General features: G+C 43.3%; 2 protein-coding genes and 1 long non-coding RNA gene across 3 annotated transcripts in view; all 3 read left to right on the forward strand.

Annotated features, from left to right (window-relative positions):
• Positions 1 to 430: 430 nt before the first annotated feature.
• Positions 431 to 36,022, forward strand: RIPK3 (receptor interacting serine/threonine kinase 3). Its single transcript, XM_014066909.2, has 12 exons — positions 431 to 618; positions 3,031 to 3,379; positions 9,318 to 9,478; positions 11,345 to 11,394; positions 13,766 to 13,939; positions 15,753 to 15,835; positions 24,121 to 24,286; positions 28,809 to 28,888; positions 30,353 to 30,425; positions 30,849 to 30,928; positions 34,457 to 34,556; positions 34,662 to 36,022. Exons 1-12 carry the CDS (start codon positions 437 to 439, stop codon positions 34,769 to 34,771), a joined length of 1,608 nt encoding a protein of 535 aa, XP_013922384.2. The 5' UTR covers positions 431 to 436; the 3' UTR covers positions 34,772 to 36,022.
• Positions 36,023 to 41,389: 5,367 nt separating this feature from the next.
• On the forward strand, positions 41,390 to 65,965 carry LOC148046449 (uncharacterized). Its single transcript, XR_015696276.1, has 3 exons — positions 41,390 to 41,527; positions 64,492 to 64,646; positions 65,386 to 65,965. It is a non-coding gene; the product is annotated as an uncharacterized LOC148046449 (long non-coding RNA).
• A 495-nt stretch (positions 65,966 to 66,460) lies between these two features.
• ADCY4 (adenylate cyclase 4) overlaps positions 66,461 to 71,805 on the forward strand; it is an 83,705-nt gene continuing 78,360 nt past the window's right edge. The window contains exon 1 of the mRNA XM_087714155.1: positions 66,461 to 66,539. The gene's annotated coding sequence lies outside the window, so the exon portion shown is untranslated. The remainder of the gene's footprint in view (positions 66,540 to 71,805) is intronic.

Raw genomic sequence — 71,805 nt, forward strand, 5'->3', positions numbered from 1 at the left:
GGAGCAAAAGGGCAGTGGAGTTTGCAGGAGAAAATCAGTTCGCTTAATTGTGTCGTGACTCTCCGAGACTCCTTGCCAAGTTCTGCAGATATCAGCCTGTCAGGTCTCCGCCAGATAAGGTCTGTGACTGTAAAATCCTCCCTCAAAAGACTTTGTTGGATGTGAATGAGCATAACTTACAGTAAATTAATAAAAGGGGGTTTTATCGGGACAAGGAGTTTATTTCATGATCTTGGGAAGCTTAAGTCAGAACAGCATTTAATTAAATCTGAAGTCATAATTGTCCTCGCCTTGACCACATTTGTCCTTGGTCCAGTTGAAGTGTGGTCCTTGGCATAGCAGTTCAAAGTCAACCATGGTCCTACTTAGCTCCAAAGAACCTATTTTTTATCTTCCTTTCTCTTGAAAACAGCCATTAATATGCCAGATTATTGAGATGCAACTATTGGTGGCCGATGAAGATTTGGGAAGAATGGCTGTTCCCAATGAGTTCTATGAGCAGATCAGTGAGGAGCACCTGGAGAATTTATCCTTTATTGGCCGAGGCTCTTTTGGAGACATTTTCCGAGCTCGCCACCAGAAGTGGGGGACCGATGTTGCAGTAAAGTTTCTGAACAGGTAATAGTGGTTGCTTCGAAGTTGTTTGAGTGCAAAGATTGAAAGGTAGACTTTTTGTTTCTCTTGCCTGGCCTTTAGATATAGCCCTTGTTGTTTTCATTCATTGCAAATTTGTGACCAACCCATTGTGACCCCATTGAGAACGTTGTTCCAGGCCAGTGGTGGGATTCAAATAATTCAACAACCAGTTCTCTGCCCTAATGATCAGGTGGGTAAGCAGAGCTTGGTGTTAATGTGACAGAGTGGGCATGGCCAACTCAACGTCACTCACATTGATGGGCACTTCACCTTAGCTGTTACAATATAATAAGGGTTAACCGGAGAGGCAGTTTCTGTAAGCAGGGCAATAAAGATTAGACTAGAAACAACACCAAAATGTTTCCTTCCTGTCTTCCTTACAGGATTAGCCTGGTAAAATGTAAAAAAAAAAAATATCAAAATTATATTTCTTCCAACAACCAGTTCTCCGAACTGCTTAGAAAGCTAACAACCGGTTCTCCCGAATAGGTGCAAACTGGCTGAATCCCACCACTGCTCCAGGCCTTCCTGTCCTCTACCATCCTCTGGAGTCCAGTTAAGTTCACACCTACTGCTTCAGTGACTCAATCCAGCCACCTCATTCTGTCATCCCCTTGTTCTTTTGCCCTCAATCATTCCCAGCATTAGGCTCTTCTCCAGTGAGTCCTTCCTTCTCATTAGGCGGCCCTAATGAGATCTTCAAACATTGTTCACGCATTATAAATTTGAATGGGACAGAAGGGAAAATAATGAAATATAGGATTTGAGAGCAATTTGATAGCAGTAGATTAAAACATACGAGGAACTGCGGCTGGATTTGGGTTTGGCTAGTCTAAAGAAAATAAGAATTAGGGGTGACATCATAGCATTTATTCCAGTGTTTGAGGGGCTGCAACAAAGAAGAGGGGGTCAATTTATTTTTCAAAGCATCAGAGGGCAGGCCAAAAAAAAACAATGGATGGAAATTAATCAAGGAGAGAAGCAACCTGGAATTTAAAAAAACAAACAAACTTCCTAGCAGGGAGGACAATGAACCAGTGGAACAGCTCGCTTCCAGAAATCATGGGCGCTCCATCACTGGATGTTTTTAAGAAAAGTCTAGACAGTGGTATAGGTTCTCTTGCTTGAGCAGGAGCCTGGACTAGAAGACCTCCACGGTCCCTTCCAGCTCATTCTATTCTATATTCTAAATATCATTACTGGAGTCCTGACTGCAACTGCTTCTTGGGCCCTGCCTAAAATGGAGGGCTGATTTCAAACTTGAAATCTTTTCTGCAAGTCCTTAATTAATAAGTACCTCCTTCCTTCCCCCATATCAACTCTGCTATTCCTCAGCATCACCATGTTTTCATTACACCTACAATAATCCCAGTGGTAGGATTCAAAAAAAATTACTACCAGTTCTATGGGTGTGGCTTGGTAGGTATGGATTGGTGGGCATGGCAAGGAAAGGTTACTACCAAATCCCCATTCCCTCCCCACTCCTGGAAAATGTTACTGCAAAATCCCCATTCCCACCCCACTCCTGGTGGAAGGATACTGCCAAAATCCCCCTTCTCTTCCCACTCCTGGTGGAAGGATATTGCAAAATCTCCATTTCCATCCCACTCCAGGGAAAGGATACTGCAAAATCCCCACTTCTGGTGGAAGGATACTGCAAAATCCCCATTCCCTCCCCACTCCTGGGGGAAGGATATTGCAAAATCCTCATTCCCTCCCCACTCCTGGGGGAAGGATCCTGCAAAATCCCCATTCCCTCCCCACTCCTGGGGGAAGGATACTGCAAAATCTCAATTCCCACCCCATTCCAGGGGATGGATCCTGCAAAATTCCCATTCCCTCCCCACTCCTGGGGGAATGTTAATGCAAAATCCCCACTCTCTCCCCATTCCAGGGGAAGGATATTGCAAAATCCTCATTCCCTCCCCACTCCTGGGGGAAGGATCCTGCAAAATCCCCATTCCCTCCCCACTCCTGGGGGAAGGATACTGCAAAATCTCAATTCCCACCCCATTCCAGGGGATGGATCCTGCAAAATTCCCATTCCCTCCCCACTCCTGGGGGAATGTTAATGCAAAATCCCCACTCTCTCCCCACTCCAGGGGAAGGATATTGCAAAATCCGCATTCCCTCCCCACCTGACTAAGCTGCTTTCCAGCTCCTTTCTCCTGTGCAGGGAAACAAAAGAAGACACAGCTGCTTAGCTGGTAGGTAGCAATAGATCAACCATGCTGATCAGCTGGGATGGGGATGGGGCCAGCCACAGGTGGCATTTTCTGGTTCTCTGAACTACTCAAAATTTCCACTACCGGTTCGCCAGAACCAGTCACAACTCGCTGAATATCACCTCTGAATAATCCTCCAACAGAATTGAAATTCCTATACTTCCTGCAGAAATGCTACCTTCACTCGAGAAGAACTGTTGAATGAAGCCCGAGCCATGGACAAAGCCCGCTTCAACTACATCTTACGACTCTACGGCCTCTTTGTAGGCAAAATACAGACAGATGCTGCCTTGACGTCAGCCACAATGCCCAGCTTGGGCTTGGTGATGGAATACATGGAGAATGGCAATTTGTCCAACTTAATGTGTCAGGTCCCCTCCATGCCTTGGGCCCTGCGTTTCCGCATCCTGTATGAGATAGCTCTGGCTATGAATTTCTTGCACAGCCTCGATCCTCCATTGTTACATCTGGACCTCAAGCCTAGCAACATCTTACTCGATGGGGAACTGCATGTCCGGGTGAGTTTTCCCACTTGTATTTTTTATTCTAAAGCTGTTAGCTCCCCTAGAATTGCACAGTGACGTAATTTATCTGAGTTTGTTGCATAAATCAAATCCAAAAAGCACATAGAAGGTCATTTGAACTTCCATGAGGCTGGTGATTGGAGCTGTTTTCTATGGTTCCACCACAAAACCGCATTCGACTAAAGTGCACTCGACGAAACCGTGTAGCTGACGTCATCACAGCGCGATGAAAAAAGCACACTGTAAACGCTAAAGCTAAAATTAACCCCTAAACCTAAACCTAACCCTAAACCTAACCCTTAACCTAACTCTAAACCTAACCCTAACCCTTAACTTAACCCTAAACCTAACCCTAAACCTAACCCTAAACCTAACCCTTACCTTAACTTGAATCGGCTTGCTTTCAAAGCACTATTTAAAGCGCCCTTTTTTTCCGCGGTTGCTGTTGTCGCCCTGCCGATGACGTCAGCGACGCGGTTTAATCGGGCGCGCTTTAGTGGAGCGCGATTTTGTCGTGCCACGGTTTTTTACAAGGGGGGATTCAGAGAGACAAAGAGGACTAGGTGGTAGCCTGCACGCCTAACAGCACGCAAATCATATATCTATAAACCAAAATAGCAATAATACATTCTGGATTAGTACGCTTAAGATTGTGATTTTATTTTATTTCAAAATGACTGGCTTAGTTCAATGTAACAGCTGTTTTGCACCTGTCTTTCACATCACTCTTTTCAAATTTGGATACTGTCCCCTTTGTAAACAAATTACTAGTCTACATAGATAGATTACATATCTAGAATCTCTAATCTGTACTCTCCAAGCAGAAATTAGGTGTCCAATTAGGCCATTCCACACTATGGAGATGCCACACTATCACCACCCCTTCTACTGCAAAGATCCTACAGGAGAAGAGCAGTCTGGACAACCATGGGATCTGGCAGGATGAGAGCTGTGAACCATAAACACAAAGCTTTTGCTGTGACCCAGCATAACAGATATAGTGCCCTTGATTACCTTAATGGGGACACTAAAGAGATAGGTCAAGGTAGTTGTGATAATGATGACTCAAATAAGCAGGGGATCGTGGTCCAAAATGAAGAACTTTCTTTGGAAAGGCGAAATGGGGATCCAGGTATCACACATCAGTCGCACAAGAAGAGCAAGGTATGTAAAAAGAGAAGTCACCTTCTGGTTGGTGATTCAATCGTAAGGGATGTAAATTTAGGAAAGGATATGGAGGTTTTGAAAGAGGTGAGGTGTCTGCCAGGTGCTACTGCCAGCAGAGACAAGAGGTGTATCCTTAAGATAGTCAAGAATGCAAGAAGGACTGTGACGTTGATGCTACTATACATCTTGGCACAAATGATCTGTCCCAAAAAGATGTACTTTCTGTGAAGAATGATTTCCAGAGCTTGGGATATGAATTTAGTAGTGTAGGTTGTAGGCTTATCTTTTCAGAGGTTTTACCAGTATATAAGGGAAAAAAAGGGAAGGGCCAGCGTGTAGCAGAGTTTAAGGTGTGGCTAAAGGAGTGGTGTAAAAAGGAAGGCTTTATTAGTCATGATGCCTGCAGCTGGTCCAGTGAAAAACTCTACAAAAGAGATGGTTTGCACCTATCCAAGAAAGGGACTGAGTTACTTGGCATTAAATTCACAGATTTTCTGAATAAACATTTAAACTGAACAGCGGGGAGAGAGAATTAAGTGATACAGAACATTTCTGCCCCCAGTAATCTAAAACTCATAGGGTTATCAGTGCATCTAACACAGATGTTTGTGCGGGTAAGATTATCACTCCCATTGTCAAGCAAAACCAAGCATTTAATAGTGAGTGCCATACCATGTGCACGAATCATATAAGTGGTAAGAAAATAGGGACAGTCAGGCAGTAAACACAGGGTCAATCAAAATGGACTCAATGGACTTTGATTTGATTTGATTTGATTATATTTATAAATATATAAATGTCTATACACCAATGCACAGAGTATGAGGAATAAACAGGGTGAATTAGAAATTCAAGTAAAAGAGGGCAGATGCAATATTGTTGCCATTACAGAAACTTGGTGGGATGAAACTGACAAATGGAACATACAGCTAGAAGGATTTAAATTATTTAAAAGAAATAGACCAAATAAAAGAGGAGATGGAATTGCACTATATATAAGAAATAAGTACATCTCTTCAGAAATAGAGCACAACAATGATGAGAACTATCTTGAATGCATTTGGATCAATATTAAAGGTTCGGAAGGGGGGCGGAATGATATTGCCATAGGTCTATACTACAGGCCATCCAACCAAGCAGAGGAAGTAGATGAACTTTTTGCTAGTCAGCTAACTAAGGTATGTAGGAAGCACACCACAATAGTATTGTGGGATTTTAACTACCTTGACATCAACTGGGAAATAAACTCTTCACCAAGTGAAGATCCAACAGGTTCCTAACGAACCTAGCAGACAACTTTGTTTCTCAAAAAATAGAGAAGGGAACAAGGAGATCGGCCATATTAGACTTAATTCTCACTAACAGAGGAAATGATAGGTGCTGAAGCCATAGGAACCCTGGGGGCAAGTGACCATGCAATATTGGAATTCAACATTATGCAAACACAAGTAATAGAACAAAGTGAACAAAGTGAAACTAGAGTCTTGGACTTTAAGAGAGCTAATTTCAATAAACTTAGAGAGACTTGGGAAAAATTCCATGGATGAGAATCCTCAAAGGGAAAACAACTCAAGAAGCTTGGGAAATTTTGAAAAATGAGATTACAAAAGCCCAGTCTAGCACAATACCAATGAAGAAGAAAAATAACAGCTCCCAAAAGAAACCAGCATGGCTGCATAAAGAACTCTCTGACAAATTGAAAGACAAAAAGATAAATATAAAAAGTGGAAAGAGGGTGACATAACTAAGGCAGAATATCAGCAAATAGCCCGAGCATGTAAAGATGAAGTAAATATGAAGTAAAGAAAGCTAAGGCTCACAATGAAGAAAAAAAGTAAAAAATAACAAACAAACAAAAAGCTTCTTCCAACATGTTAAAAACAAGAAAAAAGTTAAAGAAACAATTTGTTGATTGCTGGGAAAAAGTGGCAAGAAGGTGAAAAGCAACAGGGAGAAAGCAGAACTATTTAACTTATGTTTTGCATCTGTCTTTGCACAAAGGGATAAAACAGTCCAACCTATCAAAAACAGCACCACAAAAATCAGATTAGGAACACTAGTAGAAATAGGGAAGAAAATGGTAAGTGAGTACCTGTTTACCCTAGATGAGTTCAAATCACCAGGACCAGATGGATTACACCCCAGGGCTCTGAAGGAACTGGCAGACGAGATCTCAGAACCACTGAACTATATCTTTCAGAGATCCTGGAGCACCAGGGAACTACTAGAGGACTGGAAAAGAGCTGATGTGGTTCCCATCTTCAAAAAAAGAGAAAAAAACAGATCCAGGAAACTATGGACCTATCAGCCTGACAATACCAGGAAAGATTCTGGAAAAGATAATCAAGCAACGAATTAGCGAACACCTAGAAGCAAACAAAGTAATAGCCAAAAGTCAACATGGGTTTGTGAAAAACAGATCATGCCAGACTAATCTTATTGCATTCTTTGATAATGTGACAAAATTAGTGGACCAGAGGAATGCCATCGATATAGTTTACTTGGACTTCATTCAGTAAGGCATTTAATAAGGTAGACCATAGCCTACTATTAGATAAAGTAGAAGAATGTGGGTTAGACAGCATCACCACCAGATGGATTTGTAACTGGCTGACCAACCACACTCAACGTGTAGTTCTCAATGGAACTGCATCTTCATGCAGGGAAGTATGCAGTGGAGTACCCCAAGGCTCTGTTTTGGGTCCAGTACTCTTCAACATCTTCATCAATGATTTGGATGAGGAAATAAATAGGTAACTCATCAAATTTGCAGATGACACCAAGCTGGCAGGAATAGCCAACACTCCAGAAGATAGACTAAAGATACAGAAGGATCTTGAGAAACTTGAACATTGGGCACTATCTAATAAAATGAAATTCAATGGTGAAAAGAGTAAGGTTCTACATTTAGGCAATTAAAACAAAATGCACAGGTACAGTATAGGTGGTACCTTCCTCAACAGTAGTAACTGTGAAAGGGATTTTGGAGTCCTAGTGGACAACCATTTAAATATGAGCCAGCAGTGTGCAGCAGCTGCCAAAAAAGCCAACACAGTTCTAGGCTGCATAAACAGAGGGATAGAATCAAGATCACATGAAGTGTTAATACCATTTTATAATGCCTTGGTAAGGTGACACTTGGAATACTGAACTCAGTTTTGGTCACCATGATGTAGAAAAGATGTGGAAACTCTAGAAAGAGTGCAGAGAAGAGCAACAAAGATGATTAGGAGATTGGAGACTAAAACATATGAAGAACGGTTGTAGGAACTGGGCATGTATAGTTTAATGAAAAGAACAACTAGGGGAGATATGATAGCAGTGTTCCAATATCTCAGGGGTTGCCACAAAGAAGAGAGAGTCAAACTATTCTCCAAGGCACCTGAGAGTAGAACAAGAAGCAATGGGTGGGAACTAATCAAGGAGAGAAGCAACTTAGAGCTGAGGAGAAATTTCCTGACAGTTAGAACAATTAACCAGCGGAACAGAAGTTGCCTCCAGAAGTTGTCAATGCCCCAACCCTGGAAGTCTTTAAGAAGATGTTGGATAGCCATTTGTCTGAAACGGTATAGAGTTTCCTGCCTAGGCAGGGGGTTAGACTAGAAGACTGGGTGGGTATGGCCAGTTTAGCAGTCCTTCCAACTCTGCTATTGTATTATTGTATTGTAATAAGAGAAACGGGTTCAAAGTACCAGTAACTTTTTCTCAGTGCTTGGAGCCTGACAATGCTACAGTCTCTTTCTCTCATATCAGCCTACCTAGAAGGGGTGGCACTTGCAAAGAATGCAGAAGAAAAGGTTCCATGTTTCCTCCCTTGGGGCCTGGAAGAAAAGGCAGAATATAAATTCAGTAAATATGTACCAGCGTCTACATTTAGTGCAGGGCAGGGATCCTCAATTTTTTTAAACAGGGGGATGATTCATGGCCCCTCAGACTGTTGGGGGGCCTGGACCGGGTGAGTGGGCATGGGTAGGTGGTCATGTGACTGGGTGGGTGTGGCCAGTTTAGCAGTCCATGTTACCTTTGTCCTAGCTGTTCTTGCCCCTCCCTGACTCACCCAGCGGTCCTGGATCATATGGCTGTGAAAAACATCCCGAAAGGCTGTTTTTAAAGCATTTTTAAAGACTTTTGAAGCACTACTTCACAAGCTGGCAACAGAGCTGCTTTTCAAGCCAGTAGCAGCCCCTCCCTCCCCTACTCACCCACCGTCCCTGGATCAGTGGCTGCACTGGCAAGTTCACCCCTCAGTCAGCTGGCCCTCCCCAGCACCCTTCAGCCTGACCTTCGGCAGCAAGGGTGTGATCAGAAGTGCTGCTCAACCAGTGAAATAACTAACTAACCAATACAATACAATAGCAGAGTTGGAAGGGACCTTGGAGGTCTTCTAGTCCAACCCTCTGCCTAGGCAGGAAACCCTATACCGTTTCAGACCAGAAGTGCAGCTGGAGCAGATGCTCGCTGGAAGAGAAGGCTGTTGGCAAGGGTGAGGGGTGAGGGGTGTGGTTGAATCACACCATTCTGCCAGCCGGATATTTTGAATTGGTGGGCCGTATCTGGCCCGGAGCCATAGTTTAAGGATCAACAATTTAGTGGCTCTCTAGCATTATGTTGATTTAAAATGCACATCCATAGCTTTTAAATCAGCAGATGGCTGGAGAAAAATAGACTTTTCGAACCTGTGTGGTTATGATTTAACTTTGCTTGTAACCCGTATGCATGGCGTTAGCTAACCGCTTCCAATGTTCCATCCCCACTTCTGGCTCAGGTGTCGGATTTTGGCTTATCCAAGTTCAGGCGAAGAACGACCCAGCAATATAAGTCCAGTTCTGGGGAAGAGGACACCTGTGGTGGGACCCTAGAGTTCCTGCCTCCTGAATCCTTTGTCCAATTCGATTACAAGCCAGCCCCCAGCACGGATGTCTACAGGTGAGCTGGGTTGCTTTTCAAGGTCAAGGTTCAAGGTTCATTTTATTCCCGGCGGGACTCATGGCGGCGCACAAACCCAAGGAGGGGAAGGGAAACACAAGAATTACAACAAAAAGTACAGGGAATTTAAAACAACCAACAGCCACACGATTCGAGAGGGGAAGGGAACTCATTGACCCCGGGCCTGCCGACACAGCCAGGTTTTAACGGCTTTTCGGAAGGCCTGGAGAGAGGTGAGGGTACGAATCTCTGCGGGGAGCTCGTTCCAAAGGGCCGGAGCCACCACAGAGAAGGCCCTCCCCCGGGTAGTAGCCAGATGACATTGGCTAGTAGACGGAACCTGGAGGAGGCCTAATCTGTGTGATCTAATGGGTCTTTGGGAGGTAATTGGCAGCAGGTGGTCTCTCAAGTACCCAGGTCCAATATCATGAAGGGCTTTATAAATGACGACTAGCACCTTGAAGCATATCCGGAGACCAATTGTTAACCAGTGCAGCTCGCGGAGGATAGGTTAACGTGGGTGTACCGAGGTGCACCCACAATCGCTTGCGCAGCTGCATTCTGGAGGTACAATAAGGTAAATGTTCCCCTGAAACAAATGTACTAGTCATTCCTGACTCTAGAGGGCAGTGCTTATACCCGTTTCAAAGCTGAAGAGCCAGTACTGTCCAAAGATAGGTGGTTCCTATTTTTCTACTTGCATTTTTACATGCTTTCGAAATAGTAGCTTGGCAGAAGCTGCGACAAGTAGTGGGAGCTCACTCCACTACGAGCCAGTGCTGTCCAAAGACATCTCTGTGGTTATGCAGCCGGCATGATTAAATGGCACAGGATTAGGATTAGGATTTATTTCATTTATATGCCGCCCTTTTCCCCGAAGGGGACTCAGGGCGGCTCACAACTCGGTCAGGGAAGGGGGTACAGACAGGTGCACGGAATGCTGTTACCTTCCCACCAAAGGTGGTTCCTATATTTCTACTTGTATTTTTACATACTTTTGAACTGCTAGGTTGGCAAAAGCTGGGACAAGTAGCAGGAGTTCACTCCGATATGCGACACTAGGGATTCAAACCACTGAACTGCCAATCTTTCTTATCGGCAAGCTCAGCATCTTAGCCACTGAGCCACCATGTCCCTATAAAGGTCCAATAAGGGATGCTAAATCCATGTGCACACCTTGATGCTAAGGTTGGTTTGGGTTTGATTCCCATTTGAAAGCAGAAAATCTGGGGATCTGAGGCCCATTCCCGAGTCTCCATTTTATTTGCCTAAAACTGGCTTTCCTAACCTCGAGGTTTTTCATTTTATGATAAGCCCATTTATTCTATTTCCTTCCATCCTTTTGGCTGAATCTAAAGTTCTACTAGGGGACACTGTGGCTCAGTGGCTAAGACGCTGAGCTTGTCGATCAGAAATGTCGTCAGTTCGGCGGTTCAGATCCCTAGTGCCACGTAACAGAATGAGCTCCCATTACTTGTCCCAGCTTCTGCCAACCTAGAAGTTCGAAGGCATGTAAAAATACAAGTAGAAAAATAGGAACCACCTTTGATGGGAAGGTAACAGCGTTCTGTGCACCTTTACTGTTTAGTCATGCTGGCCACATGACCATGAGCCAGAGCTGTCCAAAGACCACCGTCTTTGGACAGCTCTGGCTCTTCAGCTTTGAAATGGAGATGAGCATCGCCCCCTAGAATCTGAAACAACTAGCACATATGTGCGATGAGAACCTTTACATTTACTTTTAAAGTTTGACTAGTAGAGAAAAGAACACATAGACAAACTAAATTGGCTATATCGGTTCAAATGTCATTAATTCTTGCATGGGAGACCACCAGAAAATCTAGTCTACTTCCTTTTATTTTTCAGTTATGGAATCCTGATGTGGTCAGTGTTAAGCAACCAAGAACCTTACCACAGTAAGTCACTTTGCTTTCTGCTTATTCAAGGTTTCACATGCATCCTCTTTCATAGGTAGACCAGATAGGAAAGAGAACAGATGGCTATTCCTGTGTTATCCTAAGGCTACTATAACCAAATCTTGTAAATCTTGTACAAATCTCTATCACTATCACTTTTACAGCCTGAGAAGTTAGAGAGGATCATTTCTGAGTTACTTTCTCTTCCTGTTATGCAGCGGAGGGCTCCCCCTTCCCTTATCCAATTGTTCCCTTCATAGCATTTCTTCCCTCCCTCCCAAAGTCATTCTCTCATGCCATTAAAGCATGGTTATAAGAAGTAGCATTCATATTACTCGATTTGTGCAACAATGACAAGAAAATAGGCAGACACTCTGGCTGGGTCAAATAGTATTACTTAGGATTGAGATCCACAAAATATAGGATCTCACCTATGGCAACAAAGTCCTTTTAAAAATTGCCAACATATTTGAATACTTGAAGAATAGAGTAGAGTAGAATAGAATAGAATTGAATAGAATAGGAGTAGAGTAGAATAGAATAGAATAGAATAGAATAGAATAGGAGTAGAGTAGAATAGAATAGAATAGAAAGGAGTAGAGTAGAGTAGAGTAGAGTAGAGTAGAGTAGAGTAGAGTAGAGTAGAGTAGAGTAGAGTAGAATTCTTTATCAGCCGAGTATAATTAGACACGCAAGGAATCTGTGCATAAGATCTCAGTATGCATACAAACAATAAGGTATGTAAGTCATAGATCTATCACAGAATTGAGTACACTCCCTCACATTTTGTAAATATTTAAGTACTGTATTTTTTGGAATATAAGACACACCGGAGTAGAAGACACATCAAGATTTTGAAGAGGCAAATTTTTTTAAAAAGTTTTTGCACTCTGCGAAAATGGGCCTGTTTTTTGTCAAAAGAAATAACATGCATATCCTTTAGGAGGTTTGTAGAGTGCTCCTGGGAGTTGGCTCCCATCCCAAAACAAGAAAAAATGGCCATTTTTCACAAAAATGGGCCCATTTTTGTCAAAAAAATGGCATGCATAGCCTTTCGGAGGCTTATAGAGTGCTCCTGAGGGCTGGGGTGGGGCAAAAATGAGCAAAAATGGGCCATTTTCTACTCATTTTTGCCTCCCCAGACCCCAGGAGCACACTGGAAGCCTCCTAAAGGCTATGTATGCATGGACATTTTTGCAAAGGGCGTGGGGTTTTGGGAGGCTAAAAATTCTATATTCGGTGTAGAAGACACACCCAGAGTTTCACACTCTTTTTTGGGGGGAAAGGGTGCGTCTTATACTCTTAAAAATACGGTATATCTTTTCATGTACAACACTGAAGAAATGACACTTGGCTACCATGTAAAGTAGTGAGCTTACATCTTGTATAACAGTGTAAATGCTGGCAGCCAAAGTTGACCCCACCCCACTCCCCACCCCCTTCAACCTCTGCAGCAATCCTTGCAGCATCCTGGTTGCTCTTCTCTGCACTTTTTCTAGCACCTCAACATCTTTTTTATAGTGGGGTGACAAAAAACGGATGCAGTACTCTAGGTATGGTTCTTGTACAGTGCTGTCATTTGACCATTCACTGAGGCAGCAGTCAGTGGCCCTATCTTGGAGATCTATGGATGTCATGGAGAACATGCTTGAACATACTTGAGCAGCACTGTGCTGCATTTAGTTTATGTTAGCAGCACAGCGTATACTGCAGTGGTGAGATTCAAATAATTTAACAACCGGTTCTCTGCCCTAATGACCAGCTGGATAGGCGGGGCTCAGTGGTCATGTGACTGGGTGGGCATGGCCAACTCAACGTCACTCACGTCGATGGGTGCTTTGCCTTGGCTGTTACAATGTAATAAGGGTTAACTGGAGAGGCAGTTTCTGTAAGCAGCGTGAAAAAGTTGAGGCTAGAAACAACACCTGTCTTCCTTACAGGATTAGCCCTGTGAAGTGGAAATAAACAAAATGAGATTTCTTCCAACAACTATTCTCAAAACTGCTTAGAAAGTTAACAACCGGTTCTCCTGAATAGGTGCGAACCAGCTGAATCCCACCACTGATATACTGTTTAAATTTACTGAGGAATATTGCATGGTTATGTCTGCTTTCTTGACATTTTTGACCCCCCCTGAGGACATATCACCACAGTCTGCACAGATAGAAAGATATGGGGAGAATTGACAGGCAGAAGGGTGATGCTCTACAGTACAAGAAATATTTATTTTCCTTTCATCTCCACTCTACCATTTCTTTTGTTTGACCCTGTTGTTGAATGAGTTGGTAGGGATGCCTGAAAGCCAGGCCTTGGGTGAGGTTCCGTTTGAAAAATATACCATTCACAGTTTCCGTTTCCATTCCCTGCTCAGATCTCCACCCTGCCAACATGAGTTCCATGATCAAGATGCATATCCCCCGAGGTCAAAGGCCGCTGACCGAAGCTCTGGAGAACCAGGTCGATAAAGTGCTGAAACTGGGAAAATTGATTGACCTCATGAAAAGATGTTGGTCTAATGAGAAGAAGCAGAGGCCGAGTTTCCAGTGTAAGTGTAATCTTGCACACAATGCAAGATATCAAATCAAACCTTTATTGTCAATGCACAATATGCATACAATGAAATTGAGTAAACCCCTGATTAAAAAGGGGCAGGATACTCAATAGCAAAGATGCACCCATTCATCTTTCCCTTGGCTGGACTTTGGCTTGGGCTCATCATTAAAGTGGACTGCATCTCAGTAGTTGCAATGAATAACAGAAAAAGAGAATAGCAGAGTCACTGAGTCGGAGGGGACTATGGAGGTCTTCCAGTCCAATTCCATGCACAAACAGGGGACACTATACCACTCTGCAGTGTTGGGTTCCAGATCCCGTTCCAACAGGTACGGTTGGAATGGGCCCACCGTCTCCCACATGGATACGTGCGACATGCACATGCTTTGTAGCTGCGAAGGACGCTTCTACAAGCCTCCGCGATGCTTCAGCTGCTGAGCGGAGCCTCGCGCAGGCGATGTATGCGCCATGTCCGTGCGCGGAAGGGCTGAAAGCTTTAAAAGACGGTAAAGAACTTGGGCGGGCGGGTGGGCCCTCCAGAGCACCATACCGGAACTATACCCAGTGCTCCGGGCAGGCTTCAGTATGCCCGTACCGGGGCGTACTGCCTGAAACCCACCACTGCCACTCTGGACAAATGGCTGTCCAATCTCTTCTTAAAAACCTCTAGTGACGGAGCCCCAGGGGTGGGTTCCTGCCAGTTCTAGCCTTTTCTATAGAAGAGGTTCCACAAATCTACAGTGCCGTTTAGAACCGGTTCCAGCTCCCTCCCTCCACCCGTCCTCACATCATCAAGATGAAGAGCGAGAGGAGGAATTCCGGGAGTTGAAGTCCACAAGTCTTAAAGGTGTCACGTTTGAACACCCCTGGGGTTTAGGGGTGTGAGAGTCTTGTAACTTGACAGCTTTAAGACTTGCGTGCTTCAAATGCCAGAGTTTCTGAGCCAACATTTTGGTTGCTAAACAAGAACGTTGTTAAGTGAGTTTCACCACATTTTACAAGTTGACCACAGCCACCCAGTCACATGGCTGGCAAGCCACTCCCACCCAGTCACATGGCCGGCAGGCCACTCCTACCTGGTCACATGGCCAGCAAGCCACTCCCACAAAGCAGGCCACACCTACAAAAGAGCTTCTAAAATTTTTTGAAACCCACCCCTGCGGAGACCCACAACTTCTGAAGGCAACCCATTCCACTGATTAATTGTCCTCACTGTCAGGAAATTTCTCTTTATTTCTAAGTTGTTTCTCTCCTTGATTAATTTCTGTCCATTGTGCTTCTTGTCCTGCCTTCTGGTGCTTTGGAAAATAGGTTGACCTCTCCTTCTTTGTGGCATGTGGGAAAGACTTTGGAGGATGGAGCAAAGAGATGCTTCCTAGGGAATGGTTAATAAGAGTCATCATAGCCCACAGCACTCTGGAAGCCTCCAGAGCCTGGGGAGGGTGAAAAACAGACCTACTAGAAGTCCAAAAATGGGCCTTTTCCAACCTCTAGAAGCCGGGGGAGACCATTTTCAACTGGGCAGAGAACCGGTTGCTAACATTTTTCAATCCCACCCCTGGGTTGGCCCAGACTTTTCTTAATGGGCATAAAATCTCCATCTCTAAAGATTTCAAGCATCTGCTGGAGGCTGTTTTACTAATCAGGAGATTGGGGCTGCTTTCTGCCTCTAAGAGCATGCTTCTCCATTTCTCCTTTCAGGAAATATAATATTTTAATATTCCCCCAAATCATTTCTTTCGTCTGGGGTGAGGGGAGGCTTCCCACAGCCCATTACTCATTCTTATTTTTCCTCCATTTCTCAGATTGCAGAGACGAAATGGAAGACGTTTATTCCTGTTACAAGTGGAAGATTAGGCCAGCTGTCAGTGAAGTCCAAGATATTTTGGTAAAGAATAAATTTTAAATTCATAAAGTTCTTATAATCAGCCTCCAGAGGGCAGCAGAGCTCCAGTTTTGCCATGCAAAGTATTTCTATGCAAACATGATAATTTTTTCTTTTCTTTTTTATGCCATCGTATTTCCTGGATGGTAATTTTGCTACATAGGCAATGATTATGTTTCATAAGCATGAAATAGAGCTAGTCCTCGACGTATGACCACAACTGTGTCCAAAATTTTTGTCACTAAGTGAGACATTGGTCAAGTGAGTTTCCCCCCATTTTACAACCATTTGTGCTATATAGTTCTTAAGCGAATCACTGCAGTGGTTAAGTTAGTAAAACGGTTGCTAAGTGAATATCCATTGACTTTGTTTATCAAAAGGTTGCAAAAGGGGATAGCATGACCCCGGGGGGTATGCAACCGTTATAAGTGAGAGTCAGTTGCCAAGCATCTGAATTTAGATCATGTGACCACGGGGATGCTGCAATGGTCGTAATGGTTTCTTCATTTATACAGTATAATGAACAGTCAGTAAATGAACTGTTGTAAGTTGAGGACTACCGTATTTTTCGGAATATAAGAGGCACCAAGGTTTTAAAGAGGCAAATTTAAAAAAAGTAGGTAAGTAGATAGAAGGATAGAGAGGGAGAGAGAGAAAAACACAGTAGATAGGGAGACAGAGAGACTAGGTAGGTAGATAGGTAGGTAGGTAGGTAGGTAGGTAGGTAGGCAGGCAGGCAGGCAGGCAGGCAGGCAGGCAGGCAGATGGGTAGGTAGGTAGGTAGGTAGAGCAAGAGAGAAATACAGTAGGTAGGGAGAGAGGAAGAGAGAGAGAGAGAGAGAAGGTAGGTAGGTAGATAGGTAGGTAGGTAGATAGGTAGAGAGAGAGAGGGAGAGAAATATAGTAGGTAGGTAGGGAAAGAGAGATAGGTAGGTAGGTAGGTAGGTAGGTAGGTAGGTAGGTAGAGGGAGAGAGAGAGAAATACAGTAGGTAGGTAGGGAGGGAGAGAGAGAGTAGGTAGGTAGATAGGTAGGTAGGTTAGGTAGGTAGAGAGAGAGAAATACAGTAGGTAGGTGGGGAGAGAGAGAGTAGGTAAGTAGATAGAGGAGAGAGAGAAATACAGTAGGTAGGTAGATAGGGAGAGAGAGAGTAGGTAGGTAGGTAGGTAGGTAGGTAGGTAGGTAGGTAGATAGATAGATAGATAGATAGATAGATAGATAGATAGATAGATAGATAGATAGATAGAGGGAGATAGAAAGATAGAGAGATACAGTAAGTAGGTAGGGAGGGTGAGAGAGAGTGTGTGTTTAGGTAGATAGATAGGTAGATGGGTAGAGGGAGAGAAATACAGTAGGTAGGGAGGGAGAGAGAGTAGGTAGGTAGGTAGGTAGGTAGGTAGGTAGGTAGGTAGATAGAGGGAGATAGAAAGATAGAGAGATAAAGTAGGTAGGTAGGCAGGGAGAGAGAGTAGGTAGGTAGGTAGGTAGGTAGGTAGGTAGAGGGGGAGAGGGAGAGAACTACAGTAGGTAGGTAGGGAGAGGGAGATTAGGTAGGTAGGTAGATAGAGGGAGAGAGAGAAATACAGTAAGTAGGTAGGAAGAGTAGGTAGGTAGGTAGATAGGGAGGGAGGGAGGGAGGGAGAGTGAGAGAGAGAGTAGTAGGTAGATAGGGAGGGAGAGGGAGAGAGAGAAATACAGTAGGTAGGTGGGTGGGTAGGTAGATAGGTAGAGGGAGAGAGAAATACAGTAGATAGATGGGTAGGTAGGTAGAGGGAGAGGGAGAGAGAAATACAGTAGGTAGGTAGGGAGAGAGAGAGTAGGTAAGTGGGTGGGTAGGTAGGTAGGTAGGTAGGTAGGTAGGTAGAGGGAGAGGGAGAGGGAGAGAGAAATACAGTAGGTAGATAGGGAGAGAGGTAGGTAGGTAGGTAGGTAGGTAGAGAGAGAGGGAGGGAAATACAGTAGGTAGGTAGGTAGGTAGGTAGGTAGGTAGGTAGGTAGGTAGATAGAGGGAGGGAGAGAGAGAAATAAATTAGGTAGGTAGGGAGAGAGAGTAGGTAGGTAGGTAGGTGGATAGAGGGAGAGAGAAATACAGTAATTGGGAAGGGAGGGAGAGAGTAGGTAGGTAGGTAGAAAGAGAGGGAGAGAAATACAATAGGTAGGTAGGTAGAGAGAGAGAGAAAAAAATACAGTATTTATACAGCATATAAATCTAATAAACCATAAACCAGTACGTAGGTAGGTAGGGAGACAGACAGTAAGTAGGTAGATAGATAGAGGGAGAGAGAGAAATACAGTAAGTAGGTAGGGAGAGAGAGAGTAGGTAGGTAGGTAAGTAGGTAGGTAGTAGGTAGGTAGGTAGGTAGGTAGGTAGGTAGGTAGGTAGGTAGGTAGAGGGAGAGAGAAATACAGAGGATAGATAGGGAGGGAGAGAGTAGGTAGGTAGGTAGAGAGATAGAGAGAAATACAGTAGGTAGGTAGGGAGAAAGAGAGTAGGTAGGTAGATAGGTAGGTAGGTAAGTAGGTAGAGGGAGAGAAATACAGTAGGTAGGTAGGGAGAGTAGGTAGTTAGGTAGGTAGGTGGTAGGTAGGTAGGTGTATTCCAGGTGTATTTATCCATGTGCTGGAGAGGAAATCGCTGACAACCTGTGGCCCCTAAGACTTTGTTTCTGCTGGCACAGCCCTTGACCAATGTAATTCTCATCAACCACTCTAACTAAAGAGCTCTTTGCACTCTGCAAACCTCCCCAAAATGGTCCATTTTCTGCCATACCCATTTATTTTTTTTAAAAAAGGCATGAATAGCCTTGTGGGGGCTTGCAGAGTGTTCCTGAGGGGGCGGGGGCCAAAAACGAGAAAAAAATCGCCCATTTTTCACAAAAACAGGCCCGTTTTTTGTCAAAAAAATTGCATGCATAGCCTTATGAAGGCTTCTAGAGTGCTGCTGGGGGCTAGGGGTGGGGCAAAAAACAGCCCATATTTTACTCATTTCTGCCCTCCCCAGCCCCCAGGAGCTCTCTGAAAGCCTCCATAAGGGTATGTACAGCCATTTTTGTGAAGGTGGTGGGGCTTCGAGAGGCAAAAAATGCTGCATTTGATGTATAAGATGCATCCAGATTTTCAGCCTCTTTTTGAGGAAAAAGGTGCGTCTTATACTCTGAAAAATATGGTACTTTTAAATTACCAACAGATAGCATCAAATATAAACTGTTTTTACTAAGTATAGGTAATCCTTGACTTAAAACCATTCTGAGCTGTGGTGGTGCAGTGGTTAGAATGCAGTACTTCAGACTAATTCTGCTGACTGCTGACTGACTGCAGTTCAGCAGTTCGATTCTCACCAGGCTGAAGGTTGACTCAGCCTTCCATCCTTCTGAGGTCGGTAAAATGAGGACCCTGATTGTTGGGGGCAATAGGCTGACTTTTTAAACCACTTAGAGATAGCTGTAGAGTACTCTAAAGTGGTGTATACAGTATTTTTCAGAGTATATTTTTCTGCCCAAAAAGAGGGTGAAAATCTGGGTGCATCTTATACACTGAATACAGAATTTTTGGTCTACCAAAACCCTGCCCCCTTTGCAAAAATGGACATGCAGAGGGTTTGGGAGGCTTGCAAAGTGTTCCTGGGGGGATGGGGAGGGCAATAATGAACCAAAACAACCCAATTTTGCTCGTTTTTGGTTCCCGACCCCCAGGAGCACTCCACAAGCATCCCAAAGCTTTACATGCCCCCCCTTTTTTTTGCAAAAAATGAGGCGTGCAGAGGGTTTGAGAGGCCTGCAAAGTGCAGAAACTTTTTTTTTAAAAAAAAATTCCTCTTCAAAATCATGGTGCGTCTTATACTCCGGTGCATCTTATAGTCTGAAAAATACCGTAAGTCTAAGTGTAATTACTTTTAGTGATTGTTTGAACTTACAGCAGTACTGAAAAAAGTGACATAATAGATCCTTGAAATTATGACCACTGCAGGAAACCCACAGCCACATAATCAAAATTTAGGTATGCATTTACAACAGTTACAGAGTCTCGGGATCCTGTGAATTCTCCTTGTGACCTTCACAGCTGGCTTGTGACCAGGAAAATCAATGGGGGAGGGGAAGCCAGATTAACTTAACAACCAGTTAACTGACATAGTTTGTACGTTGTAAAATTGGGTGCATCTCATTTACCGACCTCCTTGTTTAGCAATGAAAATTGTGGCCCCAACTTGGATTATTAATCAAGGGTTACCTGTATTCTAGAGCGAAAACTTCTTGGCATGGGATAATCAGTAAGAAAGTTTTGTCATTTTTTGGGGAGGGGTACAGACTCCAGATGAGTTTTTGAGTGGGACTGTCTCTCTGTCTCTCCGCAAAATCTCAGGAGTTTAAAATAGGCAGTGGCAAAAATATCATTTAAATTTAATTCACCTTGTTAAAACAAATTACCAATATTAGTAATATTGGTAAATGATAAATGATTGGTAAATAAATAATAGCAACATTCCAGTATTTGAGGGGCTGCCTCAAAGAGGAGGGAGGTCACCTTATTTTTCAAAGCACTAGAAGGAAGGATGAGAAAAAATGGATGGAAATTAATCAAGGAGAGAAGCTACCTGGAATTAAGGAGAAACTTCTTAAAAGGCAGGACTAAGGGTGGGATGCTACGGATTCGCCTGGATTCGGGAGAACCCGTAGGTAATGGTTCATTTGGAGAACCTCCAAATCTCACCTCTGGCTGGCCTCACCCATCCCCTTTCATGAGTCTCCATGCGGCATGAGATAAGTGCAGGGCCGGCATCAAGGCTCAGGGAGGAGGAAAAATGGGCTTCCTAGAAGTTCCAAAAGGAAATGGAAATGGGCGCATTTTTAGCCTCCAGAAGGCCTCTGGAGCTCGGGGAAGGCGAAAACACCCCCACCGCTGTGGTGCAGGAGGCCGACTAGGCCATGCCCACCAGGGCCACACCCACCCAGCAAACAGGTAGAGAACCCGTTGCTAAAAATTTTGAAGTCCACCCCAGTGAGGACAATTAACCAGTGGGACGTCTGGCTTTCAGAAGTTGTGGGTGCTTCATCACTGGAGGTTTTTGCAAAGAGACTGGGCAGCTATTTGTCTCAATTGGTATAGACTAGAACTTCCTGCTTGGGCAGTGCGTTGAACTAGAAGACTTCCAATGTGCCTTCCTGCTCTATTCTGATTGATTGAAATACTCCCTTATTTGTTTCTTAAATTCTTTACAATGCATTGGCAATTCTGGGCTCTAAAATCCACACTGTGGATTTCAGAGGCAAGTAGATCTCCTCATTCTTGTGTCTCCAATTCTTGGAGAGAGACACAAAGAGAGAGACAAAGTGAGACAGAAATTCAGACACACACACACACACACACACACACAGAGAGAGAGAGAGAGAGAGACAGAGACAGAGACAGAGACAGAGAGAGAAAGACAGAGAGGGACAGATAGAGAGACAGTGAGACAGAGACAGAGAGAGACAGACAGACAGTGGGAGAGACTGACAGAGACAGAGATAGACACACACACACAGAGACAGAGAGACAGAGACAGAGAGAGAAAGAGAGACAGAGAGAGAAAGAGAGACAAAGACACACAGAGAGAGAGACAGACAGAGAGAGAGAGAGAGTGAGAGAGAGACAGTGAGAGAGAGAGACAGAGAGAGTGTGAGAGAGAGGGACAGTGAGAGAGACAATGAGAGAGATACAGTGAGAAAGACAGAGAGACAGAGAGAGAAACAGAGAGAGAGGGGGACAGAGACAGAAAGACAGACAGTGAGAGAGAGAGAAAGAGGGAGAGACAGAGAGAGAAAGAGAGAGTGACAGAGAGAGACAGAGAGAGGAAATGTGAGAGAGGGACAGTGAGAGAGACAGAGAGAGAGAGTGAGAGTGAGAGAGAGGGACAGTGAGAGAGACAGTGAGAGAGAGATACAGTGAGACAGACAGAGAGAGGACACAGAGAGAGGGACAGTGAGCGAGACAGAGACAGACAGTGTGAGAGACAGAGAGAAAGAGAAAGAGACAGAGAGAAAGAGAGTGACAGAGAGAGACAGAGAGAGGGAGTGTGAGAGAGGGACAGTGAGAGAGAGACAGAGAGAGTGTGAGAGAGGGACAGAGAGACAGGCAGTGAGAGAAACATAGAGACAAGCAGAGAGAGAGAGAGATAGACAGCGACAGAGAGAGAGAGAGAGAAAGAGACAGAGACAGAAAGCAAATAAATATAGGTAGTCCTTAACTTACAACAGTTTGTGTAGTTACCATTTGAAGTTACAACGGCATTTTAAAAAGTGACTTATCACATTTTCACACTTATGTTCCTTGCAACATCCCTATGGTCATGTGATTTACATTTGGATGCTTAAGCAACTGACTTGCATTACGACGGTTGAATTGTCTGAGATCCTGGGAAACTCTTTTGTGACCTTCTGACAAGAAAAGTCAATGAGGAAGCCAGTTTTACTTAACAACTATGTTGCTAATTGAACAACTGCAGTGATTTGCTTAACAGTTGTGGCAAGAAAAATCATAACATGGAAGAAAACAAATTTCTCGCTTAGCAACAGAAATTTCAGCCCAATTGGGGTCATAAGTTGAGGACTACCTGTAAGTAGCAATAGCAATAGCACGTAGACTTGTATACCACTTCACAGTGCTTTTACAGCCCTAAGTGGTTTACAATATCAGCCTATTGTTCCCAACAATCGGGATCCTTATTTTACCCACTTTGGAAGGATGGAAAGCTGCCAACCTTGAAACCGGAAGTGGTTGCAGTTTCTGTTGCTTAAGCCACCACTTTCCATTTTTCTAAAAGTCTCCTTAGTTGTTCACTTCCCAGTGTTAAAAATGCCCATATTCAGTTTCTAAGCATTCCTCGGGATATTTCTGGGCATCAAAGAGAAGCCAGGAAGTCAGCCAGCATATTATATAGCAAAAGGCAGTGGTGGGATTCAATTTTTTTATTACCAGTTCTGTGGGCGTGGCTTGTTTTGGTGGGCATGGATTGGTGGGCGTGGCAAGGGAAGGATACTGCAAAATTCCCATTCCCTTCCCATTCCCTCCCCATTCCAGGGGAAGGATGCTGCAAAATCCCCATGTCCTCTCCACTCCTGGGGGAAGGATACTGCAAAAGGTCCATTCCCTCTCCACTTCTGGGGGAAGGATACAGTAAAATCCCCATTCCCTCTCTACTCCTGGGGGAAGGATACTGCAAAATCTCCATTCCCTCCCCAGTCCTGGGGGAAGGATGCTGCAAAATCTCCAGTCCCTCCTCACCCCACTAACCTGTTTTTCCTCCATTCTCCTGTGCAGGGCAACAAAAGAAGACCCAGCCAATCAGCTGGGACTCGGGAGGCAGTGAATAGATTGGGGGCAGGGCCAGCCAGAGGTGGTATTTGCCAAACTACTCAAAATTTCTGCTACCTGTTTGCCAGAACTGGTTAGAATTGGCTGAATACCACCTCTGGGTGCATCCCTTATCCCCATCTGCCCAAGATAATTTCATGGAAAAGCTGACTCTTTTTAAACATTCTCTTTTCTTCAATGAAATGAATACTGGCAGGGAGGAGAAATGCAAGGAAATAGATTAGCTGATTCCCTTCAGGATCACCGTAATCTGGAGATCTACGGAGATTCGCAACCATCCAGATCAGGGATGCCCCAAAGGTGCTTTTCCAAAAGGCAAGTGTTTCCCCACCCCCCTCCACCAGAAAGTCCAGTTGCCTTTTAGAAAAGCGCTTTTGTGAATTAATCTAGAGCAGGAGTGTCAAACTCGATTTCATTGAGGGCCGCATCAGGGTTGTGTTTGACCTTGGGGGTGGGCAGGGTGGGTGTGATCAGCTCGACGTCACTCGTGTCTGGGGCGCCTGTGGTGGCCTGAGTACTCTGCCAGCGAAAACGGGCTCCTGAGCTCTATTTTCGGCTGTGACTGCCTCCCACAACCCTCTGCCAGAGAAAACAGAGCTTGGGAGTGCTGCCTGCCATCCTCACAAGGTCCGTTTTCAGCTGCGACAGCCTCCTGCAACCCTCTGCCAGCAAAAAATGGATCTCAGGAAGGCTGCGCACTGCCCTCACAAGCCCCATTTTTGCTGGCAGAGGCCCCACAGGCCAGCCCTTCTCTATTTCCAGGGAAAACCCTGCGGACCAGATCTAAGCACCCTATGAGCCGGATCTGTCCCCCGGGCCTTGAGTTTGATAGCCCTGTTCTAGAGGGATTTTTATCTCCTTCCTCTGTTCAAGATCATTTTAGCTAAGTGTTTTCTTCTTCCAGCCTTACCAATGTGTTTCCTTTTTCACTTCCAAAAGATGCAGAAAGAGACTTCCAGAACAGAAGCCAAGGTCCATCCCAGCTTGAGTTCCAAGGGAGCCAGTTTTGCTCCGGAGAGATCTGAGGACTACCGAGCGTACTCTTCTGGCTTGGAAGGACGTTTTACAACTTTGCACCTAGAAGAAAAGTCACCAGTGCAAAATGGCAAGTGCAATGTGAAAGGGGTGGTGGATCATGCAGCTTTCTGTTCTTTTCTGGAGTTAACTGGGAATTGATCTGAAGGCTAAAAAGCCTTTTTTTTAAAAAAAAAAATCTTTGTGTGAGTGATCAAAACGGAATTCTTAAGGATTCATTGCAGTAGCATTTAGCAATAGCAATAGCGCCTGGACTTATATACCACTTCATAGTGCTTTACAGCTTTTTCTAAGCAGTTTCCAAAGTCGGTAAAATGAGGAGCCAGATTGTTGGGGGGGCAGTATGCTGACTGACCCCCCCCCCCAACAATCTGGGTCCTCATTTTACCGACCTTGGAAAGATGGAAGGCTGAGTCAACCTTGAGATGGTCAGGATCGAACTGCTGACAGTCAGCAGAGTTAGCCTGCAGTGCTGTTTTCTAACCAGTTCAACATCACAGTTCATTTAGATTTATATACTGCCCCATAACACTTTATAGAACGCTTTAGGCAATTTGCAATGTCAAAGCATTATTTACATATTGTCCCCCAAAAATCTGGGTCCTCATTTTTCCAACCTTGGAAGGATGGAAGGCAAAGTCAACTCTGAGCCCCAACAGAATCAAACTCCAGACTATGGGCAGAGTTTGTCTGCAATACTGCTCTTTAACCACGGTGCCTCCAGGGCTCTTAAAAAATTCCCTCTTTGTTTCCCCCCTATTTGTGGTCCCACCTCTTCCTGTTTTACTAGCTAGACCAAGATTTAGCAACCCACCACATGTCTGTAGACATTCTCAGTCATCCAGATCATGATTGCCTCAAAGGTGCTTTTTCAAGGAGGCAACTGGACTTCCTTGTTTTTATTTCTTTGGAAGATGTTTCTCTTCTCATCCATGAAGCTGACCAAAGAAGCTGTCAGAGCTGAAGAAGCTTCTTGGATGAGAAGCAAAAAGTCTTCAAAAGAAAAAGCAACAACAAAGAAATCCAGTTTCCTCCTGAAAAAGCACCTTTGGGACAACCCAGTACATGTATTATTCCAAGTTTTGTAGCTTATTTCCCCAACAAACCAAGATCCCAGGGCCAACATTTGCCCTCCAAATCATGGGTTTTACACCAAATCCTTCCTACAAGGTAGATCAATAATTTTGGTTTGAACTCTGAAGACATCAATACATCATTAATTCCCCAACCCCATACTTTGCAGTTCCTATAAGCTATTGTTCTTTGTATCTTCTGTCCAACTTGGATCCAACTTGGCTGTAAGCCAGTCTCAGAAATTTCCACATCAGCCTTCCTATAAACACTTGCCCTTCTCTTGAATTTAAATTATTCACAGGCCTTCCTGAATCGGGATGACGAGAAGTGATGTTCAACAGTAGTGAAAAGCTCCAATTATAGAAGGCTGATCTGGAAGCCAAGCACACATCCTAATTCATATTTTATAGGACAATGGGAAGATGTTTCCCGAAAGGTTCTTTCTGCTCAATGTTTCCAACCACTTTGCCTAAATTTCCTCTTCATTTCACATCTGAATGTTAATTAACAGTAGTGATTGCTCAGTTACTGCCAACTCTTGTGGTTCAATAGGCATCTTGTTGCCAGAACGGTCTGCTAGTAACTAAATGAGGTTCTGTAAACAACTGCTTACGTCATCAGCAATAGCATCCGGCCGCCTAGCTGTCAGTCACCTTCCTCATTAGTAAAGCAGATTTGGGCTGCAACAATTAGTAAAGCCTCTAGAGGGCAGCAAACGGCTAGAGATTCTCATTCTCCTTGCTGCCATCTAGGGGATATTTAGATTTTTGTAGCCTAATATGGTTACCATGGAGTAGCCCCCCCCATTTGAGTGTGTGTGTGCGTGTGTGTGTGTGTGTGTGTGTGTGTGTGTGTGTGTGTGACTGCCCATCAGCATTTCCTTCTTGGAGCTCTTGCAAGCTTTTGCCTGTGCCACTGGAGACCATGATTACCTGGCTTGTTTGTTGCCTTCAGTTTTTGAAAGCAGCAATGCTTGCCATAATGGGCTAAAATCAGAGGTGGGGAACAATGGGCCCTTTATATAGAAATTCTCAATCATCCAGGTCATGGTTGTCCCAAAGGTGCTTTTTTCAGGAGGCAATTGGCCTTTCTTGTTTTTCTTTTGAAGATCTTTCGCTTCTCATCTAAGAAGCTTCTTCAGCTCTGACAGGATAGTGGGGCATGGAAGGATTTTTATTCCTTGCAGACAGCTGGTCATTTGCGTCCTTTTAGAGGGTCCTTGAAGCACTCGGAGGTTTAACTCTGTCCTCAGGGTCACCTGAGTAATGCTCCTGGTTTCCTGTAGTGTGCAATTATTTTTTTCCTCTGGAAATCCATTCCTACTCCCACACCATTCTAAGTGCTAACTGCTAACTACCTGCTATAAAGGGTGTTCATCGCAAATTGCATAGCTTAAAATCTGTAGAGAGTCTCAGTCACCCAGGTTATGTTTGCCCCAAAGATGCTTTTTTTCAGGAGGCAACTGGACTTCCTTGTTTTTCTTTTGAATACATTTCCCTTCTCCTCCAAGAAGATTCTTCAGCTCTGCAATGGTTCCTTTATGATTTGTGGACATGGCTGGTTCAGGAATTCTGGGAGTTGCAGTTCACGTCATAAAAAGGGCCATCGTTCCTCACCCCTAGACTAAATCAAGGAGGCCTAGAACTCTTTCGGCTAATTTCAAGAGATCCACTGGAATTATTTCTCATTCGGTTCCTCTTTCTATTACCATTTTTCGGCAGTAAATAATAAAAAAAATAGGAAGTACTAGTGAAAAAAGGATTGTTCATGGCTGGACCCCAAAATAAAATGTTGTGGAGAAGAGCGGGCATTTGTTCAATGAAAATCCTATTTGGAAGGACCCAGGTTCATTCCAGAGGTGTAATTTCTTCAAAATTATTTATACAATGGGGCAAATTCATGCAACCTGTAAAATAGAATGGGGCTTCCTTCATTTATCTTAGATATGTATTGTTTATCTCAACAAATGAATTCAGTCATAATGAATTCAAAGCAAATCAAAGCACATTGCTTCTTAACTAAGAAAAAGTGAATAGAAAGTTGTCAGCCGATAAATCCACAAAGACGATCCAGTGAATTTGAATACATTTTACTAAGCCATGTTTTATGTTTTATCTTAAATATTTCAGAATCAAGAATATCTAATGATTTGTTTGACGAGGCCTGCAAAATACCCAGTTTCTTCTGATAAGATGGATTCACACATCACCCAAAGTCATAATGAGTTTCCTTTGGTTTGGCTTAAGAAAATGTGTGGATCAAGCCATCATGGTTAATTCAAGTCAGGGATTGTGAATTCTACCATGATGGTTTACCAATTGCATATAATTGCTATTGCTCAGGGATGTTGTTAAACTCAAGACCCATGAGCTGAATTCGACCCACAATGTGGTCGGATCCAACCCACTGTGACGTCCTGGTCTACCCAGTATGAAGAGGAAAGATCAGGCCAATGTAGCTTCAGCCCGATGCAAAGGGGAAACATGCCAACAGTTTGGAGAATGGCATCAAGCTGGCTGCGCCCACCCAGTTGGCCATCACACCCAGCCCCTGAGGTCAATCGCAGCTGTCAGTGAAATTGAGTTAGAACTCCTGCTGTAACTAGTTTATGATATATTTTTTAATTGATTGAGAGCCGAGGTGGCGCAGTGGGTAGAGTGCAGTACTGCAGCCACTTCAGCTGACTGTTATCTGCAGTTCAGCGGTTCTAATCTCACCGGCTCAAGGTTGACTCAGCCTTCCATCCTTCCGAGGTGGGTGAAATGAGGACCCAGACTGTGGGGGCAATATGCTGACTCTGTAAACCGCTTAGAGAGGGCTGAAAGCCCTATGAAGCGGTATATAAGTCTAACTGCTATTGCTATTGATTGTTTGCTGACGAGCCATAGATTTTTCTCAGCGATAGTACATGGAATCATGATTTTAAAAAAATCTATAGTTAAGTGTACTGTGGTAAGCCCAATGCTGTAATTTATAAATTAGCATATTGTGTGACTTTAACTATGGTTTGTAACCCATTATTTTTGTCTTAAAGTGATATAGGTAGCCAACCAGTGGTGGGATTCAGCCAGTTCGCACCTATTTGGGAGAACCAATTGTTAACTTTCTGAGCAGTTTGAAGAACCCGTTGTTGGAAGAAATCTCATTTTGTGTTTTTTTTTCACTTTACAGGCCTAATCCTGTAAGGAAGGCAGGAAGAAAACATTCTGGTGTTGTTTCTAGCCTAATCTTTATTGCCTTTGTTATAGAAACTGCCTCTCTGGTTAACCCTTATTGCATTCTAACAGCTAAGGCAAAGCGCCCATCTACATGAGTGATGTTGAGTTGGCCACGCCCACCTAGTCACATGACCACCAAGCCCCACCTACACAGCTGGTTATTACAGCAGAGAACCGGTTGTTAAATTATTTGAATCCCCCCACTGGAGCCAACGATTGTGATTAATTCAAGAAAAAAATGGCTAAAACAAATAAAGGATAAGCGGGGTATATAATCATTGCTATTTTCACCCCTTTCAGAAGCTCTACCACCAGAAGTCATTTTCAGGAACAAATCTTCTGGGACCCTTCACCGAAGTAAAAGCATGTGTACCAGGAATGTAAGAACATAATTATCAATTTACTCTTTTGTGCGAGAATGAGTTAGTCATTTGTAGGAAAAAAGAGATAGTTCCAATTAGTGACAAACTAGTTAGTGAGCTGTGTCGAGCTTATTTGATCTAATAGAAGATGGTGGCTGTGGTTGGAGAACACTATGGAAGACTAGAGCTCTTGCGACAAGCCTTCTTGGCAAAGTGTGCCTGCTTAGAGCAATGATCATTGGCTAAGAACCAGGAAAGGAAGCTGAGGCTAACACTCAGGGATGGGCTGCTGCGGGTTCGCACGGGTTTGGGGGATCCTTTAGCTGAGGATCTGCCCAGTTTGGTGAACCTGCAAATCCTGCCTCTGGCTGGCCCCACCCACACTGCCCCACCTCTCCCACACAGCATCACCTCTCCCAGGAGTCTCCACATGGCCCATTTGGGATGCCAGGTAAGTATTGAATTGAATTGAATTTATTGCATTTATATGCCGCTTTATTCCTGGAGGGACTCATGGCGGCTCACAATTCAAAGGGAGGGAAATACAGACAAGGGGGAAAAAAAACAGCACAGCAAACAACTACAGAAAGAATTTAAAAACAATCAACAGCAATACAGTTCGAGTGGGGATGGGAACTCGTCAGCCCCAGGCCTGTCGGAACAGCCAGGTTTTAAGGGCTTTGTGGAAGGCCTGAAGGGTGGTGAGGGTCCGAATCTCCATGGGGAGCTCGTTCCAGAGGGCCGGAGCAGCCACAGAGAAGGTCCTCCTCCGGGTGGTAGCCAGGCGACATTGGCCGGTAGATGGAATTCGGAGGAGGCCTAGTCTGTGGGATCTAATAGGTCTTTGGGAGGTAATTGGCAGCAGGCGGTCTCTCAAGTACCCAGGCCCAATACCATGAAGGGCTGTATAAGTGATGACTAGCACCTTGAAGCATATCCGGAGACCAATGGGCAGTAAGTGCAGCTCGTGGAGGATAGGTGTAACATCGGTGTACCGGGGTGCACCCATAATCGCTCGCGCGGCTGCATTCTGGACAAGCTGAAGTCTCCGAATACTCTTCAGGGGCTGCCCCATGTAGAGCGCCCACACAGAGGCTAGGTGCCCACACAGAGGCTCAGGGAGGGCGAAAAACAGGCCATACCCAAAGTCTGGAAAGGGGCCTGTTTTCAGCCTCCAGAGGGCCTCTGGAGCCTAGGGAAGGCTATTTTTGTCTTCCCAGAGGCTCGCAGAAAGCCTCCGGAGCCCAGGGAGGGCAAAAACACCCCCCTGATGTGGTGCAGGAGGCCAACTAGGCCATGCCCACCATGGGCAACCAACAACCGTGCAGAGAACCCATTGCTAAAATTTTTGAAGCCCACCCCTGGCTGACACTTCTGTTGAAGGAAGAAGCATAAACATGAACAGGTCTTGTCTAGGGAGCTGACATGGGCATCGTGAACACGGGATCACCTTTTAACTAGCCTGATGCTTTGTTTTTCAAGAGAGCTGAAAGGACAGACCAGGAAAATGCTCTTGTGTCGGAAGTCCAAACTCCGCAGAGGAGCACACTCAGAGGTAATTTTTTTCCCCTGTCTTGTTTGGAGGGAACGTGTGAAACCAGGCATCCTACTCCTGCACAGCAAGACCATCATGGAACTAGCAGCCATGACCATTAAAGACATGGGAACAGAGAGCCAAGTAGTGGTGGTTCGAATCCCTAGTGCCGCGTAACAGAGTGAGCTCCCGTTACTTGTCTCGGCTTATGCCAACCTAGCAACAGTAGAAAGCATGTAAAAATGCAAGTAGAAAAATAGGAACCACCTTTGGTGGGAAGGTAACCTATTCTAGGTTGCTTCTCTCCTTGATTAGTTTTCCATCCATTCCTTCTTGCCTTGCCTTCAAGTCCTTTGGAGAATAGCTTGATCCCTTTGTGGCAGCCCCTCAAATATTGGAACACTGCTAACATGTTTCCCCTCCCCCCCTTTTTTTTCCAAACAGGTAATAAGCAACGGCCCCTTTCAGATACATTTGCTTTCCCACCATATCCAAATTATCCTGGATACCTTCATTATCCGCCGGTAAGTAAATGATAAATACTAGGAACAAGATTGGGGAAATATGGAGAGAAGCTTCCTTAAGAGATCTTCTGTGAATCTCTCTTGCTAACTTCCACTAAGGGTTGTATGAATCTTATTTCCCTCTAAACTTTTCTTTCAAAAATAGGGGCATAGAATTAGGGATGAAATGCTACCAGTTTGGGCCGGTTTGCTCGAACCAATAGTAAAAAAATGCTACTGGTTCACAGAACCGGTAGTAAAAAAATACAGAAAAAAAGTTTTTTTCTTAAAAAGTTCCAATGATCGCACGTCGCACAGCTGATTTTTCGAACTTTTTAAAAAACTTTTTAAGCGTTTTTTTTTTTACTATAGGTTCTCCAGAAACACGAGGGTGAGTGGGGGCCCATTTTTGCTCCCAGCAGGCTTCTCTGAAGCATGCTAGGCCAAAAATGTGGGATGGAAGGTGTTGAGAAAGAAATAAAGAAAGGAAGGAAGGAAGGAAGAAAGAAAGAAAGAAAGAAAGAAAAAGAAAGGGAGGGAGGGAGGGAGGGAAAAAGGAGAGGAAGAAGGACTACATACCTGGCACTAGACGCAGCTTCAGCAGATAATCCAAGGCTGGAAGGGACCTGGAGGTCATCTAGTCCAACCCTGCTCCAGCAAGACATTGATCCCCCAGCTGTATGACTACATAGCCATGGCCACACAGTCACATGACCCCACCAAACCATGCCCACAGACCCAGTAGTAAAAAAAAAATAGATTTCACACTGGCATAGAACATTGGCAAGAACATTCTAGGAAGAGCTCCATTGGATCCAGAGGTGGTGTTCAGCCAGTTTTTTTACTAGTTCGCTGAAACAGTAAATACCACCTCTGTCTGGCCCCTCCCCTACCTGTCTGCTCACCCCTCCCACTCATCTGTCTCTTGCTCTCGCCATCACCATCCTGTTCTTCCGGTCCAGGAGGCATGGGGTGAACATGCATAGCCAGTTCGAAGAACAGAGTGGCGGGACTGAAGCTCTTTTTTTGGTGCATTCAAGAAGCAGAGGTCGGTAGTTTTTGGTCCAAGACATCTACAGCTACCATCGGCAGCTTGGTTCTGGCTGGCAAAGAGGCAGCATCTGAGAGGCTTCTTGCACCAAAAACTACCAAAAACTACAGGTCAAAAAAGAGGCCTGAAGTTCCGGCCGGCACCAATGCCACCCTGTTCTTCATGCCAGCCGCGAACTCTCACCCCATTGCCTGTCAGTACGCATGCACAGCTGCACTCCATTGCCAGATGTGGAGAAGAGAATGGTCTGTCCATGTCAAAGGGACATAGTTGTAGCTGAGTTGCTCGGAAGGCAGCTGGACGGTGGTGTCCCTTTAAGATACTTTGATATGTGGGCGACCATAAAGGCACAGGCTGCAGGAGCTGCCATTTCTGCTGGTTCTGTGGGTATGACTTGGTGGGGGGATGTCATGTGACTGAGTGACATCACTCACATTGAGTTGGCCATGCTCACTCAGTCACATGACCAGACCATGCCCACTAACTATGCCCACAGAACCTGTAGTAAAAAAAAAAATGAATCTCTGTTGGATCTACACTTCATAGTTCAGTGTCCTATTTCCACCGTGGTCATACAGAGACTTTGTGGAACTTTCCTTCATCAGGGAAAACAATCCATAGCTTTGTCCAATCGGAAACATTGGGCCAATTGTGCTCCCCAAACAAATTGTGCTCCCAAAAGTTCACAAACAAATACACAATTACCTCATTCTTCAGCCAAAGGAATTTCCCCGCAGTTCTTTTTTTTTTTTAAAGTTAATCTTTGCTCTCTGATTTACACCATGACACGAGAAATGAACACGGAGGGGAAAATATCAATTTACTACTTTATATTTCTTATAAGGGCCACCTGGCATAGCAACAGATCAGGCTGCAGAGGGAATGACATATAAATTACTGGAAGGGGGTCTGGTAAGCAGGGGTGGGCTGCTATAGGTTCACCCAGGTTCAAGAGAACCTGTAGCTAATATTATGGCCGGTTCAGAGAACCTCCAAATCTCACCTTTGGCTCGGGGAGGGGGAAAAACGGCCCACCCAAAAGTTCTGGAAGGCCAGAAATGAGCCCGTTTCCAGCCTTCAGAGGGCTTCGGAGCCTGGGGGAAGCAGTTTTGACCCTCCCAGAGGATCGAGGAAATCCTTCAGAACTTGGGGAAGGTGAAAATGGCCCCCCGGCTGTGGTGCAGGAGGCCAAATAGGCCATCCCCACCATGGCCATGCCCACCCAGGAACCAGGCAAACAACCCATTGCTGAAATTTTTGAAGCCCACCCCTGCCAGTAAGAATCTATGGCTTTCAAATTCCTTAATCCTTGTGGTTTCAAACCAGATCCCTAATGATTAGCAGTTTCTTTTATTGGCAAAGTAGATAATTCAGTCATCCATCCATCCATCCATCCATCCACCCATTATTTGCTCCTATCCAAACAAACTCTGCGTGTGGTACAAGTTACAACACAATAAAGGAAAAACAGAGTAGCGGGAAAAAAATCATATTTTTTTAAAAAACAAACAAACAGTGAAGGTCTAACAGTGCTATTATGGTGGAATTATCTGAAGGAGGTTCAGCTTTCTAGGTGCATAAAAAGACATTCAGATTTGATCGGGTTTTTTAGTCCATTTCAAATTGGGTCATCAGGTGATATACCGTATTTTTCGGAGTATAAGACGCACCAAGATTTTGAAGAACAAATTTTAAAAAAAGTTTTTGCACTCTGCAAACCTCCCCAAAATGGCCTATTTTTCACAAAAAATGGACCCATTTGTTTTTTTTTTTTTTTAAGGGCATGAATAGCCTTCAGGAGGCTTGTAGAGTGTTCCTGCGGGGTGGGTCCCCCCCCAAAATGAGCAAAAAATAGCCTTTTTTCACTTATTTCTGCCCTCCCCGCCCCCAGGAGCACTCTAAAAGCCCCCTAAAGGCTATGCATGGCCATTTTGGTAAAGGGGGCTGGGTTTCGAGAGGCAGAAAAATGCTGTATTCAATGAATAAGATGCACCCAGATTTTCAGCCTCTTTTTTGAGAGAAAAAGGTGCCTCTTATACTCTGAAAAATACAGTAAGTGTATAGGTGAGTGATGGCAAATCTTTTTGGCACTGCATTCGTCAGGGCTGTTAACATGGAAGAGGAGCTGCCCAGGGGGCATGGGAGTGCCAGAAAATGAACTTCCGGCTTCCGGCATCCACATGTGTGCTGGCCAGCTAGTATCAGCTACCTGGTACTATCAGCTGGCCAGCACACATGCTCATGCCAAAAAAAGAAGACCAGGCCTTCCACTTTCTGGCACTGCCATATGCATAAAGGCCAGCTGACCATCGCATGCGCACATGGGCCAGAAACCCAGAGGATGTACGGGCAATGCTGCACATGCAGGGCAACATGGCACGTATGCCATAGGTTCGTCATCAGGGGTATAGCTGGTCTGAAAGAGTAGGTCAATGGTCACCTTTTCAGTTCCTGTCAACACTCATCCATCTTTTTTTTCCATTTTTTTCCTCATCTAGATTTTTTCTCCCCAGCCATTTTATGACACCCACCAAGGTGATATTGGATTTGCCCAGCAGAACCTGCCGGTCCCATGGCGTTCTGCACCTGCAGCTCCCTGTGAGTAAAAGCAAACAGTCCCAAAATATAACCAACTCACTCCTGTAAAACGTCTCTGAACTTAACCTGATTTTTAACAAAGGCAATTCTTTTCTTGACCTCCAGATGGCGGAGTTCAAATCCGTGGCAACAGCATCACCGGAGTTCAGATTGGAGGGGGCAACCATATGCATGTTGAACAAGCTTCTCGGACAAGAAAAAACAATAACCAATGAATTTTGATAGAAAATGGACAATGGCATCCCTGTGCAGCTTGAAAGCATTAAAGCCAGCTCCACTTGCCTTCTCTTATTGCCCCTGCCTTTTCGGCACAATCCCTCTAACTCAGGGGTGGGTTCCCGCCAGTTTTACTCCTGGTCCACAACCCGTACACGTGCGCTGTTCAATGTAAATCGTTCTTCGCGCACACGCAGAACAATTTACAGTGAACTGCGCCTGTGCAGTCACTAAAAATCAAAATGGCGGTGGCCCAGTGGCGGCAAGGAAATTGGCTCAGGGGCGTGGCAGGCCTGAGTCGCTGCCAGTTTTGCGAACCAAGCCTGAATTCCCCTACCGGTTCGGCTGAACCGGGCCAAACCGGGAGCAACCCACCTCTGCTCTAACTCAACCTACTCCATCTATTTCCTATAAAGGTAGAATCACAGAACAGAAAGGATGGAAGTGGCTCAGAAAATGATCTATTCCAAGGGGGGGGGGTGTCTCCAAATTTGGCAACTTTAAGACTGGTAGACTTTAACTGCCAGAATTTCCCTGCTAGCATGGCTGGCTGGGGAAATTCTGGGAGTTAACAGAGTAACACAGTCGGAAGGGATCTTGTAGGCCATCTCGTCCAAGCCACCTCCCGCCCAAGCAGGAAACCCTACACCATTTATGAAAAATGGCAATTGAAAGTCTCAAATGATGAATGGCTTCTTGACAGTCTCCAGTGATGAAGCCCCTTCAACTTCCAAAGGCAACTTCTGTTCCACTTGTTAATTGCTCTCACTGTCATAAAGTTCCTCCTTATTTCTAGGTTAAATCTCTCCTTGATCAGTTTCCATCCATTATTCCTTGTCTGGCCTTCAGGTGCCTTGGAAAATAGGTTGATACCCCCCGCCCCTTCTCTCTGTGGCAGCCACAAATATTGGGAACACTTCTATCATGTCTCCCCTGGTTCTTCTCTTCACTATACTAGCCATGCCCAGTTCCTGTAATTGTTCACCGTATGTTCTAGCCTCCAGTTCCCTAATCATCCTGGTTGCTCTTCTCTACACTTTTTCTAGTTGAAGTCCACCAGTCTTAAACAAATTTGGAGACCTTTGATCTAATTCACCTATCTGTCCGCTCTACTACTTCAGCATCCTGCATGGAGGGCCATCCAGCCTCTCTTGAAATATCTCCAATGAAGGATAGCCCACTACCTCCCCAGATCTCTGTTTTTGTTCTTGGACAGCTTTTACTATTAAGAAATATCTTCTGATGCTCAATAAAATTCTCTTCCTTGTAATTTCAACCTGTTGTTTTTGGTCTCACCCTTAGATTCACACTGAATAATCAACTCCCATTTTTTACAGGATTTAGATACTTGAGGGTAGCTACTCTGCTTTTTAACAGTCTTCTCCTTCTTGATTTTCCTATTAATGTGCATGGTTAGTAATCAGCTCTGATGGGAAGCTGGATTAAGTTATGCATTTGATACCTACCTTCCTGCCTGTAGAATTCAGACATGGTGCTTTTTCCCTTTTTGTTTTCCCTTCTTTCCAATTTTGCTGGAATTGGCTGGCCTGAGATATTTTTTTTTCTTGTGACAACAATTGAATGCAGCCATTCTAACAATCTCTATCAATGGCTTCAAAGGAAAATATGTGAAAGCTTAAACGAGAAATAATAATAAATTTTGGGAAAGAAAGGAGCACCATCCAAAGATTCATTGATTAACTGAAGCACTTGAAGAGTTTATGGCAACTTTGTTTCTGAATAAATCTCTAACACATTGCTAAAAATAATTGGCCACTGCCCTCACTATTTTGCAGAAAATCACTGAGTTCAAGAAATGGGTGCTCATTCTGGGTATATGCAAAACATGAGGGATTCTCGGTGCTTTCTGAGCTTGGTTGTTTTCTTGTAGATGTTTTATTACCAATCTATGTAACATCATCAGTCCAAAGCAAACTGAATTTGTCTCTTTGTGTGTCTGTTAATTTCAAAAGTTTTGAGTTTTCATAGACTTTTTATATAGTCCAAGGTTATACTGATGTAGAAAGTTAGCACCCATCCCTCTCCTTAAAGAATGAAATATTTTGAGAAATATTAAAAAGGCAAAATTTTGTATTTCCCTGGAAACAAGTGTTTTTAGAGGCAGGAAGCAGGCTTGCTCTTAATAGCTCCCACCTTTCTTAATAGCCCTCAGCAGATGTCAGCACTTAAGAGAGAAAGAAATAGCTAGCTCTATTCATAAGCAAATTCCCTGCAGCACGGTCTGAACAAAGGTAGGATTAGCCCACAGCCTCAATAGGAATTGCCCAACAAGTTCCTTAATTGCATCAGCCAAACTTCAACCAAACCTGGGAGCTGAGACAACCTACAGCTATGACCCCTACAACAGCCAATACAATACATGTTCTTGCACAGGAACAGGAAGCTCAAGTTCAAAGCCCAAACGAAAGTATAAAAACCCCTCACTCTCAACTCCATGTGGACAGCTGCCCAGGACCATCCATGTGGTTCTGCTCCATCATTAAACCATCTTTCCAACCAGCCTCCATTTTGTCTCCAGCGCCTTTCTCCTGGCTTGGAATTGAACCGGATGGATGTTTCTCCCCACACTGATATTAAATATTCAACACAGCGAGCCCATCCACACTCCATCTCATTAAACTACCTAATTAAACTTTTGCAATGGATGTTAAATGAGTCATGCAGTTGTTAAGTGAATCATTGTTGTTTCCTGAAGTTAATGGCCACAATAAAATTATCTGAATTCATGCAGTTGTTAAATGAATCCCCCTTCTCCCATTGACATTGCCTGTTGAAAGCTGGCTGAGGAGATCATGACCACATCAGAAAATTAAAAATAGGAGTTGAGATTTTAGGCAGGAAAGTGTCTTTCCCTTTGTACTTTATTTCTAATCCAATTTAGCCCTTTGTCCACCTGTACCTGTTCCAAATTGGTACAGATCCTCATTTTTATGAACTTGTCAAACTGGATTTCTCCTTTTTTAATTTGTATGTCCAGTTTTCTCCAAAGACCCTTCTTTGTTCATGGTTTCATGAAAAGTCATAGCCCTAAATGTGTGTTATTGTTTAATTGGCAATTAAACATTACATAATTCAGATGGTGACAGTGAGAATCATTGAAATATACTTCAGAGTTCAGTTTGAAAATGTAATATAGGATTCACTGAAATATACTTCAGAGTTGGGTTTGAAAGTATGATATAAGATTCACTGAAATTTACTTCAGAGCTGGGTTTTGAAAGTATGATATAAGATTTTCTGAAATTAACTTCAGAACTAGGTTTGATAATATGGTATAAGATTCACTGAAATTTACTTCAGAGATGGGTTTGATAATATGGTATAAGATTCACTGAAATTTACTTCAGAGATGTGTTTTGAAAGTATGATATAAGATTTTCTGAAATTTACTTCAGAGCTGGGTTTGATAATATGATATAAGATTCACTGAAATGTACTTCAGAGATGGGTTTTGAAAGTATGATATAAGATTTTCTGAAATTAACTTCAGAACTGGATTTGATAATACGGTATAAGATTCACTGAAATTTACTTCAGAGATGGGTTTGAAAATATATAAGATTCACTGAAATTTACTTCAGAGATGGGTTTGAAAATATGATATGAGTCCCTATTCAGTCGTGAAGTAAATATTAAAAATTGGATGTGTTTGCTGAGAATAATGAGCAACAAATGTCCTTGTTAAATCACAGGTGGCAATGTGGCATTCAATAATAGCCAGTGTCAGTAGAACTCCCCAATTAACTAAAAATAATATTTTTAATGGGTAAAATATAAAAGCAAGGCGTTGGGGGCAACACAGCCAAATCCACATGACAGTGAATTCATAAGATTTCAGTCATTTTTAAAAATGGACCTTCATTGTCCAGTGTTATGGATTTCCAGAAAATCACAACACATCAACTGCTGGCCTATTGTGAAAGTGTGTAACTGTAGCAACCCTTTTTTTCCCTTAATCAAGAGAAAATTTTCTCTCAGTATGACACATGGCAGGTGGGTGGATAGCGGTCTCAGGCAAACATGGATTTGCAAAATGGAGTGTTTACAAGGGGATTTGTGTATTTATATTTTTAGTCCCTAGTTTTCCATTTGTATGGCCACTTATCTGACTCTGGGTGTTGCCCTTGTCTGCTTCAATTGCAACTGAAAAAACACTTGCATTTCTGCACAAAAATTTCAACTGGGTTAAAAAAAGGCAACTTGTTCAAAAACAAAACCAAAAGAGGGGGGAAAAAAACCATCACCAACCACAACAAAAACAACCCAGGACTTAAATTTGGAAATGCAGCTTTTTTTCTTTAGGTATGCATTATTGTAAAGCAGTGGTATCAAACTTGATTTCATTGAGGGCCGCATCAGGGTTGATGTGGGCATGACCATGGTGGACGTGGGCAGGGGGGCATGACATGGGACATGTGTCGGAGGTACCTGTGGTGGCCAAGTGCTAAGGCAGGACTTCCCTGAGACTTCCCTCACTCTTCCTTTCTTCCTTCCTTCCTTCCTTCCTTCCTTCCCTCCCTCCCTCCCTCCCTCCCTCCCTCCTTACTTACTTCCTGCCTGCCTGCCTGCCTGCCTTTTCTTCTTTTTCCTTCCCTCTTCATTCTCCTTCCTTCTTTCATAGCAATAGCAATAGCAGTAGACTTATATACCGCTTCATAGGCCTTTCAGGCCTCTCTAAGCGGTTTACAGAGAGTCAGCATATTGCCCCCAACAATCTGGGTCCTCATTTTACCCACCTCGGAAGGATGGAAGGCTGAGTCAACCCTGAGCCGGTGAGATTTGAACCGCTGACCTGCTGATCTAGCAGTAGCCTGCAGTGCTGCATTTAACCACTGCGCCACCTTGGCTCTTTCTTTCTTCCCCCCTTTCCTTGTTTTTCCTTCCTTGCTCTCTTCCCATCTTACCTTCTTTGTCTCTGTCTTTCCTCTTTCCCTTTCTCTTTCCCTGTCTTGCATGCTCAAATGCAAAAGGGAAAACATTTATCTTTTTGTTTCGTTTCTGGTTTGTTTTGATAGCTCTCTGCTAGTGAAAACGGAGCTCAGGTGGGACCGTGTGCACCCTGTGCCCCATTTTCAGATGTGACAGCTTCCTGCAATCCTCGCACACGTCTCCCTGAACTCCGTCTTCACTGGCAAAGGCACTGCTGGCTGGTCCTTTTCTGTTTCCAGGCCAGCCCCATGGCCCAGATCTAAGCACCCCATGAGCCTTGAGTTTGACACCCCTGTTGTAATGGTTTGTTAAATAGCTAGATATTCAGACTGGGTTTGGTATTTTTATCCCCCTATCAAATCCTTCCCAAGGACCTGTGATAGTCAGGTATGGGTGTTTCATGGTGATATTATGGTTTATTGCACAGTCAGATGTTCAGGCTGAAATCAAGTCCTTCTCAAAGATCTGGGATAGGCATCAAACATCTGGGATGTTTGATGAAGTATCCTTGCAGGATGTAAGCTGTTTCAATTAAAGCTGCCTTCTGCAATTGACTGAGGGAGAGTTTGTCAGTCAAGTTAATGGCAAAAAAATAGCTTTGTTGGCAGTGGTGGGTTTCAAATTTTTTACTACCGGTTCCGTGGACGTGGTTTGGTGGGCGTTGTAGGGGAAGGGTACTGTAAAATCTCCATTCCCTCCCTACTCCAGGAAAAGGATACTGCAAAATCCCTATTTCCTCCCGATCAGCTGGGACTCCGGAGGCAGCGAATAGATGGGAGTGGGGCAAGTCAGAAGTGGTATCTCCAAACTACTCAAAATTTCTGCTACCGGTTCTCCAGAACTGGTCACAACCTACCAAATAACCATCTCTCATTGTTGGGGATGGAAGGGCAGAGATTCTCGAAATATTCAGCACATGCATTTAAAAGAACCAGTTTGGGATTCAGAAGGAAGTGAATCCTCAGTAAAACAGATTTTCTTTTAAAAACAGAGGGTTACTATTATTATAAATAAACTGCTAATATGAAGAATTGCCAAGCAATCTTTTGCAACAAGACACAGATGCCTGTACAACTGAGGAGATGTGCAAAAGAAAGGCTGCTGGGGGCAATCCAGAAGATAGAAGGATTTGAAATCTGCTTTTCAGTGGGTCAGGAAACAATAGGAAGGAAGCTGGTTTGAATTGCCTGCTTGGTCTTTTATGAGTCCGGCCACTGATAAGAGTCTGTCTGGGAAACGAAAATTACCCTACTTTTCTCTTTTATAGTTAGGGGCTGGTTTGCCTCCCTGTGTTTGGTTGGCAGATGGTGTGAGCCGATGTGTGGTATTAGTGCATAGCAGCACAAGTGTCACCTTTCCCCTCCAAGGGTCTTACATACCAGTTTTTAAGGCCCTGGAGAAGAAGAGGAAGGAACTGGAAAAAGCACTTGACTTCTGGAATGCCTACGCCCGCCAAGACCTACAACTTGGTCCTTCAGACAGGAAAGTGGTCATTGTTTCAATGGCTTGACCCAGCTACTGGGGCAGGCAACAGCTTGCGCTGGGCTGGTCCACAGGAAGGAAATGTGGAGCCTTTCATCTGGGCAGTCCCAACAACAACACACCATGTGAAAGGGAGAGTTTTTATCTCCTCCCTTCAGCCTTTCTGGTGGCACACAGAAAGGGAACGCTGGCACACACACCAGTCATTTACAACTGAACTTCCAGCCGAGAAATGAAATGAACTGGCTTGCGGGCAAGAATCCATCAAGAAAACTTCCCATGCAGGAAACATCCACTTAAGTAGAAAGGGATTTTCTTGCAAGGTAATTATTTTCCTTATTTTCCCTTACTCAATCCAACAAAGTCACTCTTTATTCTTCTAGAGACTCTGAAGATAAGTAAGTTTGGTTTAGGAAGCTCTGCAGCTAAGCAGGGACTTGGATCTGTTTTTGATTTGTCCAGGGGCTTTGAACACACCTTTCCATGACTAAAGAGATGAGATATCAGATAAGAGGGAGTCAAGCTATTCTCCAAAGCACCTGAGGGCAGGGCAAGAAGCAATGGGTGGAAACTAATCAAGGAGAGAAGCAACTAAGGAGAAATTTCCTGACAGTTAGGACAATTAATCAGTGGAAGAACTTGCCTCCAGAAGTTATGAATGCTCCAACACTGGAAATTTTTAAGAAGCTGTTAGATGACCATTTGACTGAAGTGGTTTCCTGCCTAAGCAGGGGGTTGGACTAGAATACCTCCAAGGTCCCTTCCAACTCTGTTATTCTATCATTCTAATTTTCAAAGTTGGTTGGTAGCTTTAGCAAACATTTGTTTTGTATAGTTTGGTTCTGACAGATCTGACTTTGGATATGGGAAAAGAAGAAGAAAACCAATAATGGGAGTGGGGGCTTTTGGAAAAGAAGGTGCAGGCCTAAGAAAGACAAAGTCACGAGAAAGAATTTCAGAATTACTCTGCCACGATTGGGTTTTCGTGGAAGTTGGGAAAGGGAGGAACTCGGAGGCTTTTAAGGTTCTGTGAAAAACAGAAAATGCTCCAGGGCAGCGAAGAGACATTCCTGGTCTCTATCTGCTTTGCCTGTTTCTCGATCTTGTCTACTTTGAAGGGGTGGGAGGTTGTGAACAATACTACAATGTTCCAAGGAGAAGGCTGACCTGTGAAAACTCCTTGGAATTTGACCTGGGGATCTATAGCACATTACATGTAGTGCTTGACTTACAATTGTTTGTTTAGTGGCTGTCTAACTTTGACAACAATATTGAAAAAATTAACTTCTACCCATTATTTTCTTCCAATCATTTTTGAATTTTTATCCACAATTCCTTAGCTTTGGGACATGACCACCACATATGACAGAAGGTCCCCTGTTGGTGGTTACATTTCCAGCAGCTTGGAGGTCTCTTTGGGAACATTTTGGCCAATCTCGCTGGGGGGTAAATGCCACCTACAGAACATTTTGTAGATATTTTCCTTGTATGCCGCCAACATTGTCAATTTATAATTTCCCCCCCATAATTTTTCCCCATACTCCAATTCAATGTTACACCCAAAATTTGTAGCCCAAATCCCCATTGGTTCCTCCACTGTTTCCTCCTCCATTTTTTTATTTTAAAAGAAAATTGTATGTTTTTGTGATCATTTTTTTCTTCCATCCCTGTTATGATTCATTTGTTCATTTTGAAACCCATACTGTCCTAAATCTTTTTTGTATTTTGTTTGAATCTGTAGGTACGGCCACCAGTCTATTTCAATTGCCTGTGATTTTAACTCTTGATTTGTTTCTAATTTTCCTTGCCCATCCAATAACTCTTTATAGGTCAGTAGCCTATTCAAATCTATTATGTTGGGGTAGATCATTGCTTCCATGGTATAATCATTGTTTTCACACTTAAGACCATTGCAGCAATCCCATGGTCACATGATCAAAATTCAGATAGTTGGCAACTGGCATGTATCTACGATGGTTGCAGTTTCCCGGGATTATGTCATCTCCTTGTGCGATCTTCTGACAAGCAAAGTCAATGGAGAAGTTAGATTCACTTAAGAACTATTTTAGTCACTTAACTGCTGCAGTGATTCACTTAACAACTATGGCAAGAAAAAATGGGATGAAACTCACTTAACATCTGCCTTGCTTAGTAAATTCTGGGCTTGGTTGTGGTTGTAAGTCAAGAACTAACCATCTAAAGTCCAACATAGAGCTGAGGTGATACAGTAGTTAGTGTGCAGTACTTCAGCAGAAGTGGTATTCAGCAGGTTCTGACCAGTTCTGGAGAACCGGTAGCAGAAATTTTGAGTAATTCAGAAAACCGATAAATACCATCTCTGACCAGCCCTGCCTCCATCTATTCTCCGCCTCCCGAGTCCCAGCTGATTGGGAGGAAATTGGGATTTTGCAGTGACCTTCTCATTCCACACCCACCAAGCCATGGCCATCAAGTCACAACACGCCCACCAAGCCATGCCCACAGAAAGTTAAAAAAAAATTGAATCCCACCAGCATACTGCCGGCTACTTCAGCTGATTGCTAGCTGCAGTTTAGCAGTTCAAATCTCACCGGCTCAAGGTTGACTCAACCTTCCATCCTTCTGAGGTCGGTAAAATGAGGACCCAGATTGTTGGGGGCAAGATGCTGACTCTGTAAACTGCTTAGAGAGGGCTGTCCAAGCATTATGAAGCAATATATAAGTCTAAGTGGTATTGCTATTTTGTTGGGTGGAAAAGGGACAGTGCAAATCCATTTCTTTCATAGCTGTAAAATCACCCAAACTGGGAATGTTAATTTGGAGGAGCCCAAACAAAGCCTGATCTCTATTCCACTCCTTCTTGGCAGCTAGGCCAGCCACTCAGTGTGTGTGTTTGTGTGTGTGTTTGTGTGTGTGTGTGTGTGTGTGTGTGTGTGTATTTATGAGATTCATTATTTCAAGGAAAAGCCAGGCAAGAATGAGAGAAATCTCAGTGCAGGGAACAAGGAGGCTATGATTTGCACACAGGGAGGTAGGCGATGTTCGGGAACTCAGAACGTGGGTAGCTGAAGCAAGAATAAAACTGAAGGAGTTTGGAAGCCAAGACAAGATGCTTGTTACTTGTCCCTTCTTTACTGAGCCTGCTGGGGGGAAAAAAAGTCTAGCCTACAATTAGCACACTGTTTCTACCTCAAAACATGAAAAACAATGTGGGCTGCCTTTGATCCCTTCCTTTCGCTAATGGAGCAGCCAAGATCTGGATTATGAACTTAATGGGTTGTGACTAAGAGCCATGGTGGCGCAGTGGTTAGAATACAGAACTGCAAGCTACGTCTGCTGACTGCTGGCTGCAGTTTGGGAGTTCAATCCTGACTAGCTCAAAATTGATTCAACCTTCTATCCTTCCAAGGTGGGTAAAATGAGGACCCAAATTGTTGGGTGTAATAGGCTGACTCTATAAACCGCTTAGAGAGGGCTATAAAGCACTGTGAAGTGGTATATAAGTCTAAGTGCTACTTCTATTTAGCAGTTAACCCAGATGCTCATGAACAACCACTTGTGAAGACCCAGAATCCTTCAGAAGAGGCCAGAGTGGGATATGTTAGAGCACACAATCAGAGCCCCGATCCTTTGGATTCAATGGATCATTAGGAGGATGAGGATGATCCTTTGGATTCAATGGATCACTAGGAGGAGACTCTATGGTGGGGGAACTGGATTGCTGGTCAGCAGAGGAAAAAGGATGCCACACTAGGAGGAGACTCTATGGTGGGGAAACTGGAATTCTGGTCAGCAGAGGGAAAAGGACGCCACACTAGGAGGAGATTCTATGGTGCGGGAACTGGACTTCTGGTCAGCAGAGGGAAAAGGATGCCACACTAGGAGGAGACTCTGTGGTGGGGGAACTGGACTTCTGGTCAGCAGAGGGAAAAGGATGCCACACTAGGAGGAGACTCTATGGTTGGGGAACTGGACTTCTGGTCAGCTCCACTTCTGTTTAAGACCTTTGTGGCTCTTTGAATGTTTAAGGTTGCTGACCGCTGGTTTAGGGTTCTAGATTCAGCCAAGGCCAGCTGAAAATAATGAGGAAGAAACAACTTTCATTCAAAATGTTCTGGGCTTCTATTGGGGAGCGGCTGTGACATCAACTATTCTGTACAGGACACAATAGTTTTGCCTGATTCTGGATTTGGTTTAGTTCCAAAGCACGGGTAATCCTCAATTTATAACCATTCATTAAATTAGAAGTTACGATCGATTTTCATACTTATGGCCACTACAGCATCCCCATGGTCACATGGTCCAAATTCAGAGGTGTGGGAACTTGTATGTATTTATGACTATTGCATCCCGGGGTCATGTGATCACTTTTTGTGACCTTCTGAGAATCAAAGTGAATGGGGAATCCAGATTCCCTTAACAACCAGATCTCAGATAGTCCTCAACGTACGACCACAACTGAGCCCAAAGTTTATGTTGCTAAGTGAAAAATTTGTTGAGGTTTTTTTTACTATTTTTCTGACCGCATTTGTTAAGTGAATCACTGCAGTTCTAAAATTAGGAACACAATTGTTAAGTGAATCTGGTTTCCCCATTGAGTTTGCTTACTAGGAGGTCACAAAAGGTGACCCCAGGAGATTGCAACCATCATAAATATGAGTCAGTTGTCAAGTGTCTAAATATACATTACATGATCATGGGGATGCTGCAACAGTCATAAGTGTGAAAAATGGTCATAAGTCAATTTTTTCAGTGCCATTGTAACTTTGAACTGTCACTAAATGAATTTTTGTAAGTCGAGGACTACCTGTACTAACTTAACAACTACAGTGATTCACCTGTGGCAAGAAATCTTCTAAAATAGGGCAAAACTTATTTACCAACTATCTCGCTTAGCAACAGAGATTTGGGGCTCAATTGCCATCATAAATCGAGGATTACCTGTACCTTCTCTTGGAAAAAGGGATGCGGTGGCTCAGAGGCTGAGACACTGAGCTTGTCGATCAGAAAGGTTGGCAGTTCGATGGTTTGAATCCCTAGCGTCGCGTAACGGAGTGAGCTCCCATTACTTGACCCAGCTTCTGTCAACCTAGCAGTTCGAAAGAATGTAAAAATGCAGGTAGAAAAATAGGGACCACCTTTGGTGGGAAGGTAACAGCATCCCATACACCTTTGGTGTTTAGTTATATTGGCCACATGACCACGGAGACATGTTAGGACAGTGCTGGCTCTTCAGATTTGAAACAGAGATGAGCAGTGCCCCCTAGAGTTGGGAACGACTAGCATATATGTCCGAGGGGAACCTTTACTTATCTTGAAAAAGAAAGCTTTGAAAGGGAATGGTGACAGAAATCTTCTTCCTTGTTAACTGCTTTAATCTCAAGGGAAATTCAGAAGGAGAGGGAAGTCAAAAAGCAGCTTCCTCCAATCTTGCTAAATTACTTCTGAGTGAAGCATATGAACTTCAGATCAGGCATTCAACTTTCTTCTTCCTGATCTCGCTCTTTTCCTTCCTTTATTTTTAATTGAACAAACAAAATGTCAAAAAAAAGGGAAGAAGAAAAATAAACCACAGTTAAAAATAAAAAGGGAAATAGAGATTTGTTTTCTCACAATTTTGTTAAAAATCATATTCTACAAATAAAACGACTACATAAGGCAGAAATATATTTTAAAATACTTTTTAAAAAAAATGTGTTTGCATATGTATGCTCCCCCCTCTCTCACACACACAGAAAGAGAGAGAGAGAGAGAGGAAAGAGAGGGGGGGAGAGAGGAAAAGAGGAAGAGTGAGAGACAGAGGGGAAAGAGAGGAAGAGAGATGAAAGAGGGAGGGAGAGAGAGGGGGGATTTAAGAATAAATACAAATAAACATCCTAATTCAATATTTCTAATCACAATACATGTACAGAACAAGGATGCTAGATAGCTAATAAGGGAGACCTTATTCAAGGATGCTTGAATGCTAGATAGCTAATGAGGAAGACCTGACTTGCATGCATATACATAAATACACACACACACACACACACACACACACACACACACACACACAAAAGGTGGATTCCTGCTGGCATTATTGGCATTAATAAAACCCTATACCATTTTAGACAAATGGTTATCCAATCTCTTCTTTAAAACGTCCAGTGTTAGAACATTTACAACTTCTGTGAATGTTCCACTGTTTCATTGATTAATTGTTCTAACTGTCAGGAAATTTCTTCTTAGTTCTTGGTTGCTTCTCTCCTTGATTAGTTTCCACCCATTGCTTCTTGTCCTACCCTCAGGTGCTTTGGAGAATAGCTTGATACCCTCTTCTTTGTGGCAGCCCCTGAGATATTGGAACACTGCTATCATGTCATATCTAGTCCTTCTTTTCATCAAACTAGACATACCCAATTTCAACAACCGTTCTTCAAATGTTTTATTTTCCAGTCCCCTAATCATCTTTGCTGCTCTTCTCTGCATTCTTTCTAGATTCTCAACAACTTGTTTACATAGTGGGTCCAGTATTCCAAGTGTGGCCTTATCAAGGCCTTACCAAGGGACTATTAACTCTTCATGTGATCTTCACTTAATTACTTTATAGAATTTGTGGTTCAATCACTTAAGTCATGCCCAACTCTTTGTGACCCCCATGGACCGTATCATGCCACCCCCACCTCTGTCCTCCACTGTCTTCTGGAGTTTGCCCAAATTCATGTTCATTGCATCATTGACACTCACCTCATTTTTTGCTGCCCCCTTCTCCTTTTGCCTTCAATCTTTCCCTCGTTTCCATTGAGTCCTCTCTTCTCATTTGGTGGCCAAAGTGTTTGAACCTCAGCCCCTTTTCCTTTTCTGTAGCGTAGTTGAGTGTGGATTAGCTTTTATTAAAGTACTTAGAAATTCTAAACATTTTGAAATCGATAACAATGGTGGCGATGATGGTGATGATGAAACAACATCTGTATAATCATGACATCACCAAAAATATTCAAGGAGGAAAAAGAAGATCAACATCATCTTAAACGTAATCTTGGGTCAGAAATTGATTAAGCTATGTGTTGTGGCCCGCCAGCAGCCAGCAGAGCTGGAAGCAGATTCAGAGAGAGAGGAGGTTGGGGAGGAACATGGGCCAGTCCTGGAATCTGGGGAAGGCTCTGATGAGGGCTCTGTGTTGGAGGCAGAGAGGGGGCCAGAGCCTCGAGAGGCAGACATCAGTGAGGCAGACAAACATCTGGAAATTGTTCCCAGTATGTGCATGCACAGAGTTACCAGATGAAGGGAATGACTAAATTAACAGGGGTCGACTTGGGAGTAAGGCCAGATGATGAATGGCCCCTCCTAGAGGAAATAAAAGAGGAGCAAAAGGGGAGTGGAGTTTGCAGGAGAAAATTAGTTCGCTTAATTGGTTTGTGAGTCTCTGAGACTCCTTGCCAAGTTCTGCAGATATCGGCCTGTCAGCTCTCCAAGCCAAATAAGGTCTGTGACTGTAAATCCTCCCTTGAAAAACTTTGTTGGATGTGAATGAGCATAATTTACAGTCAATTAATAAAAGAGGTTTTTGCCAGGACCAGGAGTTTATTTCATGATCTTGGGAAGTTCTCAGTCAGAACACTATTGTTTGATTTACTATGGCTTGTTGAATAAATCACAACTGGCTGGAGTTTCACAATGCGTACTAAACCACAAATGATGATCCGTGAACCACAATGGCCAGAATCATACTGCCTTCTGAACCCAAACCAAATCCATGATGGTTTGGCAAGTTAGTTTTGAAAGAAATTACAGAAGAAATCATGAAGTATGGTAGAAACCACCAGTGGAACTCCAACTTGAATGTCAGAAGGGTAACCATTTCTTGAAAGTTTGTTCTATTTTCGCACTAACATTGAAAAGCCACAGTATACAAATACAATCATGGAAATTAACACATATTGTATTTCCCCCCTCCCCCTCCCCCTAAATCCCCACCTCCCTTCCCTCCCCCCGACTTCCCAAAGACCATACATGGTATAACTTTTGAACAATCACAGTCTAAAATATCTCTACATTGAACTCAGCTTCTTACTGTTACCCAAATTTTAAACAATTTAAATTATTACTGATACTAAGCATAAGCTATCTGGAGTTTCTTAGTCCCATATTTACTTTTTATGTAATCAATCCATTTTTTCCAGTCTCGTTTATATCTCTCGTTTGAATGTTCTTTAAGATATGCTGAGATTTTGGCCATTTCGGCTAAGTTCATAACTTTCAAAGTCCATTCTTGAATTGTAGGTAAATCTTTTTTCTTCCAATACTGCGCCACCAAGAGTCTTGCTGCCGTTATTAAATACAGAACCAAATTAGTCTCTGCTGCTGCAAAATCAATACATATACCCAGTAAAAACAACTGGGGGGTAAATTTTATCCTTCTTTTAAAGATGTTTTGCAGGATCCACCATATTTTTATCCAAAATGCCTTGACATTACGACATGTCCACCATATATGAAAATATGTAGCATCACAAGAACCACGTCTCCAACATTTAGGTTGAACATTTGGATACATAGAGGCAAGCTTTTTAGGATCTAGGTGCCATCTATAAAACATCTTATAAAAATTTTCTCTCAAGTTTTGTGCTTGTGTAAATTTCACATTTCTTACCCAGATTCTTTCCCATGTTTCAAGCATTATTGGTTCCTCGATATTCTGAGCCCATTTTATCATACAATCCTTAATCAGTTCTGTTTCAGAAGCCATCTGTACTAATACATTATATATCCTCTTTATATGCATTGAGCTTTGATCTCTTATTTGTTTAAACAAATTATCCTCAACTTTTACAAAGCCAATTTTTTAATCTGTTTTCCACCTAGCCTGTAGTTGACCATACTGAAACCACGTTTGAACTACCTTCTCTTCTTTAAGTACCTCTAAAGATTTTAGTTCCATCACCCCTCTTTCTGAGATAAGAAGTTGTCTATAGGTGGTTCTATCGTGTTTTTGTTCTACATTCATATTTTCAATTGCATGTCTAGGAATTGCCCACATGGGCACTTTATCATTTAATTTATGTTGATATTTTTTCCAAACCCGCAATAAAGCATTTCTTAAGATGTGATTTTTAAATTTCTTATCCGTTTTTTTTGTTAAATAACAGGTAAGCATGCCAACCATATAACAAGTCATATCCCTCGATATTCAAAATTCTGTCATTAGTTAGATGAATCCAATCACTAATTGCAGATAATGCCACTGCGTCATAGTATAATTTTAAGTTAGGTAATTTCAATCCTCCTCTTTCACGTGCATCTTGCATTATTTTCATCTTTACCCTCGGCTTCTTTCCTGCCCACACAAATTTGTTGATACCCTTCTGCCATTCTAAAAGATTCGCATCTCTTTTAAGTATTGGTAACATTTGAAAAAGAAATAAAAATTTTGGTAAAATGTTCATTTTTACTGCCGCTATTCTACCCAGCAAGGACAAATGCAGTTTTTCCCACCTTTTCAACTCCAACTGTGTACTATGCCAAAGTGATTCATAATTATACTTGTATAATTTCCCATTTGAGATTAAAATATTAACTCCAAGATATTTAACTTTTTTAACTACCTCACATCTTAGCATCGCCCCCAGTTCTTCCTTCTGTTTGATAGTCATATTTATAGCTATTATTTTGGTTTTTCCTAGATTTATTTTAAATCCCGAGACTTGACCATATTGATTGATCGTATTCAATAATACCCTACTAGTTTCCTGCGGTTGTTCCAATATTATAACCAGATCATCCGCAAATGCACGGACTCTATATTCTTGCTGTCTAATTTTAATCCCTTTTAGACCGCCCAGGCCCCGTATCTTATTCAACAGTATTTCCAAAGTTATAATAAACAATAATGGGGACAGAGGACAGCCCTGTCTTGTACCTTTTTCTATTTGAAAGGAGTCTGTCAGACTTCCATTGACAATGATCTGGGCTGTTTGCTGCTGATATATTGCACCAATTGACCGTAAAAAGCCATCTCCTATCTGCATTTTTTGCAATGTCTTCAGCAGGAATTGCCAATTAACTCGATCAAAGGCTTTCTCCGCATCCAAAAATATGAATGCGGCCGGGATTTGATTGTTCTTTCCCAGGTATTCTAAAGCGTTGATGATTAATCTAACGTTGTCCTTCATCTGTCTGCCCTGTATAAAACCAGTTTGATCGGTATGTATCAGTTGCTGAATTACCCCCATTAGCCTATTTGCTAATATTTTAGTAAAAATTTTATAATCTACATTGAGTAATGAAATAGGTCTGTAATTTTTTGGTTGGGTAAGGTCTTGGTCTTCTTTGGGTATCAACGATATGAACGCAGTCTTCCACGAAGGAGGCACTTTCCCTCCCGATTGAATTTTATTGAATAGTTCTCTGAGGGGTTCTACCATTTCTAACTGTAGATTTTTATAATAAACAGCTGTTAAACCATCTGTGCCTGGTGCTTTCCCTAACTTTAATTGTTTAATTGCCTGCAAAATTTCCCCAGAGGTTATAGGTTGATTCAGCTTATGCCTATGTTCTTCTCTAACTAGGGGGATTTTCTCTTTATCTAGGTATTTGTCTATATCTCCGTCCTTAATTTTATCCCCTTTATACAACTCTGTAAAAAATTCCCAAAATACCTTTTGAATCTCTTCCTGTTGAAACACTTCCTTCCCTCTGTAACACAATTTGGATACATTTCGAGCTTTCCTTTTTTTCTAATCTGATAAGCCAACCACCTACCGGGTTTATTTGCATTGCAGAAAGTATTATGTTTAGCATATAATAAACTAGTAGCTACCTGGTCAGAGATCAGCATATCAAACTGAGATTTTAATATAGCAATTGTTTCCCTAATCTTTGTATCTCCTGGATTCAATGTTAATTCTGACTCTTTCCCTTTAATTTCCTCTTCCAATTCTTTTCGTTTTTGCCCTTGTTTGTGTCTATGTATTTTGTTTATATTCATTAATACTCCTCTCATATACGCTTTGCTTGCATCCCATACATATTCCAAAGATGTACCCTTGTTCATATTGAGAACAAAATATTCCGATAGCAATTTTTTACAATCATTAACATACTTTTCATATCTAAATAAGTTTTCATTCAACCTCCAGGACCTTCTTGCCTGGGCTACCCTTCCCAATTCCATCCAGACTGGATTATGGTCTGAAAGAACTCTCGCCATAATCTTTGTCTTCTTCACCCTACAAAGTAAATCATTTGTAATTAGTATAAAATCAATCTTTGAAAGAGATTGATGTCTATTGGAAAAAAAGGTAAAGTCATATTCTTCTGCATGCCTCTCACGCCAAGCGTCTCGCAATTCAAAGTCGTCCAGCATGTCAAAAAAGGGTTTGGGTAACTTAGCTCGAAATTTGGTGTTCGGGCGAGCTGTCTTCTTATCTCTTTTGGTGTCGATCACGCCATTCCAGTCACCCAATAATATACAAGACTCAAAGTCCCACTGTACTAATTTAGCATGGAGATTTCTATAAAATCCATCTTGTTGTTGATTAGGAGCATAAATTCCCAAAAGTAACGTCTTTTTCCCTTCTAAGATTAAATCTAATGCAATATATCTTCCAAAGGGATCTGCTTCAATTAGCTCAGCTTTAATGTCTTTTCTTAAATATACTACTATGCCATTTTTCTTTTCCATGGCTGAGGTCGCAAAATGTTGGCCCAGTTTGGGGTTAAACAAATATTTTTGATCGGTTGATTTGATATGAGTTTCTTGCAAGCAAATTATATCATTCTTAAACTGTTTGAGATAATGAGATATTTTCTTTCTTTTCTGTGGAGAGTTCAGTCCGTTAACATTCCATGTCAAAATCTTAGTTGTCATTTTTGGTTGCCTGAAGCTTTTTTAGAGCCTCCCGCAAGGCCTGTCTCACCTTTGGTTTGGCTCCTCCCACAGCTTCTGAGCTTGTTGCAGTAGCTCCTTGATCAGTGGCCAACGATTGTTGAGATTGTTGCATAGTAGCTTGTTTATCCGTTTGTCTGGTGGTCTTACGGTTGGATCTTTTTTCCTTGACTCCTTGCCCTTCCGGAAGAGGGAGATGATACATTTTATCTGATGGTTGTGTGGTTTGCTGTTTATCTTGTTCGTCTCATGGTTTTTCACCATATCCCGAAGGTTCAGGGTATCCCATCTTCAGAATCTTATGATAGAAATCACGAGCTTTCCATACAGAGCTGAGATGATATCTTTGTTTGTCCATTGTAACTATAATACTGAATGGGGCATCCCATCTGTACTGTATCTGACGCTTTCTGAGCTCTTCCACCAGAAAAGCATAATCTCTTCTGGGTCTTAGCATCTGAGGTGGCATTTCTTTCAAAACAATCAGATCCTGTCCACCAATTTGAAGCTTAGTATTGTAAGACTCTTGTAGTATCATATTTCTAGATTCTCTTGTAACAAAGTATATTACCACGTCTCGGGGAAGTTGCCTTTGTTTTGCCGCCCATGAGTTAACACGAAAAATCCTGTCAATCTGCCAATCAAAATTGGATCCCGGTTTTCCCACCAGACGATCAAAAGCTTCAGAAAACATTTGCTTTAAGTTCTCCTGCTTTTCTTCACGCAGCCCCCTCACTCTTAATGCAAGCTCCATCTGCTTATACTGTATCATAATAATTTGTTTTTCAGCATTATCAATTTTTTGTTCCACCACTTCAGTTTTGGATATCAGGTTAGTTTTAGCTTCATTGAGAGTTTCTAAATTATCTTCCATTCCAGAAATATATTCTGTTATCACATTTACAATTCCCATCATATTATCATTCATTTTAGTGGCCCTGGTATCGAATTTGTCATATAGAACTTCCATCTCATTCCTTATTTCATCTTTGAAATCTTTAAGCATTTCTAGATTCTGTTCTCTGAATTCTTTAAACATTTCTAAGTTCTGTTCTCTGGATTCTTTGAACATTTCCAGAAAAAATTCTTTTGTTAGTACATCTCCACTAGGGGGCATAGATGGTGGGGGCTGCAACTTTGTACCAGGTATGGGAGACGCTTTTGGAGGTAATTTGACAGAGGTTGATTTGGATGCCATTATATTTTGGTTTTAATTATTTATTCTAAATTACTAATCCACTGTGCTATGTGGAGAAAAAGAAATTCCTCCCCCCCTTTTTTTCCTTCTTTTTTTTTTTCAAGGGGTTTTACGGAGGATTTCAAAAGAGAAAGTCCGTTTGGAATGTTTGGAATGTCTCTGTCAACAACAAAGAGTCTTGAAAGCTTTAAGGGAGTAGCTCTAATTAAATTATAAGAGATTGTTTCTTTGATTCTGTAGCAGGAAGCCGGAGATAACAAATGCAGAAGCTGTAAACGCCATTTTGAAGACAATTAAACAAAGGAGGTTTTTATAACATTGAAGCTGGTATTTCAGATAGAGAAAGGTTTCAAAGTTCACAAGTTTGGTCTTTGCTCGTATTGATTTTTAATAGTCTCTTTTCTAAAGATTGTCCTAAGGGGGAGGGGTCCTGTCTGGTGCTGTGAATAACAGCTGTGAAGTTCAGGTCGGAGTTGAATGACTCAGCTTTGGGTTGATCCTCCCCCTCCGTCCACAGCTCACAAAAAAACAAACTGTGAACTTCAAAGAAGATTCTTACCAGCTGAGATTCCTCACTGCTTTTTTCTTGTCTGAAAAAAGAGTTATCTTCTTGATATTGAGTAGATAACGAACCTGAATTCTGGGGGCAGCTCTGTTAAGCTGCTGACGGCGACAGACCACTCCCTGGAAGCCCATTTCTTGAAAGTTTGTATGTAACAAACAGACTCCCTCTCCTAGGAAAATGAAATATTCTAGGAAATATTAAAAAGTCAGAATATTATATTTCGCTGGATAAGAAATGAAGAAACATGTTTTTAGGCAGGAAAGAGACTCTCTCTTTACAGCCCCCCCACCTTTGTCAATGGGCCATTAAGGCCTGAGCCAGCTTATTCTGCATAACAAAGATCTACCCCATTTCATTGCACCACCCACCAAGTTTCAACCAAGCTTAGCAAACAGGCAACTTACAGAGCTAGCTAAGACCTCTGCTAGCAACCAATCAGGATACTCTTCCTGTGCCCCAGGATATTCAAAGCCCAGGAGAGGGCATAAATCCAGGGACCCTCAGCCCTTTTCTGCTTAGGAACTCAAGCCATATGATTCTGCTCAGGAGCTCAAGCCAAGTGATCCTGTCCATGATTAAGCCATCTTTCCAAAGATCCTCCATGTTTCCAGTATCTTTTTACCCACTTGGAACTGGATCCAGATAGACATATTTCTTCAAACATGACCATACATTGCATGCTGAACCCAGATGTATCCTGTTCTTAAACCTCAGTTCACTGTTACCCTACTTCTCCTTTTAAGGAGCTCAAGAGGCTTCCCATGCCAGAGACCAGGTTCAGACCTGCTGAGACCCAGCCGAGTAGCTGAATCACATGCCTTTCAGACATTGCCCTGGGATTAAATCTCCCAACCTCATATCTTGGTGAGTGCATAGTTGTCATTGTTTCACACTGAAAGAATCTTCTAGCCTTCTGACATCCTGCTTGGAACTAGGCAAACCAGTTCTCCAGTTCTCCAGAACATCTTTAGATGATAGCCACTTCCTACTGTTGGGGCAAAAACAGGAGTGCAGGTCATGAAAGAGACACCTCTACCTCTGCTTTATTTTACTCTTCCTTTGTCTAAATCTGTTTGTACTATTTAGGAAGGATGACTCCAGGGCAAGAATCAAAAGAAGGAACGGAAGGAAAGTGCAGAAAAGAGACAAGAACATTGCACTAAGACTGTGCCCTCATAATATCCATATGAGATCTGCTCTGCAGTAGGATGAGGAAGCCGGCCAAAGGGATATTAAAATAGGATGGGATGGAATGGAACGGAACCGAACAGAATAGAATAGAGCTCTTTATTGGGCAAGTGTGATTGGACACACAAGGAATTTGTCATTGGTGCATATCAGGGGTGGGTTTCTCGCCCCGTTCCAACCGATTCGGTTGGAATGCGGCTGGCGGTGTCCTCATGCACATACACAGTGCACGCATGCGTACTAGAGTCTGCGCGACGCTCCAGCTGCTCCTGGACGATCGCGCAGGCGCTGTATGCGTCCTGCGCATGCATGGAAGCGCAGAACTCGTCAAAACTGGGTAAGGACCGCGGGCGGGCACGCCCTTCGCCGTTCCCGGAAGTTACTTACTTCCGGGTTCGGCAACCAACCGGTTCGCAGGGACCGCCGCGAACCGGTTGAAACCCACCCCTGGTGCATATGCTCTCAGTGTACATACAAAGACAAGGTACATTCATCAAGAATCATAAGCCTCAAGGCAAAACTTTTGGGGGAGTTAATTCCCACAATATACTGCTTTGGGAACAGGCCAGGCTCCCTGTGGCATGGGTGTATCCACAAAGCTAGTGCAGTAAACTGATCGAAATGTCAAGCACGGAGTTAATGAAAATCACATTCTATGAATTAAAGGAGAAGAAAACACTTCTCCCATTTCGATTTAAAAAGGCTCCCAATTTGGCCTATAGACCCACATCAAACTTGCAAGTGTTGGTTGGATGATAGTAGTGAAAAATCACTACTGATTTTTCAAATAAAGCTGGGAAAATGAAGTAAATGGAAAAATTTAAATTAAAGTACAAAGTTCAACTTTGGTGTTGGGGAAGACTCCTGAGAAGGGTCTATGGCAATTCACCACAGCCAAGTCACCAAAGCCAACTTGCCATGGCTAACTTGCCATGGTCAACTCACTGCAGGATGAGAGTTACACTAATATCAAAGAAATGGTGGAAGAGAATCATTATAGAAAAGATGCAAAAGGAGGGACAGAATGAAATGTGGATGGCAAAGAAATATTTATTTTTAATAATTAAATTGAATTGTTAAATTGCCCCACAGTGAGTTGTGCTGTAGTGAGTTAGCTGTGGTGAATTGTCCTGCACTGAGTTGGCCGCAGAAAGTTGACTGCAGCGAATTGTCCCATTCTGCCTGAGAATACTGTGCAAATTACTGGCAAACATTTGTTACTTATTCTTCATATTCCACTAAATTTATGTCCCGTTGTTTTTATTCAGCTAATAATAAAAATACTATAGCATAAATAATGTGATAATACAACATCTAACAGGAGAGATAAATTTCCAGGACAGCAAATAGAAATGGCTATCAATTACAGATTTTTGATTGTAGATTAAATGCACCTAAAGTATGTAAAATCCCGCATTAAACTATAGTATCAGCATAGGACGTTGCTTGTTTTCTATCCAGATCAGACACTTACTTGAGGCCACATAATTGTAATTCAGTCCAATCCAGTCCTCCAGCAGACACTCTTCAGGCTGAAAACGGGCTGTGCAGGGCCTCTGCATGGCTTGTTTTTGGCCAGCAGAGTGCTGCAGGAGGCCATGGAAGCTGGAAACGGGCCACAGGGAGCATATGTGGCTCCATCCTGGCCCATTTTGTCCAGCAGAGGCACCACAGGCCAGTCCTTTGATATTTCTAAACCAGCCCTGCAGGCTAGATCTAAGCACTCCGCACCCTGGATCCAGCCAGTGGGCCTTGAATTTGACACCCTGATCTATGTGGTCACAAGGAGTTGAAAACAACATAGTGAATTATATCAAAATCTCCAACACAATGAAAGCGTGGTCACCTCATGGCTGCTGCTGTGTTGCAATATTTTGAGGGACGGGGGAGAGTTTAAATGAAGATTGATTTAATGTGTGTGTGTGTGTGTGTGTGTGTAGCATTGCTCTAAAAAAGAAAACAGAGTAGAGGTAAACAGAAAAAAAAGGAGGAGATAGAGGAGTAAACCGAGCCGAGTTGGTGCAGTGGTTAGAGTGCTGTACTGCAGCCACTTCAGCTGACTGTTATCTGCAGTTCGGCTGTTCAAATCTCATCGGCTCAGGGTTGACTCAGCCTTCCATCCTTCCGAGGTGGGTAAAATGAGGACCCAGACTGTGGGGGCGATAAGCTGACTCTGTAAACCGCTTAGAGAGGGCTGAAAGCCCTATGAAGCGGTATATAAGTCTAACTGCTATTGCTATTGCTATTGCTATTGCTATTGCTATTGCTATTGCTATTGCTATTGCTATTGCTATTGCTATTGCTATTGCTATTGCTATTGCTATTGCTATTGCTATTGCTATTGCTATTGCTATTGCTAAACCAAACAGGTCTTGTAGCAACTGGGTTGTATTCTTTACAAACAGATTTCTGCTCATCTCTTCTCCCCACTGCTACATTTTCTGCCAAAAATGAACCAGTCGTGTTTAAAATTAGCTTCTGTTATTACCTCTTGGGGGGGGGGATGAGTAACTGACCTTAGGGAGGGTTGATCTAGTTCGTCCAGTTGATCCAAAGTACACTACAAACTGCGCTAACAGATGAAAGGACTCTGTGTTTATGCACAGAGGAACGAAGGAGAATATTTGTAGAATATTTGTAGCTCAGGGTTGAAATGAGGGGTCCTTTTATTTACTGTGTTTCCCCAAAAATAAGACAGGGTCATATTTTCTTTTGGCTGCCGAAATAAGCACTTGGCCTTATTTTGAGGGAGGTCTTATTATTTTTGAAGTGCAGGGGGGGCGCAAGCGTGGTCACCTCATGGCTGCTGCTGTGTTGCAATATTTTGAGGGATGGCTTATTTTGGGGGGAAGGCTTATTTTAGCGGATGCACTCAAAAGCCCGATTGGACTAATTATCCTGGGAGGTCTTATTTTCAGGGAAACAGGGTATTTGTTAATTAGTTTGTTTGTTTGAAAAGCATGTACAAGATAACCAGTATAGGCATGAACATAAATGTGAACAAAGGAAGTAAATACAGGTAAATGAGGACAATAAGAAAGGGACGATAGGCACATTGGTGTACTTATGCAGACCCCCTTTATGGACCTCTTAAGAATGGGGTGAGGTCCACTGTAGACAGTTTGACAGTTTGAGGTTGAAGCTGTGAGGGTTTGAAAATGTAACAATGGAGTTGGGTAGAGCATTCCAGGCCAACTTCTGTTGCTGAAGTCGTATTTTCTGCAATTGAGTTTGAAATGATTTATCTTGAGTTTGTATCAATTGTTTGCCCATGTATTATTGTGGTGGAAGCTGAAGAAGTCGTTGACAGGCAAGGCATGGTCTTTGGTGGTCTCTGAGCTTGGTTGTTTTCTTGCAGGTGTTTCATTACCCAAACTACATAACATCAGCAGTGCTGATAATGGGGATGATAATGATCTAGTTTAAGTAATGAAATATCTTCAGAAGAGCTGAGCACCTACGACCACTCTTGATCGGGAATGCTTCAACCCAGTGGTGGGATTCAATTTTTTTTTACTACAGGGTCGGTGGGTGTCGCTTGATGGGTGTGGTCTGCATAGCAGGGGAAAGATACTGCAAAATCCCCATTCCCTCCCGATCAGCTTGGACTCAGGAGGAAGAGAATAGATAGGGGCAGGGACCGTTAAAGATGGTATTTACCGGTTTTCTGAACTACTCAAAATTTCCACTACTGGTTCTCCAGAACTGGTCAGAACCTGCTGAATACCACCTCAGCTTCAACCTCCCAGATCCATTGGAAGGACAGTAAGGGAAAATGACACATCCTAATCCAGAATTTCCTGGATAAGCAGATTCCCATCATCTGCTCAGCTTTCACTCCCTCCCCCCTGCCTCGTGGCCCATGTCTCGGCAGGCCCAGTATGGCTCCATGCTGACAGCATAATGAGTATTTTGGTCCTTGGCCAAGCTCTTAATAGAATTTGCTCAATGGTATGTTTATTGACCAGGCAGAGTGTTGACGTATATGCATAGGTTTAGCAGTGGAGAAAAGCAACATGCTGAATGTGGGAAAGGACTTTGGGAAAAGGAAGAGAAAGTTGGGAAATGGAAAACTCAACCTAGATATACAGGTCCTTCCATTGTAATCAGGGATTTAAGCCACTCCCCAGTTCAGTCTGGGGCTGCCTTAATGTTTTGCTTTATTGCTAAACCACGGTGATCATAAGGGCATCCGGATAAATTATGCAGCTCAAGCAACCTCTTTTACAGAATATTGGACAAAACACAGTCGGTGGATTGCACATGGTACTGTTGTACAACAAGGTTTGCAAGACTGTGCTTATTTATGGAAGAATCCAAATAAAACACGAAGAGCTTAAAGGTCAAAGACAGAATGGAAAACATAGATGTCTCCTTTGGGACACTGCTATGTCTCTACAGTCTGTGGAGATTGATTGGTCAGACCCAAAAAACAAGAATGACACATGGTGATTCTTCGAAGTTGAGTGTAGGAAATGATCAGGCTGAGCCAAAGGGAGGAGTCAAATGCATCATCCATCCATCCATCCATCCATCCATCCATCCATCCATCCATCCATCCATCCATCCATCCGAATAGAGATAGAAAGGACCTTTGAGGTCTTCTAGTCCAACTCCCTGTTCAATACCTGCTCCCTATACCTTTTCAGACAAATGACCAGTCCCTTCTTAACAACCTCCAACAACTTCTGAAGGCCAGCTGCTCCACTGGCTAATTTTCTTCACTGCTAGGAAGTTATTCTTTAAGTTGCTCCTCTCCTTGATTAGTTTACATCTATTGTTTCTTGTCCTGCCCTCTGATGCTTTGAAAAGTTTTTAGAATAGAATAGAATGGAACGGAACAGAAAAGAATGGAACAGAACAGAATAGAATAACAGAGTTGGAAGGGACCTTAAAGGTCTTCTAGTTCATCCCCTTGCTTAGGCAGGAAACCCTACACCACTTCAGACAAATGGATATCCAACATATTCGTAAAAATGTCCAGTGTTGGAGCAAGTTGTTCCATAGATTAATTGTTCTGTCAGGAAATTTCTTCTCAGGTGCTTTGGAGAATAGTTTGATCCTCTCTTCTTTGTGGCCACCCTCAAATACTGGAAAACTGCTATCATGTCCCCCCTTAGTCCTTCTTTTCTCTAGACTAGCCAAACCCAAATCCTGCAACCATTCTTCATATGTTTTCAGTCATGAGTCCCTTCACACCAGTAGTGGGATTCAGCCAGTTTGCACCTATTCGGGAGAACCGGTTGGTAACTTTCTAAGTAGTTCAAAGAACGGATTGTTGGAAGAAATCTCCTTTTGTTTTTTTCCATTTTACAGGGCTAATTCTGTAAGAAAGTCAGGAAGGAGACATTCTGGTGTTGTTTCCATCCTAATCTTTATTGACCTGCTTACAGAAACTGCCTCTCTGGTTAACCCTTATTATATTGTAACAGCTAAGGCGAAGCACCCATCGACCTGAGTGACCTTGAGTTGGCCAAGCCCACCCAGTCACATGACCACCAAGCCCCATCTACCCAGATGGTCATTAGGCAGAGAACCGGTTGTTAAATTATTTGAATCCCACCACTGCTTCACACCTATAAGCTAATGAAGTACAGTCCACCTTGAATTCCTTTTGATTCTTATCTATCACCAATTTGCTTTGGCCCATTAGTAGTTCAGATTCTTGTAGGGAGCTTAAGATTGCCATAAATCTTTATACCCATTTGAACTGCCTGGATCTCTGATTTCCCTGGTGCCTGACACTGAATTCTTTATTTTTTCACCACTATAGACAAAATCTTACCAGACTATCTGCATTTACAATATACTCTATTAGGGGAGGGTTTTTTTCACTGTCCTTCTCTAATACAGGATGAGTTGCCTCTTCCTTCTCCAGAATGTACCCACTTCCTCATGAGAATCCACTTCCTCACTGCATTCCATTGAAGATTTTATATATATATTAAACAATAATGCCCCAGCTATACAAAAGTGCGTATAGTCAAGGCTATGGTTTTCCCAGTTGCAATGTATGGCTATGAAAGTTGGACCATAAGAAAGGCTGAGTGCCAAAGAATTGAGGCCTTTGAACTCTGGTGCTGGAGAAGACTCCTGCGAGTCCCTTGGACTGCAAAGCGATCAAACCGGTCAGTCCTAGAGGAGATCAAGCCTGACTGCTCTTTGGAAGGCCAGATCCTGAAGAGGAAACTCAAACACTTTGGCCACTGAATGAGAAGGAAGGACACACTGGAGAAAAACCTAATGTTGGGAATGATTGAGGGCAAAAGAAGAAGGTGACGACAGAGAATGAGGGGGCTGGATGGAGTCACCGAAGCAGCAGGCCTAAGCTTAAATGGACGCCAGAGAATGGTAGAGGACAGGAAGGCCTGGAGGAACGTTGCCCATGGGGGTCACAATGGGTCGGACATAACTTTGCAACTAACAACAATGCCCCAGCTATAAAAAAGTTTGAATACCCTGCTTTATACTAAAGTGGGAAAATCTGTTGCTCTCCAGTTAATGATGAACTATAACTTCCAGCAACCTATTAGTGCAAGACATTGGGAATTGTAGTCTGGAAATGTCTGGAAGCAAAGACAGATGTTTCCAAGGTTTCCAAGGGCTTGAAATAATTTAACAACTGGTTCACTGCCCTAATGACCAGCTGGATGGGTGTGGCCATTGTGTGGATGGCCAGGGGGCATGACAGGCAGCACTTGAGCCAAGGTGGCGCAGTGGTTAAATGCAGCACTGCAGGCTACTGCTAGATCAGCAGGTCAGCGGTTCAAATCTCACCGGCTCAGGGTTGACTCAGCCTTCCATCCTTCCGAGGTGGGTAAAATGAGGACCCAGATTGTTGGGGGCAATATGCTGACTCTCTGTAAACTGCTTAGAGAGGCCTGAAAAGCCTATGAAGCGGTATATAAGTCTACTGCTATTGCTATTGCTATTGCTATTGCTATTGGCCTCCTGCATCTTCCTGGGAGCAAAAACAGTCTGTGGGGGGCTCTGCACCCCCTCATGACTCATTTTGGGCCTAGTAGGCCTCCCTGAAGCCTCCCGGGAGCAAAAACAGGGAATTGGGGGGGGGACTCCTGGAAGGGGTGAGGGAGGAAGGGACGAGGTGGGGTCAGACAGCAATTTAACAACTGGTTCGCCCAAACCGGCCCAAACCAGCTGAATCCCACCACTTGATAGGGGCGCCTGGCATACTATGGTTCATGAGGTTGGGAAGAGTCGGACATGTCTTAGTGACCAAATATCAACAAATCCCAGCATGAACTGGGTGTCCAGTTACATTTTCAGCATCTGTAACAGCTTCCCTCCTGTCCATGTAATGTCCCTTAGATACATTCAGATTACAATCTCCACAATCGCACATCTGAAGGGTACCAGGTTAGGGATGGATGACCTAAAGGGCATAATTAATTAAATAACAAAATCAGATCTGGCAGAGCAATGGGCTCTCCATATTAATGAGGCATCTACCTGGATAGAACAAAGGATGCTTTTGATTGATAGAGGATGCAAAATAAAATGCTTTTTTTGTCAAGCTGCCAAGAAAGTTTGTCTGTTCGGACTCCTGAATTTCTTGATGAAATGAAAAGATACAGATTAACAAAGTTGGAAGGGACTTTGTAGGTCATCTAGCCCAACCCCTGTCCAATCAGGAGACTCTACACCATTTCTGACAGATGGCAGTCCAATTTCTTCTTGAAAGTCTCCAGTGATGAAGCTCCAACAACTTCTGAAAGGAAGCTGTTCCATTGGTTGATTGCTCTGATGGTCAGAAAATTTCTCCTTATTTCGTGTGGTCCCGCTACTGATAGTGAAGAAAATAGGATAACATTTCTGCCTGAGGGCCATGTCTTAATCCCATCACCCTGGAGCTGGGGGGAGCAGAGAGCTACTTTGTCTTTAAAACATGTTTCTCCAAAAAGCTAGGTAAATGGGTGGAAAGAAGAGAATATAAAAGAAGTGAAGTTTCAGAAAGACCAAGAAATAATAGTTAGGGAAGGAGGAAAGAAGAGACAGGATTTACCAGTAGAATAAAATGAAATATGTTAATATTGTTAATGACATATAGTTAACATGATATGAGGGAAATAGATTAATATTATTAATTGTGGTTAATTAACTAAGTAAAATGTTTATTGTAGAACATTAAATCTAAGGATATGTGTTATCTGTAGTAAAATACAACGAAAGATGGAAATGAAATATTAAAATTTGATAAGTTTGGAGGGGCAAATAATGATATTGTTTATTAAGAAAAAAATTAAGATGGAAAAAATGGAAAGAAATTATTGCCTGAAATTGAAAATGGAAATATGTTGTAAAATGAAATATGTATATGAGAAGATATTAAGGGGGAAAACCCGTGCAACATTCTGTTTATAAAAAAATATATATGTTACAAAAAATTAAAATAAAAACTTTGTTTAAAAAACATGTCTCCCCTTTTCTCATCCAGGGAAACATAACGTTCTGCCTTTTTAATATTTCCTAGAATATTTCATTCTTCTTGGAGAGCGGTGGACACCAACTTCCTACAGAGGTTAGGAACAGATAAAGGAAATTTGGAGCACAGGACAAACATGAGCATCCTCTTCCTCTTTTGATTGGTCACTTTCAGTTTTAACAACCCAGAAGGATCGACCTAAGGTAGCCAGTGTGGAGGGCGGGGGCTGCTGTTTTCTATCGTGCTTGAACTGGGAAAGGGAGGGGCAGGAAACGCACTGCTTCCTCCTTTTTCTCTGGCAGTTTTTTTGCAAGGAGAGAGGGCGGAGTAGGAAATTTGGCTAGCAGACGGTGGGGAGGGGGGAGGAATAGCTAGGAGGGTTCATCCCTTTATCACAACACCACATGAAGTCCAAAGTCCAGATGCAAATCAGGTTGACCAGATGCAAAAAAAAAAAAAAAAAAAACCAGGTTGAGTCGGCCAAATTTGGTTCCTTGTTATGCAGAAAAGAACATTTTCTTCCTTTGGGCTCAGTCTGGAGGCAGCTATCAGTGTAAAAGTGGACAGGAGCGCTAGTAAGATTGATAGGCTGATTCTATGGATGTTTTGAAAGAGGGTTTCAAGTTTCTTGTCCTCAGGGTTGAAAAACAAAACAAGAAGGCAAGGAAATGTCTTCCGTTTCTAAATTTAATTTGCACGTACGTTTAGCTGCTTTTTCTCAACAAAGGTCAGGAAACATGACTATAAGAGAGATTGAAATTGCAGACCAAGTGACCTTCATGCCAGAGATTTTAATGCCAGATTTCCTTAATACAAGTCTAACATTCATTCATTCTCTCTCTCTCTCTCTCTCTCTCTCTCTCTCTCTCTCTCTCTCTCTCTCTCTCTCTCTCTCTCTCTCTCTCTCTCTCTGTGTGTGTGTGTGTGTGTGTGTGCCTTCAGTTTTTTGACTCTTGGCCACTGGCTGGACCAGGGTCACCAACCTTCTGGACATCAGGGACCACTAAATTCATAATTTTAAATCCCACGGACCACTAATATGATCTGTCTAATGACCGGCTGGGTGTGTGTGACTAGGTGGTGGGCATGGCCAACTTGATATCACTCACATCGAGGGGTGCTTCGCCGGCCTCTACTCCTCCCTACTCTCCTAGCCCCTCCTCACCTCCCTCCCGGACTCCTTAGGGCCCCAACAGGAAACAGTTACTGGAGCTAAGCAGCCACCAGTTGGCAAAACAGCTCGGTTCAAATTGGATCTGACTAAGAAGGAGGCTCAGCAGAAGCACCTCACTGAAGACTATGAGCATAGGCTTTCCAAGCAGAGGGAAGACCTGTGGGAGTGCAAAGCCAGGTCCTGATGCCTGGAGGCTCAGTCGGCTGAGATGGTCAACCAGTACCAGGCCATGATGCAGTCCCACTGGAACAAGGCCCTCCCGTTCTTCGCCACCAGTGGCACTTCTCTCAAGCCTTTGCCCAAAGCCCCACACCAGGAGGCTGAAGGGAGGCTGCCCTCCGACCCACATAAAAAACCCTGAAGGAGACTCTCTGCAGCAACACAAATATTCATTGCACGAATGCTTCCCAGGGGTCGTAGTTAGAGGACTTCTGATTTAGTGCAATACAAAAAATGCAAATAATTTTTCGGAGGACCACCAATATTTTCTCGGTGACCATCTGTCTGTATAACTCCCTGCAGTTTTCTTGGCAGTGTTTTTCAGATATGGTTTGCCCTTGACTCTTTTCTAGGGTGGAGAGTGAGTGACTGGCTCAAGGTCACCCAGCTGTCTTTGTGCTTAAAGCACAAAGGACTAGTACTCAGGATCCCCCAGTTTCCAGCCTGACACCTTATCTGTTACACCAAACTGACTCATTCTTCTTAACCTGTCTAATTTCTCTGCAGCTTTATCTTCCCTTTCCTCGTAGGCCTCCTGGCTACTGAACGTGGGCAGTGAAAACATATCTCCGGATGTGGGCCCATTTATAGTGATTCTTAATGTTGAAGAAGATGACCTGGTGGCTCAGTGGCTAAGACACTGATTTTGTCGATCAGAAGGTCGGCGGTTTGGTGGTTCAAATCCCTAGTGCCACATAACGGAGTAAGCACCCATTACTTGTCCCAGTTTCTGCCAATCTAGTAGTTCCAAAGCATATAAAAATGCAAGTGGAAAAATAGGGACCATCTTTGGTGGGAAGGTAACAGTGCTCCGTGCGCCTTCAGCATTGAGTCATGCCAGCCATATGACCACGGAGATGTCTTCGGACAGCACTGGCTCTTTGGCTTTGAAACGGAGATGAGCATCACCCCCTAGAGTCAGGAACAACTAACATATATGTGCGAGGAGAACTTTTATTTCTACCTTTAAAGTTGAAGAACAGAAATTCTGGATCTCGATTGAACTTCAGGATCCGAACTGGAGGCAAAGTCTTCAATTTCCTCCAGCCCTTTTAACAAAGCCAACCCTGGGAGCTGGGCGCGAATCCAACATCTCCTTTGAAAGCTGAGAAAGTGCAAAATTCAGTGCACCATCCAACCGCAGTAAAAAAAAAAAAAAAGTTGGCAATGTGCCTTGGCACATTGGAAAGCTGTTGTTGTTTGTACTGGGAATTAAATTGGGGGACAATTTAAGCAAATTGTGCTGTGAAGAATGGATGACAAGCATGAAATGACTTTAGCCATCCAGCTCATTACAGGCTCTAAATTTTTCAGAAGTTGCTGTCTCCTTTTGGTCTCATTAGTTGCTTCTTCTTTAACGATTTCTAGCTGCTGACTCTCGTACTACCTTCTCTGGGCTGACCCAGTCCTTGCCAATGGACTCTCAGTGGAATTGCAGCCAATAATGACCCACTAGCTGGTCTCCATGTCAATTTTATTGAGTGGAAAGAAGGAAGGAAGGAAGGAAGGAAAAGGAAATGCTGGATTTTGTGTTTCGCCTAAAAATGAACCAAGGTCCAAGCAGATCAAGAGGACTAGAATTTTGAGGAGAGGAGTCAGGATTGGAAATTGCATCCCTGGTTCTCTAACCTTGCTGTGAAAATCAACATTGGAGGCACAGATGTGCTGATCTGACAAGATGGGAGGAGATATACCAAGGTCAGCAGAATAGCAGAGTAGTAAAATAATAGAGTTGGAAGGGACCCTGAAGGTCTTCTAGTCCAGTGTTTTTCAACCACTGTGCCGTGGCACACTAGTGTGCCGTGACATAGTATAAGGTGTGCCGTGGGAAAATTACTTTATATATAGTCAATATAGGCACAGAGTTAAATTTTTTTAACATTTTCTAATGGTGGTGTGCCTCGTGATTTTTTTCATGAAAAAAGTGTGCCTTTGCACAAAAAGGTTGAAAAACACTGTTCTAGTCCAACCCTCTGTTCAGGCAGGAAACCCTAGACCACTTCAGACAAATGGATATCCAACATCTTCTTAAAAATATTCAGTGTTGGAGCAGTCATGAATTCTGGAGGCAAGTCGTTCCACTCAGTGGTGGGATTCAATTATTTTTTTGCTACCAGTTCTGTGACGTGGCTTCGTGGGCATGGCAGGAGAAGGATACTGTAAAATTCTCATTTCCTCCCTGCTCTCAAAATTTCCTCTACCAGTTCTCCAAAACCTCTCAGAACTGGCTGAATGCCATCTCTGGTCCCACTGATTAATTGTTCTGTCAGGAAATTCATTCTTAGTTCTATTTTGCTTCTCTCTTTTGTTGTTCCCATCCATTGCTTCTTGTCCTACCATCAGGTAGTTTGGAGACTAGCTTGACTCTCTCTTCTTTGTGGCAGCCCCTGGGATATTGGGTGGATGCGGTGATTCAGTGGCTAAGATGCTTAGCTTGTTGATCAGAAAGGTCAGCAGTTCGGGGGTTTGAATCCCTAGCGCTGCATAATGGAGTGAGCTTCCGTTACTTGTCGAAGCTTCTGCAAACCTAGCAGTTCGAAAGCATGTAAAAATGCAAGTAGAAAAATAGGAGCCACCTTTGGTGGGAAGGTAACAGAGTTCCATGCACCTTCGGAGTTTAGTCATGCCAGCCACATGACCATGGAGACTTCTTCAGACAGCACAGGTTTTTCGGCTTAGAAACTGAAATGAGCACTGCCCACTAGAGTTGGAAAGGACTAGCGCATATGTGTGAAGGGAACCTTTATCTTTACCTGAGATATTGGAATATTGCTATCATGTCATCCTCTAGCCCTTCTTTTCATTAAACTAGACATACCCAGTTTCTGCAACCTTTCTTCATATATTTTAGCCTCTAGCCCTCTAATTATCTTTGTTAAAGCAGTTTTCACCAATAACATGTTAAGAAAAATGTCATCCTCACCCAAACACTCTGATTTGTGTCATCATGGCACTTGAGGGCTGACATCACCACAGGCATGTCATCATTTTGGCATTGCTGCTACTGGCTACAGATTCCCCTGGCAACGATCTTGTTTAGAAAAATAAACACCCAACTCTCTTCTTGCCTGTGTGCACTTATCTCATCCTATACAGCCCTAGAAAAAAAAGAAAACAGATAGAAGTGATAGAAGTTGCGTTGAACAAATGGACTTTAAATCGGAATGATGTTTTCCTAAAAATTATAATACTTCCATGTTTAAACTTGTTTATTTATTAAATTTATATCCTGCCATTCTTTCAGCAGCTCAAAGTGAGATATGCGATAAGGTGTCCATTTTCCCCCACAAGAACCTACGAAGTAGATTTAGCTAAGGGGAAAAAATAAGAGAGAGGGGGGGAGGAGAGAGAGAGAGAGAGAAGAGAGAGAGAGAATGACAATGTGTGAGAGAGAATGACAAAAAGAGAGGGAATGACAGAATGAGAGAGAGAGAGAGAGAATGACAGAATGAGAGAGAGAGAGAATGACAAAATGAGAGAGGGAATGACAGAATGAGAGAGAGAGAATGACAAAATGAGAGAGAGAGGGAATGACAGAATGAGAGAGAATGACAAAATGAGAGAGAGGGAATGACAGAATGAGAGAGGGAATGACAAAATGAGAGAGAGGGAATGACAGAATGAGAGAGAATGACAACATGAGAGAGAGGGAATGACAGAATGAGAGAGAGAGAGAGATTCCAGAAGTCAAGAGCATTCTGTTCTGTACAGAGAAGGGGAAGGAGGAACAGGAGGAGGAGCTATACAAGGAGAAGGGGAAGGAGAAAGAAAGAGATGATGAACAAGGAACAGGTACACAAGGAGAAAGAGAAAAAGAAAGAGGAGTGTTCAAGGAGAAGGAAATGGAGAAGGTTTATGAGCACAAAGAGAAGAAGAAGAAAAAAAAGGACAAGGTTTATGAGAAGAAGACAAAAGGGTACAAGTAGGAGAAGTACACAAGGAGAAGGTATATAACAAGAAGAAGAAGGTTTATTAGGAAGAGGAGAAGAAGGAGAAGGTATGTAGGAGAAAGAGAATGTGTGCAAGGAGAAGAAGAAGGAAATGGAGAATGTTTAAGAGGACAAGGAGAAGGAGAAAGGGGAGAAGAAAAAGAAGGAGAAGGTATACTAGGAAAAGGAGAAGGTTTATTAGGGGGAGAAAGAGAAGAAGTTATACAAGGAGGAAGAGAAGGTGTTGCAAGGAGAAGGAGAAAGCATATGAGGAAAAGGAGAACCAGAAGGAGGAGATACAACGGTGAAAGCAGTTTTCACCAATCACATACTGGACCCGTGCCCCTCCTGGCTGGTCGCGAACAGCAGAGTGGTGACGCGGGGCTGGATCCAGGCAGTGGTGAATGCCTCTCTTCGGGAGGGTTTCTTCCCACCGGCATTGAAGGTAGCGGTGGTGAGACTCCTCCTGAAGAAGCCATCACTGGACCCAGCCAGTTTGAACAACTACCATCCAGTCTCCAACCTCCCCTTCATTGGGAAGGTTGTTGAGAAAGTGATGGCCTTGCAACTCCGGCGGTCCTTGGATGAAGCAGATTATCTAGACTCCTTTCAGTCAGGTTTCAGGCCTGGCTACAGCATGGAAACCGCTTTGGTCGCACTGACCGATGATCTCTGGAGAGCCAGGGATGGAGGTCATTCCTCCATCCTAGTGCTCCTTGACCTCTCAGCGGCCTTCGATACCATCGACCATGGTATCCTTCTGTGATGGTTGCGAGAGGTGGGGGTGGGAGGCACCGTTTTTCGGTGGTTCTCCTCCTACCTCTCGGACAGGTCGCAGTTGGTGTTAGTTGGGGAGGAGAGGTCGACCCCTAGGCCCCTGAAATATGGGGTTCCTCAGGGTTCGGTCCTGTCCCCCCTGCTATTTAATATCTACATGAAGCCACTGGGTGAGATCATTCGACGGCACGGGATAAAACACCATCAATATGTGGACGATACACAGCTGTATCTGTCTGCCCCGTGCCAACTCAATGAAGCAGTTGACATGATGTGCCAGTGCCTGGAGGCTGTTAGGGTCTGGATGGGGGTTAACAAGCTTGTACTCAATCCAGACAAGACCGAGTGGCTGTTGTGTTTCCCTCCCAAAAATTTGGTCAATATTCCATCACTCAGGCTGGGGGGTGAAAATCTACGCCCCTCAGACAGGGTTCGCAACATGGGGGTCCTCCTGGATCCACAGCTGACTTTAGAACACCATTTGTCGGCTGTGACCAGGGGGGGCATTTGCCCAGGTTCACCTGGTGCACCAGTTGCGTCCCTACCTGGACTGGGAGGTGCTCGCAACAGTCACTCACGCCCTCGTGACCTCAAGACTGGACTACTGCAATGTGCTCTACATGGGGCAGCCCTTGAAGAGTATTCGGAGACTTCAACTCGTCCAGAATGCAGCCCTGCGAGCGATTGTGGGTGCACCTCGGGACATCCACGTTACACCTATCCTCCGCGAGCTGCGCTGGTTACCGATCAGTCTCCGGATACGCTTCAAGGTGCTGGTCGTAACTTATAAAGCCCTTCATGGTATTGGATCTGGGTACTTGAGAGACCATCTGCTGCCAATTACCTCCCACAGACCCATTAGATCTCACAGGGTTGGCCTCCTCCGGGTGCCATCTACCAGCCAATGCCATCTGGCTATTACCCGGGGGAGGGCCTTCTCTGTGGCAGCTCCGGCCCTCTGGAATGAACTCCCCGCAGGGATTTGGACCCTCACCTCTCTCTAGGCCTTCCGAAAAGCTGTCAAAACCTGGCTTTGCCGGCAGGCCTGGGGGTGATGAGTTCCCTCCCCTCTCGACATGTATGGTTGTGCGACTGTTGCCTATTTTTATTATTTGTATTTCATTTTTATGTTCCCCTTTTCCCCCGTTTGAATTGTTCGCCGCCCTGAGTCCTCCCGGAGAAGGGCGGCATACAAATAATAAAATTCTATTCTAATTCTATTCTATTCTACATATTAAAAATGACATTGTCATGGGAATATTC

This window comes from Thamnophis sirtalis, unplaced genomic scaffold, assembly GCF_051295495.1.
Source record: "Thamnophis sirtalis isolate CommonGarterSnake01/CBP01778 unplaced genomic scaffold, rThaSir2_p1.2 scaffold_4, whole genome shotgun sequence".
NCBI lineage: Eukaryota > Metazoa > Chordata > Lepidosauria > Squamata > Natricidae > Thamnophis > Thamnophis sirtalis.

Excerpts from the sequence above, each read along its gene's own strand:
- RIPK3 (XM_014066909.2), top strand. The coding sequence starts at position 437 with ATGCAACTATTGGTGGCCGATGAAGATTTGGGAAGAATGGCTGTTCCC. Across the intron at positions 619-3,030 it reads GCAGTAAAGTTTCTGAACAG|AAATGCTACCTTCACTCGAG; the intron begins GTAATAGTGGTT and ends TACTTCCTGCAG. Across the intron at positions 9,479-11,344 it reads CCCAGCACGGATGTCTACAG|TTATGGAATCCTGATGTGGT; the intron begins GTGAGCTGGGTT and ends TTTATTTTTCAG.